Genomic DNA, 53,162 nt, shown 5'->3' with positions numbered 1-53,162 from the left:
AAGACAAGACTCATCTCCTGGAACCAAGAAAGGCCAGGAGAGTTGCACCTGCACTTAGATTACTTAACAACAGTTAGCCTCCGCTCCTATCCCTTAGGAATAACAAAATGACAATGGTTTTGTCCTCACTATATAAAACGTGGCTTTGTCCTCATAATGTCCTCATATGTAAATATCCTCAAATATAAAAAAAAAAATGTCCTGGGTTTTTCTTTGTTTCATGTTTAGCTATTCCTTGCATTTGAGCTTTCAGATAGAAACACGAGAGGCGTCTGGGTGGCTCAGTTGGTTGAGCATCTTGACTCTTGATTTCGGCTCAAGTCATGATCTTGTGGTTCGTGAGATCGAGTCCGGCATTGGGCTCTATGCTGACATGTGGAGCCTGTGTGGGATTCTCTCTCTCTCCCTGTCTCTCTGCCCCGCCCCCCACAAATAAATATTAAAAAAATAATAAAGTAGAAACACTAATTGTTGCCCCACTTAGTAAGTTTTTAAAATGGAATTTGTAAAAATAATCGCTTATTTGTTCATTAAATGAGTCTTGCTGGACAGAAGCCACATGTTAGACATAGTCACAAAGAGAAATAAGGTAGAGATTGGTACTCGAGGAATTTATAGCCTTTTAAGAAAAACATACGGCAGGGGCACCTGGGTGGCTCAGTCAGCTAGGTGCCTGACTTCGGCTCAGGTCATGATCTCACCGTTCATGGGTTCGAGCCCCACGTCGGGCTCTGTGCTGACAGCTCGGAGCCTGGAGCCTGCTTCGGATTCTGTGTCTCCCTCTCTCTCTGCCCCTCCCCTGCTCACGTTCTCTCTTTCTCTCTCAAAAACAAATAAAGAAAATAAAAAGAAAAACACAAGGGAATAACAGTTACCCAGCAGGTGCCAGATTCTGTGGCTGAAACAAGCTCCAGATGTTAAAGGGTGTTTGTTGGGTTCCACAAGCAGGAGCTTCAGGCCTGCAAGCTTTCTCGGGAGCGATGAAAATGTTTTGAGTTCTGGGGAAAAAAAAGTATCATGACCAAAATATCGAAAGGGAGCGACAATATCAATATCAAATGCATATATAATTGCATGTCTACAAAATTACCATTATGTCAACGGCATCCAAATTAATTAAAGTGATTACATGTGAAGACAGTTTGTAAGCCAGCTTTTTTCACTTTGCATTGCCTCTCTCACAGCTTCCGGGGGTTTACAGGCAATCTCTGGTTATTTTCTTGGCTTGTGACTTCAGTCTTCCCACGGCCCTCTCCTCACGGCTCTGTGTCCAAATTTCTCCCTTTCCATAAGGACTGAGTCCTCGTGGCTTAGGGGCCACCCCACTCCAGTATGACCTCATCCTCATTTAACTAATGACATGGGCAGTGCCCTATCTCCAAATAAGGTCCCCTTCCGAGGTACTAGAAGTTACGACACAAATCATCCCAGTGAGCGAAGTAGAAATGGGAGGAAGGCCAGCGAGGCGTGTCCAAAGGCCCTGCAGAGAGTAGAGAGCACAGGGCCATATGCGGAAGAGAGTCACGATGAGGCTGGAGTGGATTGCAAACCACTTTGTAAACCAAGTGCAAGTTTCATCTGAAGGGTTTCCATCTAAAGATTTGATTTTAAAATCAAAATGAAACAACAGCAAAACAACCCTTACGCACCTCTGCCTTTCCTCACCCTCCTTTTCCCCAAACGCCCCTCACCCCAAGACCCTAAAAGCCAACCAGGAAAAGAACCAAGCCCAAAGGTGTGGGGAGTACTCTGAGTCACGTGGCATGTTCCTTGCACAGCCCAGCTGAGAATCCGAGGACCTGATCCTTGTTCACGTGGCCTCCCCTACCCCTGCCTTTTGCATTTGGGTCTCGTAGAAGGTAATGCTTTGCTCGTTGTGGAATCTTAGATCATAATTTCTTGGAACCATTTTTTTTTTTGAAGAATTCCATAACACTAAGTGAAGCAATATCGTCCGTATCACTGCTTGTATTTAAATGTTTTGTGAGGGTGGCGAGGACTGTTGATCAGCATGGGAGAAAGACTGAAGTGATCTGCTTCTATGCCCATTCCCTGCATCACCCTGGAGGCACCTCCAGAGCAGGAACTATATCATTTCTATATCCTGTACCATTTCTGGATCCCACCGCTAACCACCGTGCTCAGTAAATATTAAACTAACTGAAGGGCAGAGACCCCCTTGCTCAGCTCAGAAAGCCTGCTGTAGGTTGGGTGTCCTGAAGGGCCTCTCTCAGACCAAGGAATTCATAGTTTATAATAATGTCCAAGAGGCCCAATCTTCTCCAGGAAAAAAAAAAAAAATCCCAAAGCTAATGCTATCCTGCTCTAAATAGAAAAGCCAAATGCGTATCAAAAATTCTAAGTAAAAACCATCCTAAAAAGACACAATCCACAAGCCATAAGAAAAAAAAAAAAAAAGGACAGATTTGACTACATAAAAAATATAAACTTCTGGGGCGCCTGGGTGGCTCAGTCGGTTGAGGGTCCAACTCTTGGTTTTGGCTCAGGTCATGATCTCACTGTTTGGTGAGTTCGAGCCCTGCATCCGGCTCTGCACTGGCAGTGTGGAGCCTGCTTGGGATTCTCTCTCTCCCTCTCTCTCTCTCTCTCTCTGCCTCTCCCCTACTCATGCTGTGTGTGTGTGTGTCTCTCTCTCTCTGAATAAACTTAAAAACAATAAACTTCTAAGAAACCAAAGATAGTAAAAGACACAGGACAGACCAGAATAAAATATTTATATCATACATAGTAGACTAAGGTTTAGTATCCTAAATACGCAAGCAATTCATGGATTAATGCAAATGGCTGATAAACAATGAAAGGCTTGCTACTGATCAAGACGTGCAAATTAAAACAGCAATGAATAACTTTTTTGCTCACCAGATTGACAAAAATGAAAAATACCCAATGCGGGGCCGCCTGGGTGGCTCAGTTGGTTAAGCGTCTGACTTGCACTCAGGTCGTGATCTCACAGTTCGTGAATTCGAGCCCAGCCTCGCGCTCTGTGCTGACAGCTTAGAGCCTGGAGCCCTGCCTCGGATTCTGTGTCTCCTTCTCTCTCTGTCCCTCCCCTGCTCATGCTCTGTCTCTGTCTTTCAAAAATAAATAAATGTCAAAACAAAAATTAAAAAAGAAAAAGAAGAAAAAGATTTAGTGTTGGTAAAGGTGGGGGTGAAAGGCACTGTGGGAGAAAGCAGAACTTGATTTATTTCTGGAGTGCAACTGGCAGCATCTATCACGATTTAAAAGGTAAGTAAGCTTGTGTCCAGAAAGCGCAATTGTAGAGATTCATTCCGGTGATAATAACAACAGCTAGCCTTACGTGAGCACCTACTGTGTGCCAGATCCCATGCCAGGCGCGTTACATAAACAACTTCCTTTGCTTCACGAGATGACCTATAATCACCTCCATTGTCCGAGAAACTGAGGCTGAGGGAAAGGAAGTTTTCACAGTGAGTAGCGAAACCAGGATTTAAATCCAGGCAATCTGATTCCAGAGCCCACACATGAAGTCACTCTCTTTAACATGCCTCACACCTGCATGAGGATGCGTGATTGTGCTATAGAGTCTAAACCTAAGGTTCTAAAATTAGAAAGACGGCTTGATACATAAGTTACAGCCATACCATGGGATACCCTGCAGCAAACAGGTAGTTTGGTTTGTACGGGTAGGGAAACTTCTCACGTCATTTTATTGAGTAGAAAAAAAGCAAGTTGTAAAATAGCATGAGCAATAAAATGGATTTTTTTTTAAACCAACTATATGTGTGAGCACGTGTGTGTGTGTGTGTGTGTGTGTGTGTGGGAAGGGACATATCCTGCTGTGACAAGCCGCCCCCGCAGAGCAGTTTGAGAAAAAGGACATACAACAGGTTGTTTATGCTAGTTATTCCTTAAATGTGGAAGTAGGGGGACTCCTTTACACATGTATCATTCAGGTCTCTTCACTTCATAAGTAACAGAAAGCCTAACTCAAATTAACTTAAATACTACAGGGGAATATTTACTCAGGCCTCTGGAAAATTCGGAGGTCTGGTGTGATTTGACAGCTTAACAATGCCAGGATTGGTGTGATTTGGTAACTTAATAACGTCTTTAAGGAGTTGGTTTCTTTCCATCTTTGTACTCTGCTTTCAGTTGTGTCTGCTGCATTCATAAACAAGATTCCCTCATGGTGGCAAAAAGGCTGCAGCAGGTCCAAACCTCACATATGCATCCCCACAGGACCTGGAAGCAGAGATGTGTTCTTGTCTCCTAATTCTCAGCAAAAGTCTTCAGGTTCAATATCAGTTGGATCAACCCTGAATGAACTCCTGGGGCCAGAGGAGTGGCAAGTGCTAATTGGCTTGGGCCTATATTCTCTAAATAAACCACTATGGCAAAGAATCCTGTTTAGATCAATGACGGTGTCCCCTGCAGCTGAGAGTGGGGTTGATCCCATGCAAATCACTTGTGGCTGCCACATGACAGGGGAGGGGTGGAATGTTTGTTGTGGAAACAACCCTATGACATGTGTGCATTATTTAAATTTTCTACCAGTTCTATAGATGCCAAAGCGCCTAATACTTTGGCAATTTTAAAATACAAGAATGGGCCCTTTTTTTCCCCATGAAGATCCGTTGCAAAATGATCAATTTTATAAATATTTTTATTTCTTCCTCAAGTTCAAATTATGTAGCTAGATTTCCTGCATCAAAGCGTCATCTAAGAGATGGGATGCAGCGTGTTGTAGCTAGAGGGACCAGTGCTGGACCGAGAACTAGCAGCCGGGGCTCAAGTTCTAGTTCAGTCAGCAACAGTGAGCTCGCGGAAGAGTCACAGACCTGCTCGGCACTCAGTGTCTTCATCAACAAACGATGGCATTGGTGTAGATGATCTTAAGGTCCCGTCTACCTCAACGATTCCTCTGTCTTTGTTGATAAGATATTCCCTTCCTATCCGTCCATCCATCCATCATGCAATTATGGCTCATTTTGGTGAAAATACTGTATGCATAAGATAAAAATACTCTAATGATACAAAAAGATACACAGTGCAAAGGCTTGTTCCTCCTCCACCCTTGACTCCCAGCTTTCTGCTTTCTGCCGAGCTCTCGACAACATCTCAACAACATATCATGCTCTCGACAACATCTCAACAACGTATCATATACTCATGCGTTACCCCTGCCCCATTTATACAGGCAGTGACGTACCACAAGCACGCCCTCCAGTCTGCCTTTGCACGTAACTATCTATAAATGGACCTCTTGGGTCAAAAGATAAGTGCGTTTTGTATTTTGATCGATGCGTGGCTAAATCACCCACCCAAAAGGATGATGCTTGGGGCCCCTGGGTGGCTCAGTCATTGAGTGTCCGACTTCAGCTCAGGTCATGATCTTACAGTTCCTGATTACTCTTTCATTTTTGTTGTTGTACAGGATCAAAAAAGCGCATCTCGTCGTGGTTTCACTTTGCCTTTCTCTCATCGTGTTTGAGGTTGAGAACGTTAATATGCTTCAAAGCCATCGACAGTTGTTATTTTGTAAGTCACCTGTGCAGGCCCTTTGACCTTGTCCTTTCTCCTGCAGCTACCAGCTTTCTTGGAGTGCAGAAAATGGGGCATCCGTAACCCCCTTCCCCATCTTGGGGAAAGATGGAACTCCTGGGCCGTCACGTGAGGCCATGGGGTTACAGGTGGTGCTAGAGTGGGGGCAGTGGGCAGAAACCCACGCAGTGTGGCGGGCACCCCATGCGACAGGTGCATGGCTTTTACATTCTAAAGGGTTTTAAGACACCAACTAACAATCCAAAACCAGAAAATGTGCCATAGAGAGCTTATGGCCTGCTAGGCCTGAAGTATTTGCTATCTGGCCCTCGGCAGAAAAGGAAAACGTCTGCAGGTCCCGGAAGGGATAAAGAGAAAAAAAGAGGAGGCTGGGGACGCGGCAGGATGGGGCAGCTCCGACAGGTCCCAAGTTCTCTCAGCTGGGAGGGACCCACAGTGTCAAGTTTGGCCAAGAGCTCAGGAAGGATGAAGGTTTAAGAGTGTTTTGGAATGAGCAATGAGGAAGTAGGTCACTGTGACCTTTGTAGAACAGGTTTGGGGGAGTGTTGATAGGCAGGTTTTTGAGTCACAGGAAGGGAAAAGACAGAAAGGGAGGGAGGGCCCTGAGGGGTGGGGTGGGGGAGGGAGGGAAAGAGAGAGAGAGAGAGAGAGAGAACGAAAAGGAGGGAGGGCGCGGAGGGAGACGCCTGGACACAACACACGAGTGCTTAGTAAAAGTTAATTGGGAAAAAAAAGCTGGCACGACTTCTTTAAGACAAATAATAATTGTTGTATAATGTTATGTAATCGTAATTATGATTATGAATGTGAATACTGCTCACTTCTTTAAAGCACACGTTAGGTCTGTCTGACTTAAGCTATGGATCTCCCCTTCTGTAGGGGAGGAAATCCCTAGTGGCTACAAAAACAGCGTCAGCCCCAGGCCGGACGTTGGGCACAAGCCAGTCCAGCCCCCACGCCTTATGGGGGAGGCGGCCCAAGCTGAAGAAGGACAAGTGACACTCTCCGGCCACACGGGGAGCCCGGCAGGAGCTACAAGTCTGTCTTTTCATCTCAGTTCTTTTTCGGCCCCATGGCCGCCTCGACCAACTTCTCTGACGGCCCAGGGGCATCTCACATCTGGCTAGCACCCAGTAGGTCCTGTAAAACTCTTCCAAATTTTACATATCCATTTCCAGACAGTGCTCTTCATTCTTTTCCAGGCCGCTCTTTGAAACCCCCCCTTCCCTTTTTGTAAAATTGACATTAACGAGGCAGAATTCTTTTATTGCGGTCAAAGACACACAATGCAAAAAATCACCATTGCAACCATTTTCAAGTGTATGGTCCTATGGCATTACGTATGTTCACACTGTTGTTTAAAAGTTTACATGAAGAGGGGCGCCTGGGTGGCTCAGTCGGTCGAGCGTCCGACCTGGGCTCAGGGCATAATCTCACGGGGCGTGGGTTCGAGCCCCGCGGCGGGCTCTGTGCCCACAGCTCGCAGCCTGGAGCCTGCTTCGGATCCTGTGTCTCCCTCTCTCTCTGCCGCTCCCTACTCACACTCTGACTCTCTCTCTCTCTCAAAAATAAATAAACATTAAGAAAAATTTTTAAATAATAAAATAAAATTTACATTAAAAATGACATCCATCACGGCCATGAAAAAGCAGAACTTCCCCGTTATCCCCAACTGAAACTCTGTACCTATTAAGTGGTAACCCCCCATCCCCTTGGATGAGGTATAATTTATATACAATAAAAATCCCCATTTTAAGTGCACATTTTGTGGGATATTGACAAACGTGTCCTCTTGGGTAGTCACTCCTTAATCAAAACATAGAACGTTTCTGTCACCGCAAAATGTTCTCTCGTGGTCCTTTGCAGTCAGTCCCCAAACTCTGTCACTGACCTTTAATCTAGATTTGTACTTTGCTCAAAGCACATATTTTTGCAGCCCTGCAGATTACAAAAAAAAAACAACAAAACCACACCTCATTGTGGTTTTGCTTTTTTTTTTTTTTTTTATTGTGTATGAGGTTGAGAATGTTTCTGTCATTATAGGTTTTTTTCCGCGTTTCTAGAATTTCATAAAAATGGCATCACACAGTATACGTTCTTGGCTATTGGGTTTCTTTCCCCGAGTGTCGTGTTTCTGAAATTCACCCACGTCATGGACACGACCAATTTGTTCCCTTTCGTTGCTGAGAGGTGTTCTGTTATGTGACTTGACCAAAATTTGTTTATCTATTCACTTGCTGGCATAGACATTTTGGTTATGCACGACTTCGTTTTGCCTTGCTATTATGAACCAAGCTTCTATAAACACTCAGGCACAAGCCCTTGGGCGGACATATATTTTCAATTCTCTTGGGTAAGAAAAACCAAGCAGGAGTAGAATTGCTGGGTCGTGGGGTTAGTGCAGCTTTGTGAAAAACGGCCAAACGGTCTTCCAACTCGGATGTACCGTTTTGTTTTCCACCACAGCTTGTGTGAGAGTTTGGTTGCTCTACGTCCTTGCCGACATTTGGTGGCGTCAGTTTTTAAAACTGTAGCCATTTCAGGGGGGATGTGTAGTGGTATCTTATTGTGGCTTTAATTTTCTTTCTCCGATAAATAAAAATGTTGGGCATTTTTCATGTGCTAATTGTGTATCTCCTTTTCTGAGACGTTTGCGGAAATCTTTTGCCCATTAAAAAAAAATTGGATGTCTGTCTTCTTATTGATTTGTAGGAGTTTTAAAAGAAATATATCTGGATCGCAGTCCTTTGTCAGATGTATATGAATACCAGAGGTTAAGATTTGTCTAATTTGCACCCACAGAGGCAAGGGTCAGACTTCTTAATTCCCCAGGAATAGCAAGGGCATCCTCACCAGTTTTTATACCTGTGGCTGGTATTGTTCTCGAAGAGGAAATGAAGGATGGCTTGAGGGAAGCTGGCATTTTTGAGCCCGGGAGCACACAGGGGCTTGAGGGCTTGGTGGGTAAGGGCAATCTAGGGTTCCTTAGCATTCCAGGAAGCAGCCTCAGGACCATAACCCAAAGCCACAGAAAGTCTTTGGTGAGTAGGTTCTGAAGTGTCTAAGCCACATTTGTCTTTGGGAGAAGGAAAACGTGACAGTGTAGCAGGCCCAGGGGAAGCTGGGGGCCCTTGCTTGGTGTCTCACGAAGGGCACACTCACGAAGGTACACCGCCTGTTATCTTGTCCTGATCACACACAGGGAAAGCGTGAAGCCTCAGAACGGGGACACCTTAGCATCCGGGGTCCTCCCCTTTCCATCTGAGTAGCTGAAATAGTGAATGACGTGTGACTATGGAGTCCTCTCCTATATTCGTTCTCTGCCGGTGCTTTAGAAAGAACCTCATCAAAACAGGGTTCCTGAGGGGCGCCTGGGTGGCTCAGTCGGTTGAGCGTCCGACTTGGGCTCAGGTCACTATCTCACGGTCCGTGAGCTCGAGCCCCGCATCGGGCTCTGTGCTGATGGCTCAGAGCCTGGAGCCTGCTTCGGATTCTGTGTCCCTCTCTTGCTCTGCTCCTCCCCCGCTCATGCTCTGTCTCTCTCTCTCAAGAATAAATAAAACATCAAAAAAACAAAAACAAAAACAGGGTTCCTGCAATCCTCCACAGGAAGATCTCCATGCAGCCATGGGAAGTCTTGGCGAATTCTACGGGAATCAAAGTGGTGCTCGGTGATTATCCAGAATATTTATCTGCAGGAAAACCTTTGGTAGTCACTATTTGGTCAGGAGAGTGGAACATTTTCCCCAGCATGACTAGCAAGCAGGAGGACGTCTCTTCAAAAACTGGATATGGCTCTTGCTGAAAAGCCCTGTCCCATAAAACAGGTGGGACTGACCTCACGTGGGCAGCCTGAACCAGAGGAGAGCAGCTGGAGAACGCACTGTGTGAACAGACTGCTTGGGGGGGGGGGGGGGGTTGGGCTTGCTTTTAATCCAAGGAGAACCAGGAAATCAGAGCCCGGGTAGGGGGTGGGGAGTGAGAGAAGCAGGGCAGCAGGTGCACCAACACCTAGCAACGAAGGGGAAGCCAGGGGACCACAGCTGCACGAGAAAAGAAACAAAAGAAAGTTGGGGGAAGGGAGTCAGGAAACTTCGACAGGTTTCAGATGAGATAGATCTCAAGGTTGTGTAAGAGTCGGCTGGGGATGGTGGAGAGGGCCGAGTCCTCCAAGCAGAGAGACCACACAGCAAAGGCCCCGAGGGGGCCTGCTCGTCTTCGAGGCGTCTTCATGGGGACACCTTGCAGCCTTGAATCTCCAAACACAGGCTGGGCACCTCCTCAGTGTGAGCCCGAGCTGTTACCCCTTCCCTGCCCTGCAGCCTTTCCAAGGCGGGAATTTCTGTCCCCCTGCCCCGTGCTGCTATCCAGGGTCCTGTTCGTATTAGATGCTGGTCCTTTAACTTTTAAAGCCCTCCCTAAAGCCTTGTGGCTCCTGATGCCTACCGATCTCCCTTGGGTCCTGAGGACAACTGGCCTGGCCCAGAATTGCTGTTTTCTTGTCCCCCTGCCAGGCTTGGCCAGGCTTACTCTGTGGCATCTGGAAAATAACTTTCTTGCTCCCTGTTTTAGTTTTTAAAAACCGCATGCTATTCTATAATCTCACAGTCCTATTGTGATAGCCTGTTTTTTTTAAAGAGCCTTTGAAGAAAATGTGATATAATTACATTCAGTTTCATCCTTGATGTAGCCAAGAACCCAAAGCGCGATTATAGGTGTACCCAGTTTTTAGAAAAACTGATACATGGAAATTCTCATAACACGGTTATACTCGGAGAGGATTTCTCACACGAAAAAATCACTGCTGGGGCGTCTGGGTGGCTCAGGTGGTTAAGCATCCAACTTCGGCTCAGGACACGATCTCACGGATCATGGGTTCAAGCCCTGTGTCAAGCTCTGTGCTGACAGCTCAGAGCCCGGAGCCTGCTTCAGATTCTGGGTCTCTCTCTCTCTCTCTCTCTGCCCCTCCCCCGCTTACACTCTGTCTCTCTCTCAAAAATACTAAACATTTTTTCAGGATTTTTAAAAAATCACCACTGGTTTCCTCTAAGTAATTTCCCCCAAGTAGTTAAAACAAGACCAAGTTTTCCAAAAGTTCAACCCATATCCAACTTCTCAGCGTCCGTAGGAGGACAGTGTAGAAAAAGGCACATCTGAAATGCTCTGTTCTCCTTCCCTCTACTCATCACATCAGGATTTGCATGGCCTCCTCAGCCCCAAACCCTGTAATCTCCAGCCTTCAGGTGGGCCTCTGGGTGCTCACCCACGGATTCCACTCGGCCCAGACTCCGGAACGGTTTTCGGGGGACCCGAGGCTCACTGGCCTTCTCCTGACCCTGAAGGCATCCATGCTACTGCCCCATTTCTCTGCTTCTCTTTCTTTCCTTTTTAAATTTATTTTTTTTTTTTTTTGAGAGAGAGAGAGAGAGCATGAGCAGGGGAAGGGCAGAGGGAAAGGGAGAGAGAATCCTGAGCAGGCTCCATGCTGTCAGCAGGGAACCCACGAACCACGAGATCATGACCCGAGCGGAAACCAGGAGTTGGACGCTCAACCGACTGAGCCCCCCCCATGTGCCCCTCTCTGCTCCTCTAACAGAACTCTTCAGAAAGTTGTTTGTACTGGTTGTGTCCAATTCCCCTCCGCCTGTTATCTCTTGAAGGCAGTTCAATCAGGCTTTCACCCCACCACCACCAAAAGCATCTGAAACTGCTCTTGTCCAGGGCGCTTGCCAGGTCTAACGGGTCCTGCTCCTTCTCTCCTACTCGCCCTCTCAGCCGCTGATTATTCTCCGAGGTGGAACCTTTTCTTTACTTGGCCTCGGGACCGCTGCTCCCTCACGCAGTTCCTGCAGCCTCGCTTGTCTCTCTTTGCTGTGTCCTCCTCCTATCTCCGGCCCCCAGCCAGCAGAATCTTCTGGAACTCAATCCTCAGACTTCTTCTCTCCACTCTCTGCATTCACTCCCTATGGGGTAGCTGGGGTCACGTGGCTTTAAATGCATCACGAAAGAGGCACCCGGATGGCTCGGTCGGTTGAGCGTTGGAGTCTTGATTTCGGCTCAGGTCATGATCCCAGGGTCGTGGGACCGAGCCCCACATCAGGCTCTGTGTTGCATGTGGAGCCTCTCTCTCTCTCTCTCTCTCTCTCCCTGTCTGTCCCCTTCCCCTGCTCGTGTGCGTGCTCTCTCTCTCTCTCTCTCTCTCTCAAATAAATAAATACATAAATAAATAAATGCATCACGAAAGCTACCAAATTCATGTTTCAGTTGGGACCTTCCCTTTGAATTCCAGACTCACACAAGTCTTCCTCCTTCCCCTTTGCTTCTCCACAGTCTGTTCCCCTTAGCTACAGGAGCGATCAGGTTAACATGTGAATTAGAGCTCGGCATGCCTTTCTCAAGACCGCCGATGGGGGAACGAAAGCCCGTCTTCACGAAGGTCTCCGAGGTCCGCACAAGCTGGCCCCCCGACGCCTCTCCGAACTCGTTTTCTGCCACCGCCCTCTTACTCACTTTGCTCCCATCACGGGCTCATGGCAGGTAGTGCTGCCGGTCGATAGCCTTCAGGCGCCCCGGGAAGGAGAGCTGCCCACCCCAGCCTTTCCAGGGGCAGCCACGGCTCAATGACCTGGGGGGGGGGGGGAGTGCCAGGGCCCAGCCGCCTCCCCCAGGGCACGTGGCTCTGGAGGGTCGTCCTATCTTCAAAACTCCCCGCCGGAGACAGCTCGTCTTCCGCCCCGTCTTGCTCCCTCCCCGCTTCCCTTCCACAAGTTGAACCCAAGAGTACTCCCTAACACAGACCCCGGGCACCCATCACCAGCTCACGAGGGCAGGGACTCCACCTATCTTGTCCACTATTACTCCCACGGCCCCTGCCGCGTAGTAGAGCCTCGGCACCAAGTCAGGCTGGTGCTGGTCGTGCTCTGACCGTCTGACGCTAGTCATTGGCCCTTGTTACATCCTCTGGGACGGAAGTCCAGCGTGGTGGGTCTCCGTCTTGACCCCCTTGATCCCTTTGATTTGAGTCGATGTTTTCGTGGCTCCCATTGTCTCCTCCACGACGTAGGGTCTGCCTCATTATCTCCTCGTCAGTCTTTCTGGAGCTATGATCCTGCCCTTAGAGTCTAGTCCCTAGATATCTGCTATTCGATTAGCAGGAATCCCGCCTCTCGCTCTCTGGATGCCCTTGTGCTGTTCAATACTGGAACCTCCCCCTGGAAACCCAAGTCCCCATTCTCATCAACGTCCCACCCGTGGTCTGGCAGAGCCTCCCTGAAAGCCACGTCCAAACTTTGAGCCACACCTTAATCTTCAGCATCAAAGGGGGCATTGAAAGGCAGTGTCACTGCCGTAGGAAAGGGTGTTTGCGTTGGGGCCAGGAGGGTCTGGGTGTACATCCCGGCTGTCGCTTACAGCGGGACACCCTTGTGCTGGTCCTTCATTCCTCTGTGCTTTAGCTTCCCCACCCGGGAAAGCACAGTGACATCAGCCTCGCTTGGTGGCTGTCAACAACGCGTGAAGACATACGAAAATGTCTGGCACGCAGCTGGCAGTCAGCAAACTTCTCCCGACCGCACTGAAATCCTCTGAAACATCTGCCCTATTGTGTTCCGTGGAATAACACAATGTCCTCGGGAGGAAACTCTGAGTCCGGGTAGCTCTGCGTGCAAAAACATAGTATTTCCCTTGGGAAAACATTAGCGTTCCGTGAAGTGCCATGATGATTTCAAGCATATTGAAACAAGACAACAATAACCTGCGTTGCAAAATCCACACCGTCAGCCGAGTGCGCCGGGTCGGGGCAGAATCTCACGTCTAGGAAAGCGTGGCTTTACCTCCGAAAGGCAGCCTTTAATGAACAGGGAGCACTAACGTATACCGACCACCACCCTGGCTCTTGCCCGACCTCATGGAAACCTGTATATACGAAGCCTTGCCAAATTCACAGAAGCTTTTCTAGTTCCCATTATTTTGCTGCTCGAAAGGAAGGGAGTAATCTCTTGGCTGGTAGGGTGTGGTACCTTTAACAGAGCGCTGAAAGCAAGTTCAACACAAATGACCCATGCTGGCGGGTTGCGCAATTCTCAAGTTATTTTTATGATGGGCAGTGTTTTTCTTTTTTATTCTTTTTTCCTCCCTCTTGAGTTGGCTAATGCTTTCCAATGAGCAGGCTCTATCTGGTGCAACTCAGCGAGCCCAAACCGCACGCACGGTGCCAACGAGAGGGGCCGTGTGGACACGCGTTATGTTAACGGACTGCCAGTAGGGCGAGGACGGGAGAGGAAATATTGGGCTGTCCACTTGCCATTTGTACTCTTGGCTTGGAAGCAGGTCATTAGCTCAGCGAAGAGAATATAAAAATACACAGTAAGGTCGCCATAACTTCTGAAGCCTGAGCCATCGTCTGGGAGGGAATCGAAACGTGGGTAGACACATCATGAAGGTGTGCGGTGTTCCTCTATGTGACCAGGTACAGAGCCTCCCTGCACAACTGGGACGAGCTGTTTCGTGCCGGCCTGGCAGGTCACTCCAGGTATGCCTAGCACCCTGCACTCAGTGGGCTGCCCCACTCACCACCCGCTGTGTTTTCTCTGGGATAAAGAGGCGAAGGGTGTCCTGGAGATTGTGCAGTGTGAGTCCAAGAAGGCAGATTCCTTCTTCATATTCAGCCCACGATGGCTCAAAGATTCCCAGTTTCCTCTTGGGGAGCTGAGTGCAGGAGTCAAGAGGGACGATTGAGTCCAGCGAATGGTTCCCAGGAGAAGCTTTGGCATTTGACTCTTGCGTTCGGGGCGCCTCGGTGGCTCGGTCAGGTAAGCGTCGGACTGTTGACTTTGGCTCAGGTCATGATCTCACGGTGCGTGGGGTCGGGCCCTGAGTCGGGCTCTGTGCTGGCAGTGAGGAGCCAGCTTGGGATTCTCTCTCGCCCTCTCTCTCTGCCCCTCCCCTGCTCGCGCAAGCTCTCTCTCTCTCTCTCAAAAATAAAATAAACATTAGGAAAAAAAAACCCCGACAACTCTAGTGTTCATTTTTAAAAAATATTACACGATCATGGTAAAACAAAATTAACTAGCACGCAATGAAGACTAAGCCCCCCTCAGCACACTGACCCCCCAGTTCCCTTCTCCAGCGGCAACAAAGATTACCACTTTTTTGCATGTCCTTCCCAACAGAGTCTATGCACATTAAGAGGAGCTTTGATTTTTGAAATGAACTTTCAGACGTTCGGCTGAAACGGTTGGTAAGATAGCTTTTCCAAATAACTCTCCATGGTAACATAACTTTGGAACACACACGCTCACACGGACATCCACATGTACACACACAGTCGTCCTCTTAAGCACAAAATGGAGGGGAAATGATGCAACAGAGTGACTAGAAGGTATATTCCAGTAAACCGCGGCGGTGAGTGGATTCTCAGATGGTTCCAGACAGCTTTTTGTACAGAAATAGCCCCGTGAGAACACCCAGCCCACTCAGACGGCAGAACAAATCCCAGGAACTTGCCTTTGTGCAACCTTCCCCGTCAAGCTCAAGTCCAAACACATCAGACCTTGGCAGGGCTGCTCGGGTACATTGGCCGACAGACAGACACTCTAGAAGCTCTCCGTGCTTCTCCCTCCGCAGCAGTAGATTCGTCCAGATTGGGATGCACCAGCTCCTCCCCACCCCCAACACACACAAGCCAAAAGCCCCTCAAGTTTCTCTCCATCATGCGGTTGAGTAAAGCCCCAACTCGCTCTCACTCCAAAGGAAAGGAAAAAGCACCAGCAAGTATAAAGCTAAGACATATGTGTGCATCTTTGGTAGAAATAAGAAAACCCATCCTCTCTCTGAGGCCATTCTGAAACTCAGTCGTGCTCGGAATCGCTCAAATTGGCAAGGTGTGTTTGGCTTCAGAATAGAGGTGGCTGGGTGGGAGTGATACAGAGTGACTTGAGTCCTTGTCATTCTAGTGACTTTCCATAAGTGACATGGGAACGGGGACACTGGAGGACTAGGTTTCACCTAAGTACCGATACAGAACACAAGAGCTGTCATAATTTTTAGTCAAGTCAGCCAATCTACAGGAGCCTGGGTAAAAATCTCTCATCGAAAGCCAGCATTCTAAAATAGGAGCCTGGAGGGGCACCTGGGTGGCCCAGTCGGTTAAGCGCCCGACTTCGGCTCAGGTCACGATCTCGCACTCTGTGAGTTCGAGCCCCCACATCGGGCTCTGTGCTGACAGCTCAGAGCCTGGAGCCTGTTTCAGATTCTGTGTCTCCCTCTCTCTCTGATGCTCCCCTATTCATGCTCTGTCTCTGTCTCAAAAATAAATAAACATTAAAAAAAAATTTTAAAATAGGAACCTGGGGCACCTGGCTGGCTCAGCCAGTTAAGCGTCCGACTCTTGGTTTCAGCTCAGGTTGTGATCTCACGGTTCGTGAGTTCGAGCCCTGCGTTAGGCTCCGCGCTGGCCACATGGAGCCTGCCTGGGATTCTCTCTCTCCCCCTCTCTCTTTGCTCCTCCCCCACTCTCTCTCTCGAAATACATAAATAAACTTTAATAAAATAGGAACCACATGGAAGAAGCCAATAGAAAAGGAACATTTCTATCATATAGCAGATACACTTGGGAGTGTAGTCTTTCTCCTGGTTAAGGAAATAGTGACTTTGTACGTCTGGTTCGGGAGACCTGGAAGGATCACACTCCAAGAAAATACTGCTTCACCTGCTGGCTACTGCCTGAAAATCCTTTCCTAGTTGAGAAAGCCTTAAATTCCTCAACAACATAGAAAGTGTAATAAGCAGAACCCCCTGCATGGAACAGCAATTATTATAATGCTCATTTCCTGAACTCTTATTGATGGTAAATGCTTATATTCATACTCGAGACTTTCCATGAATGATCTCCTTTAATCCCCGTGGTAGCTGGTCCCTAGGATGAGCCCTCAGTGATCCTGCCTCTATATATACATGCCCTTGTGTGGTGCCCTTCCCTTGAATCTGGGCTGGCTCCGTGCCTCCCATGTAACCAGTAGAATTGGGGGGTGGGGGGCGTGGTGGGGGGAGGAAGGCATACTGTGTGGTCTCTAAGGCTAGATCGGGAGGAGCCTCACAGCCCCTGCCTTGGTCTCTTGGAATGGTCATTCTGGGGAAAGTCAATCGCCATATGAGAAATCCAAGTCTCCGGAAGCCATGTTGTAAGGAAGCCCAAGCAAGTCACGTGGAGTGGCGGAGGGGACACAGGTGCTGGCCAGCCCTCAGCGATCCCAGCCATATACATTCCAGACATGTGAACCAAGAAGCCATTTCCATGCCAGCTCAACATAGTTTTCAGAGGATTCGGCCCCCAACTGACATCCGATTACAAACGCATGTGAGACCCTAAGTGAAAATTGCCCAGACGAGACCGCTCAACCCACAGAACCATTGAAAATAATAATAAGTTGGTGTTTTACGCTGCTAAGTTTTGGGATGTCTGTTATTCAGCGACAGATGACTGAAACACTGACTCTCCAAGATTCTGAGTATCACAGCTAATTCTCCAACGACCATGTCACCCCTTCCTTACCGTGCAATCTGGGGCATTTGACCCGAGTCTAGGGGTACCCCTGCTCTGACTACGTTAGTGGTTTTCAGAGCGTGATCTGGAGGCTTCCGTGGCACCCCAGGACTTGTGAGAAAGGCAAAGTCTCAGGCTCTTCTCTTGACCTACAGAATCAGAAACGCTGACACTGAGGCTGGGTTATCTGTGTTTTTGTAAGTCCTTCCGGCAACCCCGATGTACGCTCAAGTTTGACAACCACTGCATACCAACCATGGTAATCCTGTCCATGCCTTGCTGGTAACTGGTTTACGGAGCCAGGCCCGAGGCACTAAGCGCATAGCATTCCCTTCGTGCCAGTCATTAGCCCGTGGTCAAGGGGGTGGTTTCCTCTGCCCTGGCTGCCACTCTGTGAAGGGAGCCAGGTTTAAGATGCGGCTGACCCCGAGGATGGAACGCAGAGAAGCAGAAAGAATCTTGGGTCCCTGATAGCGGGGTTCAGTCAGCCTGTTGCACCTTTGAACTTTCCATTATTAGGGCGGGGTGGGGGTCAATCGATTTCCTCACTGGTTAAACCCATTTGAGTTGGCTTTCTGGTTACTTGTGGCTAAAAGCACCGTGAGTGTTATGATCTGTGGTTTATGTGGGACAGGCAGGCTGATTTGCAGGAGCTCAGACCCCTAGGAAGCAGAAAAGGCTGGGGTTTGAACCCAGGTCTCTGTGCTGTCAAAGCCCACCCTCATAACGAAGGGCTGAGATTTGCTCTCTTCCCGAGGGGAGAGGTTTCTGGGTTTATTTTTGGTGGGTTGGGGCACTGAGAATACACGAAGGCAGTGGGCGTCTCACAGAAGAAGAGATACCATGGAATGGGGGAAAGGTCCAGGGCGGGGAGGGAGGTCGCATAAAAGAGAATTCCTGCCCAATTCGACTCAGGTCTGGTCTGTGCTCGGGTATTTCCTCATGTCCTTAAATTGAATGATGTCCTTTCTCCTCCCCTTTCCCCCAAAACAGATCGTCAGGCTATGTTGTTTTGCAAGGAAGACTCTGGGAGAGGGTAAGACAAGCGTTCCTTTGGGGAGCAGGCTGATTGGTCCAAGTAGTTCTATAAACTGCATCCGCCCACATCACGCTACTCCAAAGACAGTTTATAATCACAAAAGGAACAATCTGGAAGATTCCAGTTGTCAACACAGCTCAAATGTAGCAGCAGCAGACCTCGCAGAGAAGACATATGCCGTGCCACGGATTCGGGATTTTTACAACCTCGGGGAACCCCAGGCTCTGTGCCCCCTTCGGAGATGCCAACATTTGATGGCGGGGGCGGGGCGGGGGGGGGGGGGGGGCGAGGTTCTTGCCTCTATTCCCCTTCACGGTGGTCCCCAATCGCAGGCCAGCTTCATCCACTCCCGCCCCATCCCTGCATCTCCGGGCACCCCCTGCGAGAGCGAGGTGGCTAATTTTAACCTGTAACCCTGAAGCCCAGTTCGGGGCCCTTCCGAGGTACCAGGGTGGCTGCAGCTTGCAAAGGACACTTCCGAGGGAAAATACAAAAGGTGACGATTCTTGCCTCCAACAATCACCCGGGGTTTAAAATACGGGCAGATCCGCCTTGACAAAATTTCCAGCGAATGTTCTCTACGTTTGAAACAGATTGCGCCGGGAAGCAGAGAGCAAGCGTTTAGCGAACACTCCGCTGTGTGCACGGCGTCGTTTCATCACTGGGAAAGGACATCGGTTAGGGGACAGTCCTTCCAGGAGCGCTTAGAAACAACTGTAAGTCCACATGTTCACTAAGCAGGAAATGCAGATGAGAAAATGCACCGACTCACAAAACGGTTTCTAGGCATTGGGTGGCGATGCACGTAAACTGATTGCATCCTCCTAATGACCCTATGACTTGCGTACTATTATTATCCCTATTTTACTGATAAGGAACCTGAGGCACTGAGAGCTGGGGTCATTTCCCCAAGGTCAAGGGATTCAAACGGAAGCAGCCTGGCTCTGGAGGCTGTGCTTCCAACCCTGACACAGGACGCGAATGGCGAGGAACACAGAGAAAGAAGAATGGGGTCGATCCAGATGGCTTCCTGGAGGAGGTTAAGTTGTCACAAAGAATGATGGAGATTCGGGGCCACGTTGGTGGTGAATGAGAATGAGCAAGATTAAAAAAAAAAAAAAAAAAAAGACAGCTGGTTCCCCTTCTTGCTAACCCGTCTTACTTTTAAAAAAAAATGTTTATTTATTTATTTTGAGAGGGAGAGGCGGAGAGGATCCGCAGCTGACTCTGCAGTGGCAGCAGAGAGCCCGATGTGGCCCCGAACTCACAAACTGCAAGATCGTGACCTGAGCCCAAGCCGGATACTCAACGGACTGAACCACCCAGGCACCTCTAACCCTCTTAGTTTTAAAGACTCTTTAGTTTTAAGGCCTCCTTCAGGGGGAGGCCTCTTCCCTCACCTTTATCATTCCGCAAGCATCAGGTACTGGGGCCCGGTGTGCCCTGAGCCCCAGGACTCACAACGTGTTGTAGCCTCAGGGCTGCGGTCTGGGGAGGAAGAGAGTCTCCTAGTTTCCCCTCCTCGTGTTACAGACAAGGGACAGGAGGAGCAGAACGGGACGTCCCGTCTCAGAAGATACTGGAAGTCTGAGAAGACGTCACGGCTGGGGAATCTTGACTTGCCTACCTAGGCCGGCATGAGTTCAGAGTCGGGGGCGTGGGGAGAGCACCGCGGAGGTCCCGGGGGAGGAGTTTTCTGCGGAGCGCGGGGGTCTAGGCTCCTTGGATGGCTAACCCTCTGGGCCTTCCGGCCATTCGTAGCGCCCCCTTCAGGCCCCAGGCTGACTCACTCCCTAGAAGAGAGGCCTGTGCTCAGGATGGGCTGCCCCAGGCACGACGCTGGCCCCTGGGGATGAGAGGCCAGAAGGCCCGACCCCTCCCTGGGGGTGCCTGCTGTGCGGCCCCGGGGAGACCAACGCACTCACCACGGACAAGCTCGGTTTCTCTCCCTGTGCAGACCAGGAGGCGGCTCTGCCCTTGTAAAACACTTGAAGTAGAGGGGTGCCCTAGGTTAGTTTGTTTTAGTTATCACTGAACCTTAATAAAAAACCTAATTTAGGATTTATCGGTAACCAAAGCATCTTCTTGGGAGACTGATCAAGAGTCATGTGGCACACAGGGAGGGCACCGCAGGAGGACTTGGCCCCCGCGGGGTCCCTGGGTGGCGGGGGGGGGGGGGGGGGGGGGAGTGGGAGGAGCTCCAGTAGCCAGCTGTGTGACCCACGTGGCAGACTGCACAATTTTCTGGCTTTGGTTCTTCATCCGAAAGCTGAAGGGGTAGAATGGACATGTTTTTTTTTTTTTTTTTTAAAACCAGTTTCGGGGTGCCTGGGTGGCTCGGTCGGTTAGGCGTCCGACTTCGGCTCAGGTCGTGATCTCACGGTCCGTGAGTTAGAGCCCCGCGTCAGGCTCTGTGCTGACCGCTCAGAGCCTGGAGCCTGTTTCGGATTCTGTGTCTCTCTCTCTGCCCCTCCCCTGCTCATGCTCTGTCTCTCTCTGTCTCAAAAATAAATAAACGTTAAAAAAAAAAATTAAAAAAATAAAAACCAGTTTCAATGAGTTCGACATACAATTTACGGATTTAAAGTGTGTCCTCCGTATATTCACAGAGTTGTGCAGCCATCACCATAATCCATGTTTAGAACATTTGCATCACCCCAAAAAGAAACCTTGTACCCTTTGCACTCACCCTTTCCACCCCACCCCCACCCCTCAGCCTTAGGCAACTCCCAGTCTAGGTTCTGTCTCTATGGATTTGCTTATTCCCGTGAAGTGTCTGTGTGTGTGCACACCTTTTATCCTTAAATAATTAAAAAAAAAAATGTTTATTTATTTTCGAGAGAGACAGAGACACAGTGTGAGCTGGGAAGGGGCAGGGGGGCGGGGGGCAGAATCGGAAGCAGGCTCCAGGCTCTGAGCTGTCAGCACAGAGCTCCAGGCGAGGCTGGAACTCACCAGCCCTGAGATCATGACCTGAGCCGAAGTCCTTCTTTTGCTTAACCAACTGAGCCACCCAGGCGCCCCTATTCTTAATGTAACTTTTTTAACCCACAAGAAGGTGGGATGAAAAGCCAGTGCGCCCTTCCCGCGTGCCCCTTCTCCCTCTCATCTCTCTGAGATCTGAGATCTGAGGCCCCGCTTTGAGAAGAGCAGGAGATACGTGGTTTCCATGGAAAGCTGAGAGCAGGCAAGAGGGGTTTTATGCAAATAAAACAGAATTTGGAAAAGAGGCAAATGCTTCCAAGGGCCCTGTCAGGATTCGGGTAGCCCGGCTTTCTGGAAAACTTTTGAAAAGTGGCTGAATATATATATATATATATATATATATATATATATGGTATGTATTATATATTTTATATAATATATATATATATTTTCTCACGTAGTGCTACAGATAGATGGTTGCCTTCGTTGATTAAGAACGAAATATTCTAGGGGTGCCTGGCTGGCTCAGTCAGGGGAGCGTGCGACTCTTGATCTTGGGGCTGTGGTTTCGAGCTGCACACTGGGTGTAGAGATTACTTAAAAATAAAATCTTAAAATGGGGCTCCTGAGTGGCTCAGTCGGTTGAGCGTCTCTTTTTTTTTTTAATTTTTTTTTTTTAACGTTTTTATTTATTTTTGAGACAGAGAGAGACAGAGCATGACCGGGGGAGGGTCAGAGAGAGAGGGAGACACAGAATCTGAAACAGGCTCCAGGCTCTGAGCAGTCAGCACAGAGCCCGACACGGGGCTTGAACTCACATACCGCGAGATCGTGACCTGAGCCGAAGTCGGCCGCTTAACCGACTGAGCCACCCAGGCGCCCCGAGCGTCTGACTCTTGATTTCGGCTCAGGTCATGATCTCACGATTTAGGAGTCTGAGCCCCAGGTCGGTTTTGCAGGTGCAAAGCCTGCTTGGGACTCTCTCTTTCCTTATCTCTCTGCCCCCCCCCCCCACCCCCCCTCCCCGCCATCTCTCTCAAAATAAATAACCTTAAAAAAAAATGAAATACCCTACTTAATGATCCACCAAAAAAAAGGGCATTAAACTAAATAGTAAGTAATTATTTAAGGCCTAAACTTTGAATAAATCTAAGGCTTAGACAGTGACCTTCATGTCAACATCAATCCTTTAATACAAAAACCCCCACATAAAATGAGGAACATTCACAGTCACTCTGGGATTTATGCGAGGGGCTGGCAGAGTAGAATCCTTCACAGCTTATGCTCATTTCCTTGAAGTTTCTGGATTCCTGCTATGATCTATGTACGTACCTGCTACAATCTATACCCTAGCTGTTCAAGCGATTACTGATTTTTGCTAAGACCCCGCATCTTTCTCAATAAATTCATCTGACTCAGGTGCCTGAGTGGCTCAGTCTGTGGAGCGTCCGACTTCGGCTCAGGTCACGATCTCACGGTTCGTGGGTCTGAGCCCTACATCAGGCTCTGTGCCGTCAGCGTGGAACCTGCTTCAGATCCTCTGTCCCCTTCTCTCTCTGCCCTTCCCCCGTTCACGTGTGCTCTCTCTCAAAAATAAATAAAACATTGGGGGGGCACCTGGGTGGCTCAGTCGGTTATGGGTCCGACTTTGGCTCAGGTCATGATCTGACTGCTCGTGAGTTCGAGCCCCACGTCGGGCTCTGTGCTGACGGCTCGCAGCTTGGAGTCTGCTTTGGATTCTGTCTCCAGCTCTCTGCCCCTCCCCTGCTGGTGCTCTGTCGCTCTCTCTCCGTCTCTCAAGTAGAAACTAAAAAATTTAAAAACAAAAATAAAACACTAAAAAATAAACCTGTCCTGGTATGTGTTGGTGTCTTGGCACTCTGGGGAGATGGCGAGGGAAAGGTATTCCTTTGAGTCAGAACGCTTGGGTCTGAATCTGGAGTCACCACGTCTTAGCTGGGTGCTGGTGGGCACATTACTTCGACGGTCACTGCCTTGATTTCCTCATCTGTAAAGAGATTATTTCAGCGCTTACTTCATAGGGACGTGATGAAGATTAAACGAGCACGGAAAGACGTTCGAAATGTGCCTGGAATATGGTAAACAAATGCTCCATAATCATTCCCATTCTCGTTACTGTTCCTGCTGTTACTGTAGAAATGTGGGAACCGTGGCTTGGCAAGCTTCGATGGTTTTCCCAGGAGCATGGCAAGTGGCAAGCTGGGGAGCTGAACCCAGGGCTCCTGACTCATCGCATTAGTGGTTTTGAAATTATCTGCTTAGAAAAACGGGTGTTGAGCAACCACACCGTGATCCTATGCCGCTAAAACAAAACAAAACAATCATGGTTTTATTCATTGGCAGGAAGAAGTTAATGGACTTCTCTCAACCTTAAACTTTTTCCCTTAGAGTTTTCTTAACCTTTGAGGGCTTGCTACTCTTTGGTCTATTAGCACGCGCAGTGCTCATAACCAACGGGAGGCATTCGCATAAATATTAATGGTGAAGACTCGGAAGTTACCGGCCGTGCTCCATTCAACCGCTGTTTGGTTCTCACGCACGCTGACCTTGTTTCTTAATTGCACTCACACCTCGGAAGCAGACTTTCTGCAGGGGCACCTGTCCAGGGTCCGAGTGAAGGGATCAGATACGCCAGTGATTTGCAGCATCCCACAGAGGGCACCACGTTCAGCGGAGAAGGCGATGCCTTCTGGGTCCACCACCCCCTTAACAAGCCTGATGGCCACCAAGCGTGCCATAGCCGACCCTGACTTCTACCGGGTGTCGACTGATTTTTTTACACATTTCCCTCAAACCTGCGAATTGCAGATCAAGTATATGTGTTTTGAGGTATTCTTAGAGGAGAGAGTCAGAAAAGAAGGAGCCAGAAAGCTGGGAACAGAGGAGGACAAATGGAGTGGGGGACACATGCCTTCGCCATGCAGCGTAAGGCAACCGAGGCAAAAATAAACCGCAGGACGCCGGGGGTCCAGTGCCTGTTGGAAGTCTACCCTGATCTTTCTGTTTCTAATTTTAATTTACATTTTTTTTTAACATGCAAGGGACTTTTCTTTCTTAAAAAAAAAAAAGGTTTTTTTTAATGCTTTTATTTATTTTTGAAACAGAGAGAAAGCAGGAGCTGGGGAGGGACAGAGAGAGAGGGAGATAGGACCTGACGTGGGTTCCGCACTGATAGCAACGAGCCTGACGCGGGGCTGGAACTCGTGAGCCGCAAGACCATGCCTTGAGCTGAAGTTGGATGTCCAGCTGACTGAGCCATTCAAGCGCCCCTCTAATTTTGAGAGAGAGACACAGACAGCAGTGGGGAAGAGGGGCCGAAGGAGAGAGAGAACCTTCAGCAGGCCCCATGCTCAGCACAGAGCCTGATGTGGGGCTTGATCCCATGACCCAAGGGTCATGACCTGAGCCGAAATCAACAGTCTGACGCTCAACTGACTGAGCCACCCAGGCCCCCCTACCCTGCTCTTTTTAAGGGGAAGGGAGCGGTATCTGGGTTACGCCATGCTTTGCTAAAATAATACTGCAAAGCTGAGGATCTATAACCCTGCAGATTGGGGAAGAGCTTTGAGAAATACGTCTGCGTGTGAATTTGTCCATTTGAAGTGATTATCTTCTTCTCTTTAAGTGTGCAGGCCGTGTCACTCGCACGCTTAACCAACGCTGTGAATGCCAACCCGACAACCACTGCCAGCTTCCTTCTTCCTTGTCCGCCTCCCACCGGAAGGGCTGCAAAGGCGAAACACTTTTCGCCTTGACTAAAAGGCGAGACACCTATGAGAAGAGCCCTTTTGGAGCTCTCTCTCTTGTTCTGCATGCTGCCACCTGCGGATGTGAGGCCTGGAGCTGTGGCAGCCATATTGTGATCACGTAACCCCAAGGCTGAAGCTGACGGCCTAACATACAGAGGAAGGGAAGAATGCAAAGATGAGAACAGCTGGATCCTCGAAGGCAACACTGACATGCCAACCCAACCCTGAGGATCACCTGCATTTCTAGACTCAATTAAGCTATAAAAGTCATCTGGCATAAGCCACTGTTTGTTTTATGTTACTTGCCGTTGAAAGCACCCGATCGCTACGACGTAAAAAAAAAATACTCATAAGTGCTCTCATGGGTTCGCTGAATACCTTGGTCCCGCAGGTTTCCATCTTTTCTCCGTGAAGTCTCATCACCCTTTTTCACAGATACCACAGACACACCGCCTCTCAGAATGATGTGAGGCTCACACACCACAAACTACTATAAAAAAGAAATAATAAAAAAATGCTTCCGTGTTAGGCACAGACGCTGGCTTTCGTGCAGTAAGGGACACGGTGCCACTCAGCAGCTGTTTCTTCTCTCCTGGGAGGACGGACGTCGTGGGCTCTCAAGTGGCCATGGAAGAACCGTAATATCTTCCAGAGACAGTTAAGTGCCCGAGCTACAACTGGGAGTGCAGCTCCCTGGGCCGATCTTAAGCTTCCAAATCATGAACTGATAGGGGACGGGGGAGGATGAAACGGAGAGAAAAATATAAATTAGGACCTTATAAAATACCCACGCCTCCGGGCGCCTGGGTGGCTCAGTCGGTTGGGCGTCTGACTTCCGGTCAGGTCATGATCTTGTGGTGAGTTTGAGCTCCGCGTCGGGCTCTGTGCTGACAGCTCGGAGCCTGGAGCCTGCTTCGGATTCTGTGTCTCCCTCCCTCTCTGCCCCTTCCCCACTCATGCTGTCTTTCTCTCTGTCTCTCAAAAATGAATAAACATTAAAAAAAAACCAACCCAGCCTCAACTCCTTCCTCCTGAGAGTGCTGGCCTAGAAATAGTTGTGCGCGTACTTGTAACATGTAAGAGGCGACCCAAGGCTGTTGACGTTAAGGTGCAGATGCCCACATCCTTGTGGGTGGCGGTGGCCCCCACGAAATCTCCCCAGCTTCCCACAGTCTGTGACCCTCGCGTGAAAGCTGCGGAATTAAGGTAGACGCCACTGGCTGTACGATGCGTGGCAGAGCTCGGCTGGGGAAAGGCGGAGTCTTCGATTCCAGAAAGAAAGCTGTTTCTGGAAAATGCCATCCTTCGAGGCAACGTTCTTATTTTGGAGGACGTCAAAGGCCGGAGGCAAGGCCAAGGCTTTCGTTTTGCCGCACCGCGTGGATGTGAGAGCAGGACCAGGTGGATGGACGCCCCCCACCCGCTTTGTAAACACGGAGGCTGAGTCTGCAAATCATCGGAGGCTTTTTAGCAACTTTAAGGCTCATCCTCAAGTCCAGTTTATTTGACTCTCTACCGTTGGTAGATTTCTGGTTGGAGACCATGAAAGGTACCTAACGTTAATTTATCAGCTATTTCACTTGTCCGCTTTCCCAAGGTGTCCGCTTTCCTCGCATGCACACGCGGTTACACTGAAGGTCGCCTGCACAGTGACTCGCGAAGAGCTCCCTCTTCCAGAGCTGGGACACTTGCCCAGCGGGTCTCCAGGGAAGGAGCTGCCCCAAGGAACCACAGCACCCCTCCCTGCACCCTCCTGCTCGGCTGCCACCTTGGCCGCTGGCTTTGGATACGTTCTTCCAGGCTTTGTCCCAGTGGAATGAGCTCTCCAATCACCAAGCCTCGGGGCGTGTGCTGGGCCTTTCCGGTTCTTCACCAGGAAGCTGGTCTGAGAGAGTTTTGCCCACCTGGAGAGAAAGGGGAGGTAAGAGGTGCAGAGAGGAGGTCTGATGGCATTGGAGTCTCGCCCCTCCTGAGCTTTGATCATGTGAGCTAAAGGGGCAGATTCCTTCTTGCTCAGGCTAGCCTGATTTGGATTCCTAACACTCATACTTCTAAAACTTGAGCTTGAAAACCTCATTTCCCCTCAAACAAGCAAAGGGTTTTACACAAGCATGCGAATTCTTTTGAATAATAAAAAAATTTATTTTGTAAATCAAATAAGCACTTGCCAGGTTGTCTATACAAACCCAATTTTGGGGGTATTAGATTTTCTTATAATACACCAACGTTACCCTATACAATTGGAGGGAGTAACAGTTAAAATACAGTGCACAGGTTGGTCTAGTTTTTCTCCATTCATTGAAAAATCTGAATGAAAAGTAGTCACACAGAAACAATTACATATTCTACTTTAGATAATAAAGATATTATACCCACTCTACAATAAAATGGAATTGAACGTTTGCTTAAGTAACGAAAAGGTTAATAAATGATTTGGGTTACAATCAAAGGAACGGGAGTGTAAATCTTCAGCAGGACAGGTATTTTCAAAATAGAACAAAAGGCTCGACATTCTCAAACAGAGAATACAGAAGGAATAGCTTCCGCTTTACACGTTCTTGCTTTAGTGTCAGAAAAGCTGCAAATCTGATACACGTACGTTAAGGCCGAAGTTTCCTAGACGGGAGTTCTAGATTCGTTCGCAAAGGACGGCGACAGATTCGACGGAGCATGGTGGGGTGGAAGAGAAATGCTGGGCCGGTGCTGACATGGTTAATGCACAGGCAGAGGCAGGGATGCGGAGGAGGCTGAGACACAGAAGCAAGGCTCCTGTCACTAAGGGCAGCTACAAAGGGAAGGGCACGAGCTGAGCCGGGGCCAACCCAGGCAGGGACATGTTCGCTGTGGCTCAGGGTGTTTATTTTTAGAGTGTTCCCGAGACAAATTCCAGCGAGATGTCTGGTTTGAGTCAAGCCTTTCTTCTCGAACTTGACTTCTCAACTGAGGTCCTTGGCGTACTTGAGGGAAAAAATGAATACATTCGGATTTGGTTCTGTTAGAGACGAAGCTGGAAAACCGGCCGAAGGGGTAAGAACGGCCCCGAGACCAAACTGCTGTTTCCTGGAAAGAACCGTAGAGACAGGCAGGTTTTGCTTACTAATGGAGCAGGAAAGGAGTCGATTTGGAGTTTAGGTTCTTTAAAAAAAACAAAACAAAACCAGGGCAGGCGGGAGGAGGAGGCAGGAATGCAGAGGCAGCCTCGAAGGAGACGGAGCCTGTCCGTTCGATGCCCTGCCTTGGGCACGCGTAGCTCAGGCACCTGTACCCACAGGGGCGTGTTGGCAGCTCTCAGCTCTGGTTAACTCCCCAGGGCCCAGACACGGGCTCCCTGCGAGTTGGGCCGGGCATCCTCCCCCTTCCTGAGATTAGAAATTAGGCGAAGGCCTAAATCCCCAAGTGATCTGAATCCCTCTGAGCCAGGCTAGTTCAGGGAATGGTCACGCTGCTCAGAAGCCTGGGCCAGCCAGCAGCGGGGAGGGCATGCTCGTATTTCTGGCCCATGTGCTTTTCCCATAGAAGACCTCTGACCAAACAAAGAGAACACGGTCCCGGACCCTTGTAACCTCCACGGACGCACGCAACCTGAGCCACCCAAAGGCGAGTTCGTTGCTCCCAAGGTTGTGGGGATGGGGAGGCTGTCCTGTGCTGCAAACGACGGCAGAGCAAAATCCAAGGCCCCACGTCCAGGGCCTGACGCAGCGCACGACTGCAAAACAGTGGGGATGTCACCTGGAGTACTTTCTGGCAGATGAAAGAGTGTCACCCCACTGAATGTCACTTAAAGACATGTTTTACCGGGAAGTAAGGTCACCTCACTTGTTTTTAACCTACACGAGTTACTGTTTGCTCTGAAACGTAATTGCCTACAGTGCTTGTGCCTCTTGGGGATTCTTTTAATTTTGGAGGAGTGTCTGCGCTCCAGGCCCTCTCTCCAAGCTCTTATTAACGAAAGTTGTATCTACATTAAGCAGTGGCAAACATGGTCTTAATGGGATGTCATTTACTTAAATCTTTAATAATTAAGGCAATTGCTAAATGTGCAGTATTTTCTGGGGCTCCGTCCCTGAAAGGGGAAGCACGTACTGCCACAGTAGTTTATGGAGCAGTTGAGAGAATTCTGGATCAAGTTGAAAACGATTACATTACATTCACTTTGAAACTGATACCACCAATGCCAAAGTACTTGATTTTCATGTCTATTTGGAGTTCAGAATCTCTGTGCTAAACCTATGTTTTGAAAAAAGACAATGACTTACACTTCCGGAAGTTTCGAAATGACATCCAAAGGACAAAGGTAATTTGTATGCCAACAGTGACGGTGGGTGATTTATTTCACCCGTTTGAGCGACACTTGTCTTCTCCACCGTACCAGGTCGCGTGCACACGTGTGTGTGGAGAAAGATGGAAAACGTGGCCTCCGTGTCCTCGTTTTAAAAATGCTTCTCCTCTCCCACATCAGTCATTCAAATAACATGAGAACGTGCTTCTCTAAAAGGACCCTGTCGGTATCTAGGCATTTATTTGTTTTAAAAACCAGAGGTAAGGCAGGCATAAGAAAGTCTTGAACAACCAAAGGAATAGACCCAGGTTTGGACGATGAGCCGGCATGACGGTTCTCTAATTTCCAAGCATATTCATTAAAGAAAGACTTGTGTAAAAAGTGCATCCGCTATCTAAAGATCTAGATACTGCTGCAGAAGGAAAACTAAGTGGTTCTTTTGCATGCAAAGCAGATGAAGACCAGAAGGAAGGAGACCGTGTTGCACAAACTAGACTTCCATGCCGAGAATTAGCGCGTTTTCTAGGTAGGCAATGCCACAAATGGGAGTTACCTTACGGTTCTCACATCATGGAGACTTAAGTGAGAGGGTGGGAGAGAAACCTAGCACTCTGGGAGGTAAAAGAGAGTCCCCAGTACCGTTACAAAACTTCGTTAGGCAACAAGATTTTCTAGCTGGAAGGCACGTAAAAAATAACCACGACAGTAACAAAGACAATGGAAATGAAGAGGAAAAAAATCTGCTTTGGGTGGACAGGAGAGGGGAATCATTAACACCCCAAACAACTGGGCCTGAAACACAGTTACCCTAATGTGGGGACTGGCTGATGGAAAGGACCGGGTCCTCAGGTAAAGAGGATTTGGTGCTTTTGGTTCAGTTTCGGTGATTCTTCAGCACTTAGTGAAGACGCCGAGACCCCCACGTCCTCTGACAAAAGATTAAAATTGTGGAGAATTATGCAAATATTTACTGTTGATATGTCCCACAGGTTAGACCAAGTTCACTGGTCCAGCTGAGCGGGGTCTCCCACGCTTTGTCCACCACCGCTCAGCGTTACAAAGCCAACTAGACAGAAAAGACGAAAGGAACAATTATGAAATTCTTGACTCCTTTCCTTGGTCATATGTCCATAATCTGCATAAAATAAATAATACATGTTAAATCGAAACCAGGATTAAAATCTGGAAATGGGGGAGGGGGCGGGGAAGGACAGCAGTCTGGTTTTCTTAAGGCAGAACGATAAGGATTTCTTTAAACAGACACTTTATTACATCCACAGGCGATAAAATCCCAGAGCTACTGTTAGGCACGTAAATACAGACCCTGTAAGAAAAAAAAAAAAAAAATCGAGCATAGTATTAGTTAACAGTTACTTAAGGAACAACTTTTCATTAAGAAAACACAGCTGTTTATCCACCTACCCACCAAGCAGAACAATGAACAAACGCAAGAAACTCAGATCGTCTGCTAATGTGCCACATTCCACGAGACACCTGCCCACGACAACACTCCACTACTTGGGGCACCAGGGTGGCTCAGGCGCTTGAGCGTCTGCCTTTGGCTCGGGTCAGGATCTCATGGTTCGTGAGTTTGAGCCCCACATTGGGATCGCTCCTGTCAGTGTGGACCCTGCTTTGGCTGCTCTGTGCCCCCCGCCCCTTTCTCTGCCTCTCCCCTCCTTGCACGCTCTCAAAAATAAATGTAAAAACGTTAAACAAAAAACAGAAAAAACCCCTCCACTCCTTCAAATCATCATCTTCAAAGTACAAATTACCCAATATTCAACAAAACTTTTTAATGAAAGCTGAGAATCACAGAAATTCTGTGGTCACAAAATACATGTATATTACAGGGACACACCCTTTAAACTAACTTCATGAACAAAATTCCACTTCTAAATGCTTTAGAAACGTGAAAATACTGATTAATCCAAAACGTTAAATAGGAGTTGCAACGGATGGCTAATTATATTCACATGTGAGTCTTCATTTCCTCTTCGGGCTCAAAAATTACAAAACCAAAATAACTCCTCACAGGGAGTGGGACCAACTGAAGCAGAGAGATCACAGTTCAAAAGCCTTTTACTCCATCCATAAAATGTTCTATCTTGAATTCCACTAAAAAAGTTTTCAAGTAAGTAACGACTGTTCGATGAGAGTAACTTACAAAATTAAAGATTCTGACCATCGTAAAGCACGTCGCTACACGACTAAGGGGAAAAAAGGCCAATTACGGTATGATGATCCATCTATTAGAAATTGTAAGGTGCCTTCTAATTTCAGAGACGTTACAATGTGAAAAAAATGTGTTAGAATCAACAAAGTGCACATCTTTGACTTATTTTCTAAATTTTATGTATTTTCAGCTGTTCTGAACGACTTCGACACAAAATAGCTTACCTGCTAAATATTTAATGTTATCAAGCTTGTGCGACTCCAGCATGGTTTTGAGGCCAGCGACCTCAGTGTCTATCTTCCTGTCGGTCTGGGTGACAGCCCGATCTTGCTGGGCATGCTTTTAAAACAGAGAGAGTTTAAAACAGCGTTAAACCAGCTGGGATACCTCTGTCCCCATGGCTCCCTCCTAGGGACCCTCCCCAGCAGGGTACAGTCGGAGAGAAAGCTGGGGTAAGATTGAGGAGACCTGGGCTTTGGTCTCTGTTCTTCTGTCCTCACACTATGTGCACGGATCAGGGCCTTTAATATTTCTGTTACTTTATTGTAAGAATACAGTATACAATACATACAACATACAGAATACGTACTGACTACCGATGTTACTGGGAAGGCTTCCGGTCAACAGGAGGCTATTGGTGGTGAAGTGCTCAGGGAGTCACAAGTTACATGCAGAGTTCTGATGCATGGGAGGGTCCCTAATCTCCCTATTGTTCAAGGATCACTTGTAGTTCCTTATGGCTAACAATTCAGGGGATGAGTAAGGAAATAAATGCCTGGATGAGTAGAAAATATTCTGGAGGAATATTCTATTCTCTGATGGAAGTGTCTTGTGAGTTTCAGAGGTCCCGAGTAACACAGGAGGGAAAAAAAGTAATGCATGCCCTAAGTTCAAAAACAAAATAAAAAATAAAAAATCTCCATTCCTTATTCTTCAGTCACTGAGATTTAAACTTTCATTAAGATAATCAAACATTCTATTAAGTGCAAAAAAAAAAAAAATCCCCAAGATACTCCACACTTCTGGGTGCGTACCCCAAAAACTGAAAGCAGGGACTCCAACAGGTACGTGTCCAACCACGGTTCATAGCGGCATTATTCACAATGGCCAAAAGACGGCAGCAACCCAAGTGTCCACTGACAGGATAATCCAAACGTGGCACGTCCATATAATGGGATATTATTCAGCCTTACAAAGGAGGGCAATTCTGACACGTGCTACAACACGGATGAACTTAAGGGCGCTGTGCTGAGTGAAATAAGCCAGCCAGTCACAAAAGGACAAACACCGTATGGCTCCACTTCCATGAGGTCCCCAGAGTAGTCAAACCCATAGAGACAGAGAGTAGAACAGGGGAGAAGGGAATGGCGACTCAGCGTGTAGCAGGTGGTTTCAGTTCTATAGGTGGTCAAGAGTTCTGCAGATGGACGGCAGTGATGGTTGTGTCATGATGCGAATGTACCTAATGCCATCGAACTGTTCACTTAGAAGCGGTTCAGGTGGTGATTTCGTGTGTACTGAAAAGAAAACCCCTAGGACGCTGAGCCTGCGTGCATCCTCCCTATGACACATCACGAATGACAGTAACCATGCGTGGGATGAGGCAAAGATGGACACAACCATCAAGGAAAGTCAGTCTCATGTCTTACCAATGCCACCATTTCTGTCCTCATTTCCAGCAGCTTCCTTTCATTCAACGAATACTGAAACAAACATGTAACCCAGGTCAGATTCTGATTTATTCCTCTCTCCCTTTCCTCCTTCTGCATTCTCCGTACTTCCAAGAACACAGAACACTAGAGATCACCTCTGCTGCTAGCCCCTCTCCTTTAGATGCGTTTGCTCAACTTTCTGATTTCTAGCCACTCACTGCTCCAGTACCTGGATTCCTTTCATCACCATTTCACCCCCTACCTCTCTCCCCTGCTCCTGTGCTCTCTTCGCTGTGATGTCATTAGGCCCCTCCCACTAGGGGACCAATCTGCATGGCTGCTGAGTCAGATGCTTTCTGGTTGTGAGAGGGTTGAAACAAGTGGGGAAGGATGTAGTTTGGGAGTTATCCCTTCACAATTACAAAATTGGTCACTAGCTGAGGCTTAGACAAAGATAGGAATTTTATAAAGTTGGGGGAAAAACAGTTTCAAAGAATATTATTCTGTGACGCACATGTTGCCTAAAGATACAATTTAAGTACATCGATACAAGAAATGCACGAACCATCACATGTTGGTTTTAATTACACAACAACAACCCACTTGGGTGTTGTCACAATCCAGTGTTAATAAAGGAACAGGCTAGCACTACCCAGAATCAAAATGGTATCTTGCCTTTGGCTATTAATGCTTATGCAAAGATTTAGTGCAATTTTGTTGTCATTGAGACCAAATTCAGATATACCACCTTAGCAATGGGCATTAGGATTTAACTGAGTTAATGAAAACCTATAATTTAAGTGAAAAATTAGCTTTTAATTCGTCACTAAATTAACATTGTTATAGGAGAGAAAATCAATGCTCTAGTATCTAGAAACGTTCTAGCTATAAAATGTTCCCCTGGCAATAACAGGGGGATAGAGTATAAAAACAGTGATGCCCAGAAATGAAAAAAAAAAAAAAAGAAAGAAAGAAAGAAAAGAAAAAGAAGACAAAAAAAAACCCAAAAAACCAACAAAACCCAAAACCCCAAATCAAGGAATAGCCTAGGACCAAAGACTGCTCATCACCTCTTTGTAGGTCAAGGTTTCAGAAAAGGAAAGAGCTATGCATCAAATCACCACAAGAGGGCAGGGTGGACTGGATCTTTCTGCAAACCTTGGGCTCCAGTCTTCCCTAAGTCAGTCTTGACGAAACAGAAAAGCCTAAATCTTGACATGGCCATGGATTTTAGAATAACTTCTATGGGATTCCATCTTCCTGCACCCCAAAGCAGTTTATAGGCTGTACTGCTTTTGAAACTGGCTGGATGTGCCACCAGTTATATCTTTGAATCAGCATTATAACTTTATTTAATTTTATTACTATTATTTTTTAAGTAGGCTCCACGCTCAATGTGGGGCTTAAACTCATGACCTTGAGATTAAGGGTCGCATGCTCTACTGAGTCAGCCAGGCGCCCCAGAATGATAACTTTATTAAACGAGGAAAGGGAGGGTCAAATAACTCATCTTCCCCAATGCACACTGAATCCACGCCAGCTGCGAAACAGTATATATGGTTGTCCTGCATTTCAGAGTCTTCTAAGTTAAGGATTACTGAGAACCACTTCTCAGCTGGGCTAATAAATCACATAAATTCACTGGCTTTAGCCCATGTTTATCAATCCCATACCTTCCCATCTCCTAGATGTATTTCTTCCCCACCTGGTTAGCTATGGGCTAAATCAAGTGCATTCAGATTTTCTGCTAGGTACATAACCCATAGGGACAAATGTAATTAAAAGAGTTTCTCTTCTTCTAGAGACTAATTGTATGCTAATGATTGTCAACTATTTTAGCGGTACGAAGTGATTTAATCTTCATGGTTGAGACGTGTTTTTTAAGACAAGAAAGACAGGTGACATGGGCCTAATAATTATTTTGGACAACAAGGCTCAGCTCAACTCTTGAAATCCAGACACAGTTCTAAAATAAAGTTAAGTACCTATTTGCATTTTAGTACTGGCTTCATTTATCATCGCAGCACATTTTGGTTACAAACTGTGAAAAACACGAAGTCAATGGACAAATGTGCATACTCAGTTTCTACAGGTGTATCCAGTTCCGTTTGTGAAAAATGCTTTGCACTCCCTATTTCTCATTATCCTAAGAATAAAGCCGCTATCTAACTACTGCTATCAAATTGAAATAAAGCCTGAAGAAGATGGATGGCTTAAAAATCGCTAGAGGCAACTCAACATGTATCTTTATTAGAACATATTCACTGAAGCATTATGTACAATCACTGAGACGTGGAAGAGGTAAGTGTCCGCTGATGGGTGAATGAAGAAAATGTGGTGTATATGGGGCGCCTGGGTGGCTCAGTTGGTTGAACATCTGACTTTGGCTCAGGTCATAATCTCACAGTTCGCGGGTTCAAGCCCCACGTCAGGCTCTGTGTTGACAGCTTGGAGCCTGGAGCCTGCTTCAGATTCTGTCTTCCTCTTTTTCTCTCTGCTCCTCCCCCACTTGTGCAATCTCTCTCTCTCAAAAATAAATGTCAAAAAAAAAAAAGAAAATGTGGTGTGTGTGTGTGTGTGTGTGTGTGTGTATATGTGTGTGTATGAAATATTACTCAGCCATAAAAAGAAGGAAATCCTGCCATTGGGGACAACACGGATAGACCTCGGGTGATTAAATAAGAGAAAGACAAATACTGTATGATCTCTCTTACATGTGGAATCTAAAAAACTGCCCCCAAACCAAAAAGAAACCCCTCAAAACCTGAGCTAACAGACACAGAGACCAGGTTAGTGGCTGCCACAGGTGGGAGCTGCAGGGTGGGTGAAATGGGTCAAAAGGTACAGACTTACAGTCGTAAACACTGTAAGTCCTGGGATGTAACGTAAGGCATGGTGACTACAGGTAATTGTACTATATTGTATATTTCAAAGCCTTTAAGAGAACAGATCGTAAAAGTTCTCATTGCAAGAAAAAAATTTTGTAACAACATATGGTGAGAGATGGTAACTAGATTCACAGTGGTGATGGTTTTGCAATGTATACAAATATGAAATCATTATCTTGTATGCCTGAAATGAATATAATGCCGTATATGTCGATTATAACAATATAATAAACTTTTCAAAAAGTATTACTGTGAAAGTTCTGAGGGGGGAAAAAGTACTTATCTGCATCGTGTTTGAAAAAAGCAAGGGCAGCAGAACTGTATTTCCAGTTTTCTTGGGTCCCCGTATGTGATCCCACACATTGCTGTATGAGTACCAGTCGGCTTACTTACTCTAGAATCTTTTTTGTAACAAATGTATACAACTACTTTTCCTAATTAAAAGTTTCAATTTAACGTAACTTAAAGAATCATTTAAAATTTGCATTTCAAAACAATGCAATAAAGTCATTAAGATGTCTTTATTAAAAAAAAAAGACTATGCTTTGGAGTCTGCATCTCCCTCTCTGTCTCTCTCAAAAATAAATAAACTTAAAAAAGCTTACATGGAAATATTTTTTTAATCCTGAATTTCAGTGTAGAATTTGATATTAATAATTTAATATTCAAGACAGGTCATGAACTTAACTTTTGAGAAATCAGGACCTGTGGAGGTTTAAGTCAGATTAAACAGAGTGAGATTGAGTTTGGTTTCTTTGGTAACGTCTAAGTAACACATAATTTAGTCTCTCTGAAATAAGATTCAAACTTGATTTGACCAAGATTTTAATTAAAAAAAGGTTTTTTTTAAAGATTTTTTAAAGATTTTGAGTAATCTCTACACACAATGTGGGGCCTGGACTCGTGTCCCTGAGATCAAGAGTCACAGGCTCTACGGACTGAGCTAGCCAGGCATCCCTCCAAAATTTGCATTTTAATGCCATTTTGGAAAGCATCAAATTTAAGCTCTAAGCCAAAAACAGAATTAAAGCAAAAACTGCCTACCAACAATACCTGGGTAAGTGTGTGCCAGCACTGCTGAGCTGTAAATAAACTCAGACCTGACCAAGTACGCTATCCTCCGGAGAAATGAATTCGCACTCGGTTTTTAAAGAAAGGACATACCAGTTCCTTCACTCTGCTCTTTTCTAGATTGAACTCTAGTTTGGTATCTGTCCGGACCTTGACCACTTCATCCTAGGAGGAGGGCAAAGAAAGAAAGAAAGAAGTCCACAGTGAGAAAGGGGAACCTTGGGGTGCGAAGCCTACAATGGTGACCCTGCGGGTTCTCTCCTGAGCACGGGGTGGGGCCAGGGGATCTCAGAGATACGGAGACACGAGGCCCGTCCCTGGCCAAGCCATGGCTGCACTCAGCCCTGTCTTGGAGTCCCCAGTCGCATACACAAACAATCCCCTTTTACGCTCAAGTCAGTCCAGGGAGGGTTATTGTCGCCTTCAACCTCAAGATTCCCAGGGTAATCTCTTTACAGAATTTGTGGCAAAAGTCATTCCCCGGACCACTCTGGAAAGCAGAGTTGGGCTCAAAGAAGGAAAATACTAAATTCTGGTTTACATAAAGCCTTCTTTCTGACACTCACCAGAACCTTTTCTTCCTTAACATCCATGTCCTTTCCACTTAAAGAAGAAAAAAATCAAACAGCTGGCACAGTAAGCATTTAAAACCACAGGTCATTCTCCAAGGCCAGTCTCTTCTAAGAGAATCTAGAGGTTCCAAGTGGCTACCTAAGAATTTTTTAACCTAAAAATGACTTAATTCATCCGATTCATCCTAGAACACAATTTTCTTAACGAATTTGGTTACAGACATCACTAACTTATTCCGTGACTATGTTCTCAGCTAAATCTTCTAATGTGTACTTCTGAGACATATCACACAAATAATTAACAGAGAATCAAAGGGCTTCTGACATTATATTTGTTACTACGTTTATGTAAGTGCAAACAAGCAAGCAGGAGTGAGGATCTTACCATGACTTGTTGCTTTAACCGATGTAGTTCGAGGTTTATTTTCTAAAAACACATCAAAAAAAAAAAAAGTCAAGGCTACGTTTAGAAGGTTAGAAAAAAAATACACAAAACCTGGTAATAAACACACATCAGGACAACGTATTTGTGCATGAGTTTTCCTGATTCTTTTCTCATTGAACACGAACCTCGCCGCATTCAGAATGAAATGTGACCTGCACAGCCCCCGCAGCAGAAATCTGTCATATGCCAGGAGGGTAAGACCACGCGTGTGCCTATCTTGAGATCAGTTTTAATTCATTTCGAAAGACACATAAAATCAATAATGCAATTGTTTTCAACATACATGTTTGCCTCCAGAGGCCCTGCTTTCTTTAATACCTCCTTCAACTTTGAACGAATTCTGCCTTCAAACAAGCTGATTTCAAGGACAAGTGTGAGAGTTTCAAACTTTACCATTTCTAGCAAAAGAAGGAATCTTTTGCTAGAAGGCTTCTTACAAGACTAGGATGAACCGGTAATAAATGGACTTCCTCTACGGAACTCTACCGAGGACTGAAAACAAAAGGAAGGATGCAAACACAGCACGGGCCGCACTTTACAAACCACGGGATTCTTTATAGCACCACTTGGTCAAGAGAACCCAAATTTGGAAACAATTTTAATATGCACTTGACCCTTGAACAACGCAGGCGTTAGGGGTGCTGACCCGCACACAGTTAAAAATCTGCATATAACTTCTGACTCCCCCAAAACTTAACTAATAGCCTACTGTTCACTGGAAGCCTCACCAATAACATGACACATATTTTGCACGTTATATGTATTATATACTATCTTCTTACAATAAAGTAAGCCACTGAAAAGGTAATGTTATTAAAAATCTTTTAACGTTTATTTTTGAGAGAGAGAGAAAGAGAGAAAGAGAGAGAGAGAGAGAGAAACGGTGTGAGCAGGGGGAGGGGCAGAGAGAGAGGGAGACACAGAATCGGAAGCAGGCTCCAGGCTCTGAGCCGTCAGCACAGAGCCCGACATGGGGCTCACGCTCACAAGCCGTGAGATCACGACCTGAGCTGAAGTCGGAAGTTGAACAGACTGAGCCCCCCAGGTGCCCCAGAACAGGAAATGCTGTAAAGAAAATCCTAAGGAAGAGGATACACATTCACTGAACTGTGTAAGTGGACCTCTTCAGTTCCAACCCACGTTGTTCAGGGGTCAATCTCCTGTACGTCACAGGAAAATAATGTGGCACATTCACATGACCCTACAGACAGCGGACAAGAGCAAAATCCGCTGCTGCAAGCCACACTGCATGCTTCCCCCGGATGAGGTTCTGGAAAAGGCGAAACTGGCCAACGGTGCCACAGGCCAGGCTAGTGGTTTCCTAGCAGGGTGGGGGTCAGCAGATTTCTGAGATTTCTGGGGTCCCAGTAACATTCTACTTCTCGACCTGACTGGTAGCGGGCACCTGGCGAAGACACGTCTATCGTGCACTTTGTCTCTGCGTGTTGGGTCTCAACGCCTCGATGCTATTTTGTAAGGATGAGGGGCTCTTCAGTGTTACCTCATTTTCTGCTCTGAGGGCTGAAAATTCACTCTTCTCCAAAATAACCATATCTTTTTTCACATTAGCAATCTGAGACATGATTTGCTGAACAGTGATCTCCTAGGAAGAGAGAAACAAAACACATCAATAACCTGGGCGGGCCTAGGACGTCCGCCTCCTACCTGGTATCATCTTTGCGAGAAACCAGAGGAACGCGGACGTGAGAAAAGCAGCGCAGCGAGGCCATGCTCTCTATTAACGAGGAAAGGAAAACGGTAAAGACCAAGTGCAGTATCATCATCAAGCGTGCCACGGTTAGAAGGGTGGCAGTCTGAGGGCCAGCGGCTCACGAACACGCCGCCACAGTGCTGGCCAGATCGCCATTTGTTGCGTGTGGTTGGTGGACTGCAACAGTCTGTTTTCAAGCATAGTGAGTTTTCCAGCACGATTCTACAACAGTGGACAGAAGAGCTTCAAATAGATATCTTTTATGCCACTGGAATCATTCGCCTCTCAACTACTGGTTAAAAGTACCATATGCTTTTCAGAGGTGCCTGGGTGGCTCAGTCGGTTGGGTGACTGACTTCGGCTCGGGTCACCATCTCACGGTTCGTGAGTTCGAGCCCCGTTCCAGGCTCTGTGCTGACCCCTCAGAGCCTGGAGCCTGCTTCCGATTCCATGTCTCCCTCTCTCTCTGCCCTTCCCCTGCTCGTGCTCTCTCTTTCTCAAAATAGTAAACATTAAAAAAAGAAATTAAAAAAAAAGTACCATATGCTTTTCAATAGAATATCATCCAAAAATATGTATCACAAATAACATCCCAGCTTCAGACTTGAAATTTGCTACAGTGCCCCAACTAACCTGCTGCATCTTGGTGACCATATCCTTGTAGACGATGTCCATATTGGCATCGGTGATCTTGACCAACGCAGAGACAGTGATTTCTGCTTGCTGGGTGGTAAACCCTAAGCGAACACACAGAGACAGACACACTCTGGAGACTCCGTTTGTCAGAAAACAAAACAAAACAAAACCCAGAAAAAAACCCTTCACAGAAAGGGAGACAATGCAAAGAAAGGGAGAAAGTGAATTCAGAAAGCCCAGTGTGGCAGGAGGTGAGGAGACCAGAGTCCGGGCTGTGATGTGTCTGTCACTCTGGACAAGCATGACACAGCGGAGTCTATTTCCCCAAGTAAGATAAAGGGTTGGGCTGGTGTCCTCTAACATCCCACCCAGCTGTCAAAAATCATGTTTCCAGAGAATGTCTCATGACAAAGAGGAAGCCTGAAGTGTGGGGTCAAGGGAAGGAAAGCAAGACTCAAAACTACAGATGCAGTTTACTGCTTTTGTAATTTAACAAAGACCCTAGGTAATTTTTCTTTTTCTCTGTGTGGTCTACATTTTCTACAATGACATGTCTTCCCAAATTTTAAAATGTACATGTTAGTAAAGAATAATTTACTTAAGTAGGAAAGTTCAACTGTTTTATAACCTGCATAAATCCGTCAAATCACCGACCATATAAAGATAACTAGTGATTCAGCTGTTAATTTATTTGATGTTAAAAAGACAAAATCATTCTTTTATGTTTCCTCTACAAGTCTCTTGGGTTACTTGTGGAGAGGGGGCCAGGTGCTACTCAGTAAATGATACTGAATTAAATTATATAAACATCCAACTCAGCAGTGTTACTGTTTCCAATAACTGTAGACGGTAATTTACATTTCACATTGGAAATCCTAATAAAAATGCTTAAAACCAAGTCCCTGGAAAGTAATTTTTTTTCCATTAAACACTTCTAGCCATAAGAACTACGGAAGAATCTACTGATTATTGTAATTAAAGGCACTTTGAATAAAGTTATAACTGATAACAATTTGGATCAGACGAAGCATGGGAGTAAAATTTTTAAAAACCAAAGGCAAAGTCTTGAAAGAAACAAAAAAGGACCTCCAAAGACCTACTCCCTTCACTTTACTCGAAATCCTTAAATTTTCAACACGTGGGTCATGCACATTTAGAAAAATCATCTAAAAGGTTACCCACCAAAATGTTAATGCTGTTTAGCTCTGGGGTATTGGGATTCAAGACAGTTTTTTTGTTGTTTCTTTTCTGCCTTCCCCATTTTTTGAAAATGAAAATGCGTCTCGCAAGTTTTGAAACTTTATGACAGGTTCCTAGTTAAATATAATTAGTTTGGCAGCGATGAGTAAAAGAGAAAGAGAAACCGGAGGAGAACTTATGCTGATGATCAACTCCACAACCTTGTAGTTTATAGCCAGCTGTGGGAGGAGAAAGGGATAAGAAAAAGCAGAAGTTAGGCCTAAAAACCTGCCGGGTTACCAGGTACAAATCAATGTTTTGTGAGAAGGACAGACCAATACACGATCAGGGTCAGTGAAGCTGCAAGACGGACGGAACTTCTCTCAAGCAGGAGACACAGCCTCGGAGAAGAGGACAGAGGGTGGGGTGTTCCTGGACGGGTCCTTCTGGGCCTCACCCTACGGCATGGCGGACCCATATCGCTCCTCTAAGAGGCCTCGCGCCCTACACTGCAGTGGGTTCCTCCCAACACCGGTCTTGAGAGATGCAAACACTCAGGGGTCAAGGTTTGAAAACAAGAAAAGCAGAAGTACATCCATCGGAATAAGACACTTTAAACATGAACAATTTTTATTTATCAAAACTAACTAAATCGACTTGTATGCGGGGGGAGGGGAAGTAAACCACACCTGTTAGCGGGACGTAGCTCTGAGGCCATCTCGAGGCCACTGCAGCTACCCTGCCACTTAGCAAAATTTGTGACGCTTCCTCACCAACCCCACACACCTGCGTGGAGCGAAACCTCCCCATTATCTTGAATGTGTCTTTTTACGTTGGGTTACTTTCAATGCAAGAACACGAGGTCCATCCAAAAAAAGAAAAAGTAGGAAGACTTCTGCTTATCAAGACAATTCTTATGCCCCTCTTCTCACTTATGCTCTTCTTTTTCAAATTCTGAGCTGAAAGACACTTTGGTGAAAGAAAGGCCTAACGTTTCAACTCTGAGAAGCAAAGTGGTGAAAATTACGATACAGTGCTTGACCGTTTCTCCAAAGTGCGTTCAAGTACACGGTATTTCCTTTAATTCTCAAAAGGATCTTCGGAATTCTTATTGCGCTGACGCTACCGATGAGATGAAGAGATGGAAACTGGGAAGAATGACAGAGCTGCCTGGCTGTGCAGCGGGGCCCCGGGCAGAGCTTGAACCCAGAACTTCTAACTCCCCTGCCCAAGCACGGCAGAACTCACACCATCGCGTGTCCTGGGCAAGTGAAGCACAGGGTAGCCCGGAGAAACAGCCACACGGTGTAGTAAAGGGTCACAGTACAGAGAATGAGAATTGGTGTGTCCGTCTAGATGAGACAAAAAGAGAACGTGGGGCGCCTGTGTGGCTCAGTTAGTTAAGTGTCAGACTGCGGCCCAGGTCACGATCTCATGGTTTGTGAGTTCGAACCCCACGTCGGGCTCACAGCTGTCAGCACAGGGCCTGGAGCCCGCTTCAGATCCTCTGTCCCCACTCTCTCTCTGACCCTCCTCCACTTACACTCTCCCTCTCTCTCAAAAATAAACATTTAAAAAATAATAATAAAACACAAGTAAAAGAGAATGTTACCTATGTACTGAAGGCACTTTCAGTAAATGTCGTATATGTTAGAGCTACCTTTCATGTTAATGAACAGCAATAAGGGAAAATATTAGACTATTTAAAAATGCCACAAGTTAGAATTATTAGCAACTGCTGCTCAGGAAAATTTTAATTTCATGAAAGTTTTCAAAGCACACATCATGCATAGTAATAAAGCTACCCCTTCTACGCTACAGACAGCTGTCACAGGAACCATTCCTGACTTTTGCTAACTTGTGTCTAAATTTTTATCTAGAACGCTGTCCTTCTAGAATGATGTCATAAAAAATACACTTCTTGGGGTGCCTGGGTGGCTCGGTCAGTTAAGCGTCCGACTTCGGCTCAGGTCACGATCTCGCAGTTTGTGAGTTTGAGCCCTGTGTCGGGCTCTGTGCTGACAGCTCAGAGCCTGGAGCCTGCTTCCGATTCTGGGTCTCCCTTTCTTTTCTCTCTGTCCCTCCCCTGCTCACACTGTCTCTCTCTCTCTCTCTCTCTCAAAAATAAATAAACATTAAAATAATTTTTTTAAAATACACTTCTCTCGGACAGAGAGAAAATGGGTGGGAAAAGTCTCAACTGTACCAAGGAAGCGAAAATGTCCTTAAGCAAAAAATACGAACTTAAAAAACACAGAGTGAGCAAAAGATTACCTGTAGACTTACAAGTCAAAGAATAATATGAGAAATTAGATAAGATCATGAGAAGTCATATTTTACAGCGTTTTTTTTCCTGTGGCATTGAGCTTGGCACAAAAGGATTACCTACCATTTTCTTCGAGTAAACACACTAAGGCATGGGTGTCGAAGTAGAGCTTCCTGTTCCCACAAGAGGCGAACTCCCTTCTTTTGTGCTCCACATCTCTCCTGTGTTCCAGCTGCAGGCTTCCAGCAGACAGGCTTAGTTCTAGAAAGGACAGGACAATAAAGCTCAAAACAGGACCTGGTGGTAAAGGAAAGCCAGGAAAGAACATGGCATACCTCAAAAGCCTACCTGGTTTTTTGTACGTTTATTTTTTAAAAGTAATCTTTACACCTAAAGTGGGGCTCAAACCCACAACCCCAAGATCAAGAGTCGCGCACTCTTCTGAATGAGCCAGCCAGGCACCCCTCTTTTTTTTAAACAGCTTTATTGAGATGTAATTCACATACTATGCAATTCACCCATTTCAAGTGTTCAATGCGATTTTTACTATAATTATAGAGTTCTGCAACCTTCTCCACAGTTAACTCTAGAACATTTCCATCATCCGAAAAAGAAACCCTATATCCTTTAGCTATCACGCCCCAATCTCCCTACTCCCTGACCCCCATGCAACCCCTTATCTACTTTCTGTCTCTACGCATTTGCCTACTCTGGGCATTTCATAGGAAGAGATCATAAGGGATGTGGTATTTGTGACTGGTTTCCTTCACTTAGGTGAGGTTTTCAAGGTTCACCCACCTTGTAATCACGTGCACTTTTTATACCTTTTTATTGCTGAATCACATTGTGTTTCAGGAATATACCAATTTTTTTCTTATCTACTCATCAGTTGAAGGACGTTTGAGTTGTTTCCACTTCCTGGCTATTAGGAATGATGCTGCTGTGAACATTAGTGTATGAGATTTTGTGTGAACCAGTTTTCAATTCTCGTGGGTATATATCCAGGATTCAAACTGTTACATCATATAGTGACTGTTTAACCTTATGAGGTTATGACAGGCTATTTTCCAAAGTGGCTATGCCATTTTTCATTCCCAATAGCAGTGTCTGACAGATACAATTTCTCTACATCCTCAATACTTGAAATTGTTTTTTTTTTATTATTATTATAATCATCCTAGGGGGTATAAAGTGGTATCCCATTGCAATTTTATTATTATTTTTTTTTTTAGATGTCTCTTCAACTATGGTATTTACTTATTTGTTCTCTACGATTAAGAGTCTGTTTCTTGGCTTATCTCTCTCTCACCTTTTTTCCCCTCTGTTTGTTTCTTAAATTCCAAATATGAGTGAAATCATAGGACTTATTTCGCTTCGCATTGTACTCTCTAGCTCTATCCATGTCTTTGCAAATGGCAAGATTTTATCCTTTATATGACTAAATAATATTCCAATGTATATCTATACCACATCTTCTCTATCCATTCATCAGCCGATGGACCCTTGGGCTGCTTCCGTAATTCGGCTGTTGTAACTAATGCTGCAATAAACATAGGGATAGTCCATTGTAGTTTTCATTTGCACTTCCCTGATGCCTGATGTTGAGCATCTTTTCATGTGCTTAATGGCCATTTGTATATCTTCCTTGGAGAAATCTCTATGTCCATTTAAAAAAAAATTGGGTTATCTTTTTATTATTGAGTCGGTTGTTAAGAGCTCTTTATACATTTTAGATAAAAGTTCCTTATCATTTATATGATTTGGAAATATTCTCTCCCATTCTGTGGGCTGGCTTTCACTTTATCGACGGTGACTTTTGAAGCACAATAGGTTTTTATTTTAATGAAATCCAATTTATTTATTTTTTGTTCCTTGTGTTTCTGGTGTCATATCTCAGAAACCACTAGCTAATTCCAGGACACAAAAATTTACACCTGTATTTTTTTCCTAAAAGTTTTATAATTTCAGCTCTCATATTTAGGTCTTTGATCCATTTAACTTTTACGTGGTGTGAGATGAGGGTTCAACTTCTTTTGAGTGTGGATGTCCAGTTGTTTCAGCATTATCTTGGAATTTGTCAAAAATCAATTGGCTGAAAATATAACGGCTTTATCTCTGGGTTCTCCATTATATATCACTGATTTATATTTGTCCTTATACCAATGCCACATTTTCTTGACTACTTGTAGCTCTGTAGTATAAGTTTTTATATCAGGGAAGAGTCGTCTAGTTTTGTTCTTTTTCCAGATTGCTTTGGCTATTCTGAGTCCCTTGTATTTCCATATGAATTTTAGGATCAGTTTACCAATTTCTGCAAAGAAGACACGTGAAACTTTGAGAGAGATTGTTTTAAATCTGTATATTAATTGGGGGAGTACAAATTCAATCCATGAACATAGGATGTCTTTCCATTTCTTTTTTTTTTTTTGGTTTTACTGTTTATTTATTTTTGAGAGACAGAGTGCGAGTGGGAGAGGGGCAGAGAGAGGGAGACATAGAATCTGAAGCAGGCTCTAGGCTTTGAGTTGTCAGCATAGAGCCCAAAGCAGGGCTCGGACCCACGCACTGTGAGATCATGACCTAAGCCAAAGTCAGATGCTTAACCAACTGAGCCACCCAGGCGCCCCATGTCTTTAACTTTTTAATAATGTTATGTAGGTTTCACAGAAGAGCTGGCAGTTGAACACAGGTTTTAACCACATGGGTCCGCTTATACACAGATTTTTTATAGTACAGTACTGTAAATGTATTTCCCCATCTTTATGATTTCCTTAATAACATTTTCTTTTCTCTAGCTTACACTATTATAAGTATATGGAATAGAACACATGTCATAGACAAAATATTATATTATACACAACTGTCTATTAGGTAAAGCTTCTGGCCAAGCTAATACCAGTTAAAGTTTCAGGAAGTCAGAAGTTAAACACAGATTTTCAACCATGTGGAATATAAGTTTTGTGGGTTTTTATATTAAATTTATCCCTAAGTATTTTATTCTTTTTGATGCTATTATAAAGGGTATTGTTTTTTAGATTTTTTTCAGATTGCTCATTCTAGTGTAGAGTAATGCAACTGATTTTTGTTTTTTGTTGTTTTTTTTTTTTACATTTTTCATTTCGATCTTGTATCCTGCAATCTTGCTGAACTGGTTAATTAGCTCTAATGGTTTTTTAGCAAATTCCTTAGAGTTTTCTATGTACAAGATTATGTCATCTATGAAGAGTGATAGTTTTACTTCTTATCTGGATGCCTTTTGTCTTGACCGGGTCAGAACTTCTAGTACAATGTTGGATGGATGGTGATTTGCTCCTGACCTTTGGTGGGAAAGTATTCGTCTTTCACTATTAAGTATGATGTTAGCTGTGGGTTTTTCACAGATGCCTTTCCCCTTTCTATCTGAAGAGGTGCTGAATGTTGTCAAATTCTTTGTCTTTTGAGATGATCATGTGGTTTCTCTTCTTTATTTTTTTAATACGGTGCAGTACGTGAATTGATTTTCAGATCTTAAATGAACCTGCCGTTCCTGGGAAAGAATCCCCTTTTGTCATGATGTATACTCCTTTCTTACATAGTGCTGGATTTGATTTGCTGCGTATTTTGCTGAGGATTTTTGTGTCTTTATCCATAAGAGGTATTGGTCTATAGTTTTCATTCTTTGTGATGTCTCTGTAAAAGCCTATCTTTAGAGAGAGGTGTCCTAACAATTTGTATATTATCTTTTCTATGAATTTCTGTGCATTTAGCCACAGATCCAACCCATTTTGTAAACTTGTTTCGAGGTTCCCTGGCTTTTGTATTTCATGAACCATAAAAATAGTTTTAAAAAATATGTAACAATTGCAATGCCAATGAGTAATTCTGTCAAAAAGGACATTTAAACATAATAGCTCCTTACTATTACAATACTATAAAAGGCACTTTGACAGCAAAAGAAAAAAAAAAGAGATGAACAATATAAAAAAAAAAAACCTTTCGGGGCGCCTGGGTGACTCAGTCGGTTGAGCGTCCGACTTCGGCTCAGGTCATGATCTCACGGTTGGAGTTCGAGCCCCGTGTCGGGCTCTGTGCTGATAGTTTGGAGCCTGGAGCCTGCTTCAGATTCTGTGTCTCCCTCTCTTTCTACCCCTCCCCTGCTCATGCTCTGTCTCTCTCTGTCTCTTAAAAATAAATAAATGTTAAAAAAGTTAAAAAAAAAAAACACTTTCATTTAAATGTAATAAACATAGCTGTATGAAAATATTGCCTCATATTTGTCCTTACTTTTCTACGATGCCAGGTTTGGAGAAGGGTGGTAGAAGAAAGAACAGTCACTACTAACTCAGAGTTCAAAGGTTTTCTCAGCAAGATCCCTAGGTGACTAGAAAGATAGTTCAGCTCCTATAGTCAGTCCTTCACCTCCAAACATTTTAAAGGAAACTGCACGTAAGCAAAAGTGTGGCGTGGACAGGACCCTACAGATCTGATGCTTGTCTGTAAGCTACAGCAGTGGTTCCCACCTTGGAAAGAGGCTCAGTCGGTATCAGGTACAAGAAATCCAATAATCATTTTGTACCAAGCGCGGTTTGCAGACTGATGAAATACAAAATGCAACAGCTATCATATGTATGTGTGAGTTTAAGGGTTAAACAACAAAAAAAAAGGCCCTTGCTTTCAGAGAACTGTTAGCCTACAGTATAAGGTCCTTGGCAAGGGGCAACCGGATGGCGCAGTTGGTTAAGTGTCCGACTTCGGCCCAGGTCATGATCTCATGGTTCATGAGTGTGAGCCCCATGAGCATTGGGCTCTTTGCTGTCAGCACAGGGCCTGCTGTATTCCCCTCTCTCTCTGCCCCTCCCCCACTCATATTTTTTTCTCTCTCTCAAAATAAATAAACTTAAAGAAAAAAAAAGGCGTTGGCAAAGCATACAAATACAGAGCCTGTCCTAATTTAGCCCACACTTGCCCTTTCAGCTTTCTTTCCAGCCACTGAAGCTATTCCGTTTCCTGCACTTACATAACCTTGGTACTCCAACCTTAAGTCTGCTCTGCCCCCCTTTTTCAACTGGTAAATTTTACGAAACCTTTTTACACTTTTTCATTTAATTTTACAATCTGCTAAGCACATACTAAGTTCCGGGCAGAGCATTACACTCCTCCGTATGGTTCTGTCTGCAAGTTCCACCCAGGGCAGGGGGCAGGCAGCCTTGATTGCTCCTTATCTGTGTTCTCAGCCCAGTTCAGACAGCTCGATCACAGCCCTCCCTGTATTATTCCCACATCTGTATCATCCATTGGTCCAAACATCCCAAGAGCAGCCAGTCTTAGTCACGTTCGCGTTGTTAGCATCCAGCAGAAGGCCTGGCATGCTGCAGGCCAGAAATAATTTTTTTCTTTTAATGTTTATTTATTTGAGACAGACAGAGAGTGTGAGCAGGGGAGGGGCAGAGAGAGAGGGAGAGAAAGAATCCCAAGCAGGCTCTGCACTGTCAGCACAGAGCCCGACGTGGGGCTCGATCTCCTGAACCATGAGATCATAACCTGAATGGAAATTAAGAGTTGGATGCTTTAACCGACTGAGCCACCCAGGTACCGCCAGAAATTTTTTAAGGGAACTCTATGATTTGGATTATGAGACTGTCTAGAAAGAAAATTTGAAATCAACTCCTTTCGCCTCTTCACCAATGATCTTTCTATTTTACATTAAGTTGCTGAGTTAAATCTGGTCTTTCTTCATCCTTTATGTCCAGTCCTGAGATAAAAGTGGCCTCCGTAAGAAGAGACCCCGAATGTCTGCCTGACACAGAACAGACCTAGCTCGAGAAACAGTGGGGGTGGACAAATGAATGACCGAATCTCTTATGGGGCTCTCTAGAGGTTACCCCACCCATCTTTCAACTGTGCTGAACTGTCCCATGGGTCGCGAGTTGAAAACACTGGAGTCTAGAGGTGGCTTGTGAAGAGTGATGGAGTTTTCTAGTATCAAATTTCTTGTTTAACCAACAAAAATAATCACTTGTGTGATTTAAAACCTCTCTCTCTCTCTCTCTCTCACACACACACACACACACACACAAAATAAACTATCACAACTACTTTCGAAGCAAGAGCTAATTCCAAACTTCGATACCGCAGATTTTTTTTTCTCGTCCAAAAACAACTGGAATTTATTTCAGTCGCAAAATATGTACTGCCATCTGAAAAGTGGAGAAAAGGACTGGCCACTTGTCACTTGGCAGGCCAACCTCTGCTGACAGAAGCTGCATGTCCTGCCTTCTGTCAAAGGGCAGAGCCTGAGGACGACCAATATTCTGGCATGTGGAATACCTCTGACTCATTTTTTCTCCTTTATGGTGACAACACAGTGAGGCCCAAGAACTGGGAACTCCTACCAATAACCAGGAAGCAAGTAAAGGGAGCTATGCTAAAGCGTCATGTGGAATTCTCCTTTGGAGGGACCATCAGGCTATCAAAAGGATATTAAAAATGCATACAAAAGCAGCCCAAAGTTGGCCTTGAACAGAGGAGGAAGCCAAGCACAAACTTCCTATTCGTAACATCCTTAAGTCTCAGTAGCTCTGGTACTGAACACAGCATGAGGCTGGAGGCAAAGGACCAAAACGTATGCTGCTAGTTAACGGGCACACACACTCCTTAAGTGTGTGCTGTCTGTTTCCCCATAGTTAGGCATCCGTTCTCACTGTGAAGAATGAGATCCTTTGGGACTAACCCAATAGGACCTCCTTCTTGACACACTGTCAGAAAACTGATGAGAAAAGGCTCTTCCCCTTTGCCCCAGCATCTTGAATTATGAAATGAAAATAAATCACAAGTTACCAGCCTGTCAAAAAAAAAAAAAAAAAAAAAAAGAAAGAAAGAAAAAAAGAAAGAAAGAAAGAAAGGAGCAAAAGCACTGAAATAAAGACCAAAGCCATCTCTAACTCAGAATTACTGCAGGACACTGACAGAGTTCACTACTCTTTCTCCACTCTTTATACATAAAGCTTCCTCCCTTCACTTTCTTCCTCTCCCAATCAGTTTCTCCCCCAGCCACAGGCATTCTCAAATTTTAGACACGGTCAACATTCACAGGGCATTTCTACTGAGAAAAACGTAATAAATAAATAAATAAATAAATAAATACCCATCAGTGTAGTTACTGACGGCTACCGACTCATACGTATAGCCCACCCAAAGTGATAGTTTTGCCCTCTGCTAATTAATAAAGATGACCACAAATGATGGATCTAGTAAGCAACCATTTGCTGTCTAGTAAACTGAGCCTGTTTTTGGACTTCCCTAATCTTTATGCAGGGCAGTGACTGCCCTCACCTTCCAGAATTTAATCAAATGCCACCTTCTGAATGAAACCTATTCTGATAACCCCATTTAAATCCATAGCCGGAGGCCCCCCTCACTTCTAACCCTTACCACCTCTGTTTTTTTTCCCCTACAGTATTTACGTACGTATATGTAAATTACATGTGTATGTGTAAGTTAAAGCTATCAAGCCGTATCATCTCCTCTGCTAGAGTGAAGATCCGAGATTTTGTCAATTGATACAGCCCAAGGACCCAGAAAAGTGCGACACACAGAACAGGCAACTAGTGGTTAAGGAGTTAATAAACCCGTTAGAGTAGGGGGGGACACGTGGGGGGGCGCCTGGGTGGCTCAGGTCAGATCTCACCGTTTGTGAGTTCCTTGGGAGTCGGGCTCTGTGCTGACAGCTCAGAGCCTGGAGCCTGCGTCCGATTCTCTGTCTCCCTCGCTCCCTGCCCCTCCCCCGCCCACTGTCTCTCTTAAAAATAAATAAATCTAAAAAAAAAAAAAAATCCATGAGAGTCGGAAATAAAATGGTAATAAGCTCGCAGACCCCCGCAGCCGCCCAAACCCCAGGCGCCACAGGACGCACGAGTCAGCGGCGCCCACGCGGCGGCTCCCCGCATCCCGGAGCACCTGCTCCCCGCCCAGCGCGCGGTCCTCCCCGCAGCCCGAGCCAACAGCGCGCCACACACCTGGTGCCCGGGACTCCGCGTCATTCGGCTCTTCCCGGCTGGCCAAGGCCAGGCGACCGCGGGTCACCAGGGCAGGGCACCACACAGACCTTCGTCCCCACGCCCCAGAGGAGCCCGGCGACCTCGGCAGACCCGACCTGCGGGTGGCCGAGCCTCCCGCCCTGACCCAGCTCGGGAGGTTAAAGCCAGAGCTGCCCCCGCATCCCGCGGCCGCGCGGCCCTCACCTCTCCTGGAGGAAGCGACGGGGGCCACCCGGCCGCGGCACAGGTGGAGGAGGCCCGCGGCCGAGGCGACGCCCGGGGCGAGGCCCCGCAGGCACCTCCCAGCGCCGCCGCGACCGGCAGGGGGCACGGAGGGCCCCGGGCGCGAGCGCTCCCGCTCCGCGAGGGGCCGGCGCGGGGAGGCGGCGGCGGCCAGGCGCGGGGAGGGCACGAGCAGGAGGAGGAGCAGCGGGGAGGCACATGACGCTCCGCCACGGGCCGCCGGGGCGCGGGGCCGCAGCGCCCCCAAAGCCCCCGGCAGCGCGGACAGGCAGTGGCGCGCCGGGACGCCGCGGCCGCCCGGGCTTCCGCAGAGGCCGGAGGGCAGGAAGAGCAGAAGCCGCCGGCGGCCCGTAGGGCGCTTCGGCCTCCCGCCCGCGACGAAGCCGCACTCCATCGCCACGGCGGTCACCGGCCCGGGCGCGCGCTCATGCCGCCCCTCGCGCGGCGCCGGCCCGTGTCAGACGGCAGGAGCGAGCGTGGGCGGCGGCCTCGGCCCGCCCTTTCCTGCCGGGCTGCCGGGCTGCCGGGCTCCGGACGCGCGCCGAGGCGGGGCGGGGCCAGGGGGCGGGGGCGGGGCGGGGCCGGGGGCGGGGCACGGTCCCAGGCACCGCGAGAGTGACTTGCCCCGGACCAGCTCAGTAGGGTGGAGGCGGCGGGCGCTCCGGGATCTTGGTTGCCTGCCGGGCTGCCACGATTTGCATATTCAGTGTTCTGGTGTCCTTACAAAGAAATTAATGACCCTGGCGCCCTTCAGAATCCCTTGAAAAGTCCCCGCACCACCAGGCTGCCCTGGTCATTTTTCTGGCCGAAGTCCCCCAGAGTGTGGTGTGCACGTTAAGGGAATTAACAGGGCCGAGGGAGCGGCGCTTACTTAGTCAATACATTTTAAAGGATAAACTTCAGAGCTTTTTTTTCGGATTAGTACACAATCTGGGGAATTTAAAACGTGGGGCTTGTATGTTAACGGAGAGCTACTGGCGTAGGATATCTGACACTAGTGGTGTTCAGTTCAGTGAACTTTTTGAATGCCTAGCGCACCTGTCTCGGTTACAGGTCCGTCTGTTGTGTGAACTCGGTGTTTCCTGAGTGAAGGAATGAAACGCACAAAGCTCAAGGCTTGGAGAGAGAAAGAAAAATGAGTTGTCCTTGTCCTCCAGGAGTTTTCTTACACACTTACATATGTCCACATACATGATGGAAGGAAAA

General features: G+C 46.4%; 1 protein-coding gene across 6 annotated transcripts; it reads right to left on the bottom strand.

Annotated features, from left to right (window-relative positions):
• Positions 1-25,792: 25,792 nt before the first annotated feature.
• Positions 25,793-52,501, bottom strand: MCUR1 (mitochondrial calcium uniporter regulator 1). Of its 6 annotated transcripts, none has more exons than XM_019420080.2 (9): positions 51,918-52,498; positions 43,822-43,959; positions 40,251-40,354; positions 39,408-39,509; positions 37,847-37,888; positions 36,983-37,054; positions 32,928-32,981; positions 31,503-31,617; positions 25,793-26,727 (listed from the first exon to the last, which is right to left on the bottom strand). In XM_019420080.2, exons 1-9 carry the CDS (start codon positions 52,348-52,350, stop codon positions 26,693-26,695), a joined length of 1,095 nt encoding a protein of 364 aa, XP_019275625.2. In that variant the 5' UTR covers positions 52,351-52,498; the 3' UTR covers positions 25,793-26,692. The 6 variants fall into 6 exon arrangements, with proteins under 6 accessions (XP_019275625.2, XP_019275623.2, XP_019275624.2 ...); XM_019420078.2 differs by lacking the exon at positions 25,793-26,727 and adding an exon at positions 26,942-30,168; XM_019420079.2 differs by lacking the exon at positions 25,793-26,727 and adding an exon at positions 26,942-30,426 and having other exon boundaries at positions 51,918-52,496.
• Positions 52,502-53,162: the final 661 nt, after the last annotated feature.

The sequence above is a fragment of the Panthera pardus genome, unplaced genomic scaffold (genome assembly GCF_024362965.1).
Source record: "Panthera pardus isolate Hobbes unplaced genomic scaffold, ASM2436296v1 HiC_scaffold_17, whole genome shotgun sequence".
NCBI classification, from domain to species: domain Eukaryota; kingdom Metazoa; phylum Chordata; class Mammalia; order Carnivora; family Felidae; genus Panthera; species Panthera pardus.
This window is presented reverse-complemented; position numbering and strand designations above follow the sequence as displayed.

Excerpts from the sequence above, each read along its gene's own strand:
- MCUR1 (XM_019420078.2), bottom strand. The coding sequence starts at position 52,350 with ATGGAGTGCGGCTTCGTCGCGGGCGGGAGGCCGAAGCGCCCTACGGGC. Across the intron at positions 39,510-40,250 it reads TGGTCACCAAGATGCAGCAG|GAGATCACTGTTCAGCAAAT; the intron begins GTTAGTTGGGGC and ends CTCTCTTCCTAG. Across the intron at positions 32,982-36,982 it reads AGAGCAGAGTGAAGGAACTG|TATTCGTTGAATGAAAGGAA; the intron begins GTATGTCCTTTC and ends TGTTTGTTTCAG.